This window comes from Diospyros lotus, chromosome 8 (genome assembly GCF_014633365.1).
Source record: "Diospyros lotus cultivar Yz01 chromosome 8, ASM1463336v1, whole genome shotgun sequence".
NCBI lineage: Eukaryota > Viridiplantae > Streptophyta > Magnoliopsida > Ericales > Ebenaceae > Diospyros > Diospyros lotus.
The window spans coordinates 19,723,356-19,786,699 of NC_068345.1; the positions used below are offsets into that span (position 1 = coordinate 19,723,356).

The 63,344-nt window shown below is 36.3% G+C and overlaps 3 protein-coding genes across 3 annotated transcripts; 1 reads left to right on the plus strand and 2 right to left on the minus strand.

Annotated features, from left to right (window-relative positions):
- The first annotated feature begins 22,638 nt into the window (after window positions 1–22,638).
- Window positions 22,639–23,553, plus strand: LOC127808560 (uncharacterized). Its single transcript, XM_052347130.1, has one exon. The coding sequence runs from the start codon at window positions 22,639–22,641 to the stop codon at window positions 23,551–23,553; it is 915 nt and encodes a 304-aa protein (XP_052203090.1).
- A 2,593-nt stretch (window positions 23,554–26,146) lies between these two features.
- Window positions 26,147–27,345, minus strand: LOC127807268 (probable carboxylesterase 2). The gene has a single exon (XM_052344969.1). The coding sequence runs from the start codon at window positions 27,312–27,314 to the stop codon at window positions 26,346–26,348; it is 969 nt and encodes a 322-aa protein (XP_052200929.1). The 5' UTR covers window positions 27,315–27,345; the 3' UTR covers window positions 26,147–26,345.
- Window positions 27,346–44,668: 17,323 nt separating this feature from the next.
- LOC127808561 (uncharacterized) lies at window positions 44,669–45,028 on the minus strand. The gene has a single exon (XM_052347131.1). The coding sequence runs from the start codon at window positions 45,026–45,028 to the stop codon at window positions 44,669–44,671; it is 360 nt and encodes a 119-aa protein (XP_052203091.1).
- Window positions 45,029–63,344: the final 18,316 nt, after the last annotated feature.

Sequence of the window (63,344 nt, forward strand, 5' to 3'; positions counted from 1 at the left end):
AATCAATTTCAATGTCCAAGAAGATATATACGTATATATGTATATTCTCCCATTTATTTGTCATAGTCAAAAAGAAAATGTGTAAATCAAATAGGAAAGCACTTTACCATTTTGCTGCTTATTATAACACTCCCCCTTAAGATATGGCCACTGAACTTTGTTAGACAATAAATTATGTAAGCAAACAGATGAATGGAACCATACAAGGTAACGTCGCTTGCAACATATATTTACTAAAAGCATTTAATACGTTAAACAGAAGTTAAAAACATAAGAGTAAAATGCCATATTCATTCATGTGCCAAGATAGATGCTAACAAGTTCATTCACACAAAAAAAAAAGATCCACACTAATTTATACATCCAAAAGTAGAAAATATAACATAAATCAAATGTGTGATACAAAATAAATTCAAGTGCCTTGAGAAGATGAAGTTGATGATGGAGGAGAAGTAGCTGATGGGATAGACGGAGATGATGATGGAGAAGGAAAATGAGACATTATCATTTGCATAAGGTTGGACATCTGAGAAGCCAATTCTAGCTACTATTGATGAAGTTCCTCTTGGCGTTGATGGATACAATTAAAGTTATCTTGAGTTTTAACACGAAAAAGTGCAAATTCATATTTTAATTCAGCAATACCAAGAATAACTACATCTTCATCCATAGGCCGAGAAGAAGATAGAGGGTCTTGTGAAATAGGTTGTTCTTGAGTCTTTCTCTTCTTTCCAATTCTTATCCGTACTCCATCTTGGTTGTGAAATCCTATCCTTAAAGCTATGTATCCATTTATATGTTGGGATGAGCTAAGGTACACTTTCCTAACATTCTCAAGACCACCAATCTCTTTGTCCAACAGGGCACTTATAGCCATTCCATATGACAATGTCCTATTCTTTCCATTGAATGATTCAATCATTTGATTTATTATTAGAATACACAAGTTGGGTCTACGTCTTGCCATTATACATTGCATTAGCCATAGATCGACCTTAGAAACAGAGGAAAAACTTCCATTCCTAGGTACAACATCTGACAACATATCGAATGAAGAATCCTGGTGCTTAAACTCATCCTAGAGGTATCCTTGATACAAGTTGTGATTGTGTTATCTTCCTACACTTCTTGACACTCCTTAACAAAGTCTTATGTCCAGGAGGTGTAATTTCACCATCTAATGGAATTCCCCAATAGTTTTGAAGCATTCTAGTGTTAACCTCGATATAGGTAGAACCAAATATTTGTCTTAAATCGTTCAGTTGATTTTTATCTCCCAAAGGTATTGCTAGCATTTCAATAGAAATCCATAACAGTGTCTTCATAAATACTTCTATGAATTGACAAGAAATCCCACCAACCAAACTCTTTGAATGTGGCAACATAAGGGAAATTGGTTGATTCTAAAAACTCCAAATCAAGATATCTACCTTCCAATACATCTCTACACTCAAAGTAATTGAAATACCTTTCTTGTTAATATTGGAAAACAAATGGATTTGAGGAAGAGATGGAGAAGGGGGATGACTTGAACTTGTTGGTTCCTTGCCCTTTCCTCGGTTAGGGTTCTTCATTCTCACCATTTGAGAAGAAATTGATGAAAAATGAATAAAAGACCGAGAGAGAAAGAGAGATTTGACAAAGAAGATGTGAGAAATGAGAGAAAATGAGAGAGATAGAAGAAGGATTAGGGTGCGGGAGGCTGATGGTTGCCTGATTTTTATAAATTTTGAATGAAATTGTCGACAGTTTTGGGGCTTCTGTTGATAGATTAAGGATATAAGGAACTATCTTTTGACAGTTGAAAGCATTATGTTGATAGTTTTGAAAGTCAGGACACTGTCTATCGATAGATGAAATGCATTCTGTCGACAGTTTAGCTTTATATCACTTTGAACTGTTGGCTTATGTGCATTCTGTTGACAATTGATGCTTTAGCCTTTTAAAAATAAGCAACACTAATCACATCAATTTACAAATAGATGTTTTTCATAGAATGAAAGAAATTACATACATTATACCATAAGTAATCCTAACTCACTTCGAAAAAATTTAAATTTGCTTTTGTCTAGAGGTTTTGTAAATATGTCAACTATTTGATGATTTGTATATATGAATTCCAAACTAATGTCTCTCTTTTGAACATGGTCTCTTATGAAATGATGTTTAGCTTCTATATGCTTGGTTCTAGTATGAAATACAAAATTTTTGGTTAAGGATATAGCACTTGTGTTGTCACATCTTATTGGAATATTTTTAAGTTTTATGCCAAAATCTTCAGGTTAAAGCTTTATCCATAAGATTTGTGCACAACAATTTCCAACTACAACATACTCTACCTTAGTGGAAGAGAGTGCAGCTATATTTTTCTTCCTACTATTCCAAGATAGTAAACATTAACCCCAAAAATTAACATGATCCACTGGATCTCTTTCTATCTATTTTGCATCCATCATAATCAGCATCAGTATAAGCTATGAGATCAAAATTATTTAACTTAAGGATATAATAATTCTAGATTTGAAGATCCTCTTAGATACCTTAAAATTCTTTTTATTGCCTTTAGATGAGACTCCTTAGGATTGGATTGAAACCTACCACATAGACAAACACTAAACATGATGTCTGGCCTATTAGCTGCCAAGTAAAGCAATGATCCAATCATTCCTCTATAGAGCTTATTATCTTATGTTGCACCTTTTTGTATATTAGTTTTGATGATGAAAAACATCTATTAGCTTAATCCCTAAGTCATGAGTCAAGGTTGTGGTTTCCAACATATATCAATTTCATTATCAAGTATTACTTTGCGAAAATGAAAACCAAATGAATTCCAAGTATTGAGGTTTGCAAAACCTTATTTTTTCTAAGTTTGGAAGGTTAGCACCTTATAAGGAGACCTATAAGAAAATGTTTTCTTTTTAGAAAACTATCTCCCGTATTTCGATAGCTAATATCCATTGATGTTAAAATGATTTTTAATGATTTTTTCAAGAAATACAAAGTATATATATTTTGGAGGTGATAAAATCGTAAAATCATGAGTTTGTACTAAAATCAAAATTCTACTTTCTTATTGTTAAGGATTTTGATTTTTTAGATATTTTTATTGAATCCAAATAGGGGGTACTTTATTATTTATATTTATGTATTAAAGTAAATGGAAGGTAAAATATAAATAAAAGAAAATGTGGACATGCTATGGATTGTGCTTTCAAGTAAATCCTTCTGAAAATCTGTCATGTTTCTGTGCATGTTTCGAAACCCCTTTTGAAAAGGTCAATGTTTTCTATGTGCATATGCTATTTCGAAGCATCTATGTAATGCATGTGTTTTCAAATTAGGTTTTGGACTATGTTTCGAAACTTATATGTTATGTTTTGAAACCTATGATATGTTTCGAAACCTTCATTCTATGTTTTGAAACATCTGACTCTGTCAGCAGATCATTTAAAATTGAGATGCTTTTACTTTGCATTTTTGTATTTATCTAAAAGCTTCTCAAAACATTTTTTTAATGCATTCTCCATGATCTGCAAAATTCAAATTCAAATTTGAAGTGGAGAACATCTTTAAATTATAATGGGCATAAGACCTCGTCTATCACTCATAGTTGTCTCTAAGTGCAAGTCTAGCTAGAAAGTCTATATGTTTCAAAATATGAGGAGTATTTTTCGAAACCTTAGTGTAAATTTGTAATGTTTCAAAACCTGTATGCTATGTTTCAAAACCTTCTTTTCTGTCTTGTCTCTAATGGCTATAAATGACCATATTTCTATCTCTTGATATAAATAGCAGATGTTTGAAGACAAGAATAAGAAACAACAAGAGAGCACATACTAAAGACACATACACAAGCATAAGTGTTGATCAAATCATTTATTCAAGCTCTCAAAGAAGATCCTTTACAAATCCTATTCTTGTGCATTGTGAGTGAAAAGGAGAAGCAAGCGAAAAATGAAGTCTCATCTTGTCCAGCTCTGCTCACCTCAAGTTAAGAGGTTTGTCCAGCCATTGGTAAGATATTTATTGCTATACATTTTATTAGGCTGTAAAGATAAAATTCTATTTATCTTGTTAATGTTGTAAGGTTTGAGTTTTGCCTAAAAATCATTGTGGAAAAGGTTTGAGTTAAGCCCATAAAAACTCAGTTAGTGAAATGTTTGAGTTGAGCCATAAAAACTCATTGTGCAAGATTTTAGGGTGAACCGTGGTAAAACCTTTGTTGTGATTGATCACTAGTAAGAGTGATTGGGATTAAAAAATTCTTCAAGTGGGTAAGCTTGAAGGTAGTGGACTAGGCAGGGTGCCGAACCACTATATATCTTGTGTGCACCAAATTTATTATTTTGCTTGCTTGTTATTCATTGCTCAATCTTTCAAAAGAATTGTCATCAAAGTCTAAAACATATTTTCCTTAAGAATATGCTTTTTCATATACATATGTATCTATCTTTGATCTCAAACACCTTTGATATACTCTTACTTATATAAATAATCTTTGCCAAATATCATTATTTTGAAATAAAAGCTAAAAGATTTCAAATCAAACAAAACTGAAAATTATATTTCGAAACACACATTCTATATTTCGAAACAAGCTATAACAGTAAGGTATATTTTGAAACATATATAGTAGGTTTCAAAACTTGCAAAACAGAAAGGTTTATTTCAAAACATATACCCTATATTTCGAAACATAGTATTCTACCATCAACCATTGTTTTAATTTTCAAAAAAATTATACAAATCCCAATTCACCCTCTCTTGGATATATTTGTCATCATTAGGACCAACATTATCTATCACTCGACCTAACTCATCTTTGTATAAGTTTGATGAACTGGCCATGGGGGTGGCTGTGGGTTTACAATCTTAAATACTAAATTTCTTAAGAACATCTTTTATGTATTTTTGTTGGGATATATAAATTCCTTCATCTTTTTGTCTTATTTGCAACCCTAGGAAGTATTTTAGTTCACCCATCATACTCATTTCAAATTCCCCTTGTATTAGATTTGCAAATTTGTCACATAGGGATTTGTTTGTTGATCCAAAAATCATATCATCTATATAAATTTGAACTGTCAAGATATCTTTTCCATGATATTGAATAAATAATGTAGTGCCTATTTGTTCCCTTTTGAAACCTTTGTCTAAGAGAAATTTACTAAGTATTTCATACCATGCCATAGGAGCTTGTTTTAGACCATACAATGCTTTAGAGAGTTTAAATACATGGTCTTCAAATTTTGGATTTTCAAATCTAGGGGGTCGCTCAACATATACCTCTTGATTTATGTACACATTTAAGAAAGTACTCTTGACATCCATTTGAAAGAGTTTGAAATTTTTGTAGCAAGAAAAAGCTAACAACATTCTTATAGCTAGTAATCTAGCAATAGGGGGGGTATGTTTCATCATAATCTATACCTTTTTCTTGGCTATACCCTCGAGCCACTAGCCTAGCCTTATTTCTTATGATAATACGATCTTCATCTATTTTGTTTCTAAATATCCATTTTGTGTCAATAGTTGGATGGTCTTTAGGCCTTGGAACTAATTTTCATACATTAGATCTTTCAAATTGATTTAATTCTTCTTGCATTGCCATAATCCAATTTTCATCTTCTAAGGCTTCCTTGACATTTTTGGGTTCGATTTGAGATAAGAAGGCATCATATTGACATTTATTTCTTATGGAGGATATAGTTTTAATTCCCTTAGATGGATCTCCTAATATCTCATTTTCTTTGAAATAATTTCTTTCTCTTGGAAAAGTTGGTTCTTTTTCATCATGATAATCATATTCTTCCTCATTTAAGGGATTATCTTCTAAAGCATTTGATTCTTCTGAGGCTCATTTCGGATTTCACCTCTGATAGCCTCAATATCTCTGTTGAATATGGAAAGAATCCCTAGTTGGGAGACTGTTATGGCGCGTGCATCATTAAGCTCGAGGTGGACTCGGGTAGTGCACGTTATTGGTTGAAGCATGAAATTACCCACTATGATGTATGGGTATGTGGGTTATGCTTAAGTGATAGCAATAACTAAAGCTCGGTTAGACAAGGTAGTAGACCATGTGATGAATGGTCGATTATGGCTAAATGAGACAAATGGTTGCTTCCCATATAGTGCTAGCATGGTTGTAGTCGATCACTAATGAGATATTGCCATGAAGATCGATTCAAGCTATGAATGTATATGAGTGATGATGAAATACCATGGTTGAATAGGTGTCAGGGTGTCTAACAGGCATTAGAAGTGACATTACTGTGGTTGATCAGTGCTAAGACGTTGTTGTGTTTGATCTGTGTAAAAATCATGGCCGTGTGATCGACAATGGAAATGTTGTCGTGTGTGATCAGCATAAAATCATTGTTGACTAATCACTAATGCAATGTTGTCGAGTTTGATTGGCATTGTCATTTTTTGGTTTTGGTTTGATATGAAAAATTAGAAGTTGATTGCAAAGTGATGCTTAGAGGCAGTTGAAATCTATCAAGATGATGAACATCATTGCGGTAGTGTCATGTGTCATGACCAGCGACTAGGTGTGGGATTTAGCTGGAGGCCAAAGTGGCACCAGTTTATGAATATCCTCGAGCGTCAGAGTACAAATAGCTTAAGAGAAACCCCGAGGTGGGGATAGCCTGAAGGAAAAGTGAGCAATGGCTAATCTATGAGATTCTCGAGTATGGGAATTTGAGAAATAGCTCGAGAATGTGATTGTCTTAAGCAGAATAGTAAGGTAAAGAGAATTTCGAGGACAAAATTCATTTAAGAGGGGTTGGATGTAACACCCGGTATTACATGGGTTGAAAAATATATGATTTCTAGCTATTTTTAAAGGACTTTGAGTGGTCTGGAGAGCCCAAAAGTTGGTTTCGAGAAATGAATTAATAAATTACTAAATCGATGGCAGGGAATGGCCTGCGACTTGGATGTCTAGGAAAGAAGGCGCAAGATTGGCGGGCGTCTCGAGGTGAGGTTAATGACCCTAAAAGCAATCAGATTAGGAATAGTTTTGGAAATAATTTCTGTATAAGCCCGAATGGTTGCCTGAACTGAATTGTCATAAGAGACATTCAGGAAGTCAACGGGACCCTGAGGGTGGCCTGATTTCATGTGAGTCAACACTGAAGCATTTTCGGGTAGAGAAAAGGTCCTGTGAAGGCATAGGGACGAAATCGATTTTATCGAGTAATTATAAATTATTAATTTTCAGAGAAATCAAGATTTTAGTGGCTTGATGGTAATTATTTTAAGGCTTTGGAGGGTTCAAGTGAAGTTAATAAATCCCTAAGTGGAATTAAGGAGAATTGGTGGAGGTTAAATCTGTAATTTGTATATATATATATATATATGCGCGTGAGAGGCTTGGGTGCTAAGTGTGCAATAGTGGCCAAAATTAATTTTTATTTGTGTGGAATTTGAGAGCTAGGGGTAAAGAGTAATAGAGTGAGAGAGAGAGAAAGAGAGAAAGATGGTAGCAGCTAGAGGCAGCGACAGTGGTGACGACAGTAATGGAGGCTAGGCTGAGCAGTGTTGACTGGCGATGGAGCTGGGCGGAGCAGCAACAGCAAGGGAGGCGGCTGACGGTGGTTGAAGGCGATCGATGGAGGTGGAAAGAGACAGTGACCTAGGGTGTTAATGGATGGAGGCGCTGGAGTAGTAGTAGCGAACGTAGTTGCGTGCGGGGAGGCCGGTTGTAGCAGCTGGCAGCGATGGCGGTGGTTGCGGGGCAGTCGAGGGCGGCCGACGGTGGCGAGTTGGCAGGCTATGCATGAAGAAGAAGAAGAAGAAGAAGAAGAAGAAGAAGAAGAAGAAAAGAAAAGAAAAAAACGGAAAAAGAAAATATGAGAAAAAGAAAATAAATGAGAAAAATAGTCAAAAATTCTAGAAAATTGGAAAAAAATTGAAAATTAATTTGGGGCTCAAGGAGCGTGCCAAAGGCTCGAAAATGGGATCTAAGCTCAAGGTTACAGCTAAAGAGGCAACGCCAGTATGGGCATTTTGCTAGAATTCTCCTCCAGATTGGTTAATGTAAATGAATTCAATTATTTTGAGTTATTTGCATTATGTGAGATAATATAGAATAAGTGTTGGCTGGATTAAACCCTTGGTTGGGATTGTTTAGATATTGTTGATGGGTGGGTTTTTGCGAGGTATGGCCAAAATATAGGTCCTAGTTTAATTTTTGTTATAGTAGGGTTTCTGTGTGATTGCATCTAGGTTCTACCAAGGAGGCAGTGATCTTAGAAGAGTTTAGAGTTTAGCCAGGCGTTCTCGCTCTTGGCAGAGAGAGCTTCGAGCCAGGTAAGGGATGACCCCAAGGGTAGGCAGCCTTGCAAATGTTTGGTAATATCGATGAATATATGTTATTTGTAGTACTAGTTATGCATGTTCTATAAGTGGTCTAGTGAATTCCTATGACCAAGGGGAGACTAGCTAGGAGTAATATGAGAGGTTATTGCCTCGAACAGGTGAGTTCGAATGGCAATGATACCTTGCCAATTATGAATACTTACTTGTCCTTGCATCTCATATATTATCTTGTTTAGATTCATTTGCATCCTTAATGAGTCATTGTGACTCATGAGCTTTTAACTCGTGTTATAGATGTTGCAAGTCTAGATGCAAGCAGTGATGATGTCGGGAGTATGAAGCAGCGACTAGCGTTGTTGCCCAAGTTTGTATGTTGTATATATTCTGTATATATTCTTATGTGGCAAATGTATATGTTGTTGGGCACTAGATGGTATCTAGTTGGTTGTAATCAATATAATAGGTGCTTATGAGATTTCATGTTGTAAGTTGCTTTAGTTTGTTGGAGCCAAGTTTTCGGATTGTGTAAGGATCGAAAAGGAACTTCCTATAAATCCCTAGTACTCAATGGATTTTTGATAAGTTATTTTGTGCCTAGGTTACCTTTGGCTTTTTGTGAGGTGAGCTAAAGAAAGGTGAAGCTCACTTGGGTTTCAGGTTCTGTTCTGCTATATTTTTTTTAATTATTTTGGGACTGATTCCTCGAGTAGAGTGAAGAGAAGGACGAAACCTAGTCGTCATCTAGGGCATTTCTTATAAAAACATAATCCATACACTACAAGAATTTGAGAGTTTTACCCACACATAAATTATTCACACATATTATATATAGGTATTTACCCACACATAATAGTAATATGTGTGGGTAATTAAATTAGATAAACTCGTTATATTATTCACATTTATTATGTGTGGGTAAATTGATATACCCACAGTTATTTTGGCAGAAAAAATTCCCTCCACTTTCAGAGGTTGGTAGGGTATTTTTCGAAAAAAAATTAGCTGATGTGGCATTTATTTTGGATTATATTACCCACACATATTAATAAATGTTAGGCATGTGTGGGTAATTGTTTATAAACTTACCCACACATAATTATAAATATTATATATGTGTGGGTATCCACACATTAGCTGATGTGTCAATTTTTTGGATTACATTGCCCACACATATTAATAAATGTTTAATAAATGTTACTTATGTGTGGGGAATTATTTATAAATTTACCCACACTTAAATTACCCACACATATTATGATGTTCTACCCTTGTGTTTAGTTTTGATGATGAAAAACAATACCTTGTTTTATCCCTAAGTCATGAGTCAAGTCTATGCTTTTCAACAAAAATCAATTTCAAGTGCTTTGTTAAAACGAAAACCAAAAAGATTTATGATTTTCTATATTAGTTGGAGATTTGCAAAGTCAAGTATTTAGTCTTAAAAGAATCTCTTAAAATGATTTTCAAATTAGTTTGAAGTCGTTGGTCAACATAGAGCTAAAATTGTTCTAAGGCAAAAGACCAACTTGAACATAAATGTGTTTGATGAAAATCCAATCTTAAGTATGAAAAATCATTTATGTTAATCTTATATTTCAAAATAAGCTTTCATATTTTGAAACGTGCATAAAAGGTTTTGGCTTGAAACTTAATCGTATGAAAAATCCTTTAGTTCATGCATCATGTCTTGAAACTCGTTTTGATAACATTTTAATATTTTTTTTAAGTCTGGAAGACTAGCACCTTATAAGGAGACATATATGAAAATGTTTCCTTTTTAGAAAACTAACTCCCGGTAATTCAATAGTTAACATTCATTAGTGATAAAATGATTTTTAACGAATTTTTCAAGAAATAGAAAGTGTATATCTTGGAGGTGGTAAAATCGCAAAATCCTAAGTTCCTACTAAAATCCAAATTCTACTTTTTTATTCTTATGGACTTTGATTTTTTTGATATTTTTATTGAATCCAAATGGGGGTACTTTCTTATTTACATTTATGTATTAAAGTAAATGGAAGGTAAAATATAAATTAAACAAAATGAGGACATTTACTTAAATATGTGGTGATGTTTTGTATTAATCAAGTGTGCTTCTACATGTTATCTGTTAAGTTTCCAGATTTTCCAAGAAGATAGTCGACTATGTTGTTTAGTGCTGTCGACTATCATGAGGATAGTCGACTATGCTTGTTTAATCTGTCGGCTATACATGGCCTCTGTCGACTATATTTCATTTTGTCGACTATTGTGTAAGGATAGTCGACTATGCTATTTCATCTGTCAACTATGTTTGTTCATGATATTCAAATTTTTTTTTGTAATTTTTGATCTGTTGACTATGTAAAAGGATCTGTCGACTATGAGAAGTTTTGGTTGAGTAATAGTCGACTATGCTTTTCTGTCTGTCGACTATGGCTAGTTTTATTTGATAAAATAGTCGACTAACCTATTTTCTCTATCGACTATGTGTTTCACAGAAACTTACAACGGCTAGTTTTTTAATCTCCAACGGCTAGTTTCTCACTCTCCAACGGTCACAAACAACTTCATTTCTCTTCAATCTTGTGGGAAGCTTATAAATACAAGTCATGGATGATCAAGAGAAAGCAAATGGACGGGAATGAAATAATTTGAGCTTACTGTTACTCTTGTTTGTTTTTACAGTGATTGAGCTTCAATTTTTTTCTCTCTTCAAGGCTTTGATTTTAACTTGTATTAATTCATTCAAGCCTTGTTTTCTTTGTGAGAGAACTTGTAACTAAGAGTGCCAACTCTTAGCATCTCGTTTACATTTGTATCACTTTTATTTTCCTAGCTTTGTGCTAGAGGACTTGCTCGTTAAAGCAAGGGGCTATAATTCCTAGCTAGGTGCTAGAGGGCTTGCTTGTATAAGCAAGAGGTTGTAATTCCTAGTCTTGGACTAGAGGACCTACTTGGTTTAAGTAGGGGTTTTAGTGGATTGTTTGCAAAATCCTTAGTGAGGAGCTAAGGTAGTGGATTAAGCTTGGGTTAAGCCGAACCACTATAAATCTTTGTGTTTCTTGTGCTTGTGCTTCTTGATTTATTTATCTTTCCAAGCATTTCATTTTTCCTCACTTGGTTCACATATTTTTCTTTGTAAACTTACATCTGTCATTTTATATACTTCACGTTTTTAAGTCCTAAAACCTCAATTTGTATCAAAAGGTTTTTCAAGTTTAAATAAAATTTTAACATAACCAATTCACCCCCTCTCTTGGTGTGTGCCATAGCACCTCCCGTTCTAACATATTATACATGGGTATTTACCCACACATAATGGTAATATGTGTGAGTGATTAAATTAGACAAACTCGTTACAGTATCCACATTTATTATATGTGGGTACATTTATATACCCATAGTTATTTTGGCAGAAAAAATTTCCTCCACTTTCAGAAGTTGGTGGAATATTTTTCGGTAAAATTTTAGCTGATGTGGCATTTATTTTGGATTATATTACCCACACATATTAATAAATGTCACGTATGCGTGGGTAATTATTTATAAACTTACTCACACGTAATTATAAATGTTATATATGTGTAGATATCCACATATTAGTTGATGTGGTAGTTTTTAAATTTTATTTCCCACACATATTAATAAATGTTATGTATGTGTGGATAATTATTTATAAACTTACTCACACATAATTACAAATGTTATATATGTGTGGGTATCCCCATATCTATGATTTTATATTTAAATTACAAAACTAAGTCGTTTTAAGTTTTATAATAATTTAAAATAATTTATTTTTTATTTTATTTACAAATAAAAATAATAAACTTAAAACTAAATCTCTACACTAAAATTCCGCCTTCCCTAAAATAAAATTTCTACCCGATTTCTAATTTTTAATTTCTAAAATATCTCTTTTGTTCATTTGTTTATTTCTAAAATCCCTAAAACTTTAATAAATACATGGTACATTAACCTCATAAAAAGTTCCTATAAAAATAGAGACAAAGTTGCTGAACATTTTCTCCATAGAAAGGTCCAGAGTTTTAATTATTAAGATTTAATTAACACTATTATAAGCAATTTCTAATATAATTTTTTAAATGCACGAATATAATTATTAAGCTATTATAATTAAGCATTAATTATTTATTGATACTACAGTATATTAAAATTACGAACATATTAAAAATAATACAATATATCAAACTAATTTATTATAATGATTAGATTCATTATATAATTAAATTTTTAAATAAATATTAATTTGATATAATAATTTAAATTATTTATTATCATGATTATCATAAATTATAATTTAAATTATTTTAATATTATTTTTATAATTTATTTTAATATTAATTTTTTATGAAGAATTTCAAATAATCATTATCACAACAAATATTATTTTAATTTAGCATTTATCTCACAAGATAGAAGATTCAACACATAGAAACCAAAAGCTATTGTCGCTACTATATACACTAGCATGTTGCTTACTCATAATAGTCTCTCTTTTTCTTATTTCTATCTTCTTTCTCTATTATTTTTCTAAGAGAGTTAACTTGCGTATTTTCTTCCTAAGTCTTCCTTAACTTAAGTATTAGAGGATTTTCCCAAACTTACAAAAATAAGTTACCTATCTTGAAATGGTCTCTCTCTCTGTGTATTGGTATAATGCATCATCTCTTTTATTTTTCTACAGCTATAAATCTAAACATTTTCTTCCTGAGTCTCCCCTAACTTGATAAGAAAATAGTTAAAATAATAAAATATGCATTGTCTCTTAATAATATCTCTTCAACATAAGTAAGGTGAGTATAATTTTTAAAATAAAAAAATATTTTTTGTTTTATGCTTTTTTTTTCATATATGTTTGAACTTTTTAGGTGACTTCATGATTTTATACTTATTTTGTAACTTTATGACTTTTTTGGTGCGTATATATTTGAATTATCTTGTAATAGATGTTTCAACAATTGAAATTTTAAATATACAATTTTAGTTTTGTCCACACATAATATGTTTTTTAGCCACACATATAAAAATTATCCTCTCATATAGAAATTACTTTTTATATTATTGCCCACACATAATATATTTATTACCCACATTATAATTTTTTTTTACCCACACATATTCTAAATTTTTTTAAATTATTATCCACACATAATATTTTTTTTACCTACACATAATGTTTTTTACCCACACATGAAAATTATTTTTTATATTATTACCCACATATAATCTTAACTTTACCTACACATAAACAAATACACGTGTCATGCCACATCATTATCCAATTAAAGCCACATCATCAGCCACGTCATCAACCACCTCACAATTACTTCTCGACATAAAAATACCTACACATACAAAAATATTTACCTACACATATATGTGTGGGTAATATCTTAAGTTTTGCCCACACATAAATATATGTGTGGGTAAAAGTTATTTTCTACCACCTTTTACCCACACATCTTGACATTTGCGTTATGTGTACGGAAAAATTATAGTTGACACATAAGGTAATTTTTACACACATTTACGTGTGTGGGTAAAACCCTCAAATTCTTGTAGTGATATCTTCAATATTGGCTTGATGGGTGAACGATCCGATCGATTGAACACTTGTGGTGCCTGACAGGTGGGAGCGGGTCGTCACATCACCGGACGTTAATATTTGTATGTTAGACAAGAAGTGTTAACGATAGATAGTGGTGGCTAGTTCTATTTGTGATAGTGCCTTAGATGTTAGATTTACAATACATGAGATTTATGTGAATGACACTCTTAATATATTCTTGATACTAATAATAGTCATATCTTCATTCATACCTCTGCTTCTCACCTTTACAAATGAGTCCCTAGACTTCCTAATAGAGTTCCTGATGATTACTAGGTTTAGAGGATTTAGGAAAAACTTTTTCAAATTGAGAGAAAGTTAGAAAAATCTTTAGATGTCTACCCAAGGAATGGGACCCCAAAGTGACAACCATTCAAGAGGCTAAAGATTTAGATAACTTATCTTTTGATGATTTGAGTGGATCTCTCATGACTCATGAGATCATGATGAAGAGAGATGATAATGAGATAAACAGAGATACAAATCTTCTTTTCAAAGTTTTACACTCATCTAGTGATGATGAAGAAGATGATGATGATTTAATGATAATTACTAGGAAATTCAAAAGGTTCCTTAGTAGGAAAAAGTTGAAAGAATTGGAAAGAAAAAATCTAAGGAAGAAGAATGATAAGTTTGAGGGGGAGAAATATAGAAATGTAGTTAAATGTTATGGATGTCAAAAGTATGGCCATATCATATCTGAATGTCCATCATTTAAGAGGTATGAGAAGAAGTTCAAGAAAAAAAAAAATGGATGATTCATCTTTTAGTGATGAATCCCAAGTGGAGGAAGTGGTCAACCTATGTTTTTTGGCCAACATAGAAGAGAAACCTTCCCATTCTAGTGGTTCAATTTTAAGTTTTACTCTTGATGAATTGCATGATGCATTCAATGATTTAATGAATCAATTTGAAAATGTTGGTTTGAAAAACAATGTCTTAAAGAATAAATTAAAATCTTTAGATAAAGAAGTGAGCTTATTAAAAGAAGAAAAAGATTATTGGAATAATGAGAAGAAAATGTTGAAAGCTCAAAATGATGAGCTTCAAGAAAAAAACAAATGTTTAAAATTCTCTCTTGAAAAAGACAATAAAGAGAAAGAAGAATTGAAAAATGCCCTTGAGATTCAAAGAAAAGATTTTTATAAAAGAAGAAAAGGGCAAGGTGGCTTTGTGAAAAGAATACAAAATTTTGGCTCACATTCTAAAATCACTTGTCATTATTGTGATCAATGTGGACATTCTATAAACAAATGTTTTATAAGAAACCATCTTACAAAATATAAACAAGTATGAGTTCCAAAAAGAAATTTCAATGCTAACTATGGTGACCCCAAAGAGAGTTGGGCACCAAAATCTTGTGGATGAGTTATTTTTGCAGGTTTGCTTGACATCGAAATGAAGCTCAAAGTGAAATCTTTATGGATGAATCAAATATGAAGGCAAGGGGGATGAAAGAGAAAATCAACCCCAAAAAATGCTCTCTTTTTTTGCCAACCAAAAGTAAGAGAGATTGTTAAATTCAATCTTGGTGGTATATTTTCTATCCCTAAACTCTCCATGTTTATGATGATTTTGAATCATCTATTGCCTTTATAATTTTACTTAAGAATTTCTATCCAAAATTTCAATCATATTAGTTTCTAAAATTAAAAGGGAGTTATAGTGTCAAAATGATTTTCAAATTTTATGCTTTGATCAAAGGGGAGAATAAAAAAAATTAAGGGGATGTTTTTTTTATAAAAAAATTAGTTTTCACCAATGTATTCTTACCCCATTGATGTTTTTCCCAATCCCCTCCTAGTCTTGTGTCAAAATTCTTTCAAATATATCTTTTTTGATTTATGACAAAGAGGGGGAGATTTTTGGGTATTTCATGAAATGTTTTGTCATCATCAAAAAATAGGAGATTGTTGTTTTGTCTTTGATATACTTTTGATGATAAAAAATAATTATATTTTAATGATGAAATTATTAATAATTATTATCTTGATGCACCGAATTGAATGAACTCATATTATTTCCCCAAAATTTTTCATATTGGTTCTCAAGTTTCAAAGATGTTTGGTCAAAGTATTTTCCAATATATATGTGTTGTTTATGATTTAAGAAATTGAAAAAATAAATTATTAAATTTCAATTAAATCTCAAAATATTAGAAAATGAAGTTAAAGGCAAATTTGTAGCATCTGTTGACTAAGTGGCCATGATCTATCAACTAAATGCCTTCATTCTGTCGACTAAGCATTAGGCTCTATCGACTAACAGAATCAATGTATTGGTTATGCAAACAGAAGGCTTCAATCTGTCGACTAAGTCTTGTAATTAGCTTGTGTCGACTAACCATTTTATTTTATTGACAGTTTGTGTCTCTGATAACTTCCAACAACTAATTTCTTAATCTCCAAAGGCTAAAAAACGGCTAGTTTTGGGAAAAGCTTTTGGGAAGCCTATAAATACAAATCAAGGATGACCAAGAAGAGATGAAGGGATGGCAATGAAATAATTTGAGCTTATATTTTATACACATTTGTATTTATATTGATTTTGCTTCACTTTTCTCTCTTCAAGGCTTCAATTTTAAATTATATCAATTCATTCAAGCCTTGTTTGTATTTTGAGAGATCTTGTAACTAATATATTCATCTCTTAGATTATCTCTTATTGTACACTTCTTGTTTTTCCTAGCTTTGGTAGCTAGAGGGTCTACTTGTCTAAGTAGGAGGTTTGTATTTTCCTAACTTGTTGTTACAGGGCCTATCCGAAGAGATAAGAGGTTTTTAGTAAATTGGTTTAAAATCTTTAGTGGGAGCTAAGATAGTGGATTAGAGTTGGTTTAAACCAAACCACTATAAATCCATTGTATCATTTATTTTTCTTGTTTTACATTCTTTAAGCTTTACATTTGTCATTTCATATGTTTTATATTTTAAATCACTAAAACCTCAATTGGAAAAAAAGGATTTCAAGTTCTATCATCAAGTTTTAAATCACACAATTCACCTCATATTGGGTGTGTGCCATAGCATTTCAAACCTATCAGTTCCTACTCTCAAAGGGTTGAGATTGTGTGATGTGGATCTCTAGTTCAAGATTTCTTAAAGGTATTACCGGTCCTTAGATTTTCAGAAGGGAAATATGATATATCGATTAGTGGACTGGCACATGGGTTATTACCATTATTAGCATGGGATGCTAATGGGAATGGGGTGGTGAGTCACACGCCACATTACATGGAATGCATATAGTAGACACGTGGGTGGGTGGTTGTTGGTAAAACATCTGCTAAATGTGATGCTTGCAACATATCACATGGCTTAAGGATTAATGATCTATTGCTGGCTCTCAATTTTATATATAGTCCTTACACTAGAGGTGACATGGTGTCTTGTGAACTGGTGTTAGAGATTTATAGTTGAGCGAAACCATCTGGTGCAAGAGGTGGAGATGTTCATTGTGTGGTCTCTGTACAGTGGTGTATGGAGATAGATGTTTATTAGTAAGATCCATTGATCTACATTGGATAGGGGCAAACATCCTATGTAATCGATGTTGGTGGTAGTGGTTGGAAATCCCATTGTCAAGGTGAGCAAGAGATTAGAAAGAGTTCTAATGTCAGATTGGATTTAACATGCTACCTATATCACACACCTTATCAGATCTGTTATAGTTACCGAGTCTTGTGAGTTTAATCTATAACGGCCTGCCTCCAGGAGCCTCCGCTAGCATAGAGGATTTGTGAGAGGGTCATTAATAGTAATGATACGTAAGCAACTCGAACAAGGGAACCATTATCAAACCACATAAATTCACCCTGGAAATGACATAACACAATAACACCAAATCTTTTTTTACATTAGGCGTATACATCCCGCTGAAACAAAAGATACATCCTCTGATTATAATACATCAAGTCATAACCACAAAACATACATATACCCTCAAGGCACGAGAGTCTAACTAGCTCTAGCATTTCAACACAAAAATTCTCAAGACCTTTTCTTTAGGTGAGCTTTATACACATCTATTGACAAAAGATCAACCCCTGCTAGACTTGCCCTTAGCCTTATCTTTGCCTTTGCCTGGATTGAAGCAAAGCAAAAGAATGATCCACAAGGCCCAACAAGTATAACAACGAATATCAAAAAGACATGATCTAATATGAATAAGCTACAATAACCCACCACAGGAAACCCAACCGGAAAGAAGAGAATAAAGCCAAATGAATCATACCCATGCCATGCATATAAGATCCATGAGTAGATACATTCATGAAGCAAACACATTGAAACTCTATGTCTTACACACACCACAACAACTGACACTTGGGGAACGATAGCTTAACTCCTAAGGCTGTGCTTCCTCACCATACAACCCTTGAGGACAATCAGCTCCCACCCAAGGTCATAGCCATACCACGTGCCACGAGGTCATTGGGGCTAAATAGCTCACTCTTAGGTCTATGTTCATGAGTACATATGACCTTTAAGGACAATTAGCTCCCACCTAATGCCTTAGTCCACCCATGTGACATACATAAGACAACACATAAATAAGAACATGCTCCCAAGTTGTCCTTCACAACTAAACCTCACATGCATACAAACTTGCTCAATGGCATGCCAATGAATGCATAATCATTTTCCAAGAACATTTAAACATGTTTTGAAACTAATAAGGAATCATTCAAAACATGACTTATACCCACTTTAAAAGAAACGTGATAAACAATTGACAGTTGACCTCAAAACGGTTGACAGTTGCCATACCCAGAGGAAACGATTGATAGCCTCTGGCCTTCAGTCAACAGGCTCTACAAACAGTCGACAGTTTCCTCCAAACGGTCAAAAAGCAGCAGAATAGAACCCCTCCTGATTCATACCAAATGCAAGCCAAACATAAGAATGATCATACAACCAACCCTCTAACTTGAAAGTATCATTCCTTTTGGGATTATATGGTGAAACTAACCCTACTTTGAAACTCAAGGGAGACCAACAAGATTAAATAAGGAACATGAGAGATTTACAAAGGTTTTTACATAACCTTCAACGAGAGTAATCTTTTAGGAAAACATGGGATTTTATGCTTGAATCCCCAAATACCATGATCAAAAGTTTTAAAAAGATAAGAGAGATTGGAACTTGCCTTAAGAAGCCCTTCTTGATGATTTCACTGAAGGTGATATGCTTCGAAGAACCCTTTACTTCTCACCCAACAAGAGAAACTAGCAAGAAGAGAAAGAAGAAGAAGATGAAGAAATCTTTAGCTTCCACAAACCTCTTTGGAGCACAAACAATCAAGGAAGAAAAACCCTAGCTTCCCCTTTGCTCTCTCTCGATCGGTCATCCTTCTCTTCTCCTCCTCTACCTTTTAATTCCTTTCCCTCATGAAAAATGAGCCAACTTATATATATATATATCTCCCTATTTACTTAAATGTCCTTATTGCATAATCACCCAAATGAGAATTGTTTATGCTCAAGTAATAGTTTAGACATTAGTTAAACTCCACAAATCTCAAATAATATTTCCACACATACCTTGATTTATTTTGGGTCCCATTACCACTTAACTCAAATCTTGGACTTTTCCACTTCCTTCGCACATCACCTATAAATTCGCACATCACTTATAAATATCGCATATAATTTCTCAAAAATTATTACTTTAATATAATAAATGTTCTATTCCAAGATAAATCACTTGGACCCACTAACAGGTCATTACATAATTAATCCTGACTCTCACTCGATCGAGATGTTAGTTAGTGAAAGGACTATAATACACGATAATCAAGGAGCCTTAATAGGTTCATATGAAGTTAGACTTTATTACCATTAGGATTGTCCTGAGTCCTAACTAGAGGATACTCAGGATCATTTGGGGGGTTTTGGGGATTTGGAGAGATTCCCTTAGTAGGTTGATGGGATCAACTGACATCAAAGAGTTGATGTGTTCTGATTGCTACATGGCTATGAACCTAGAAAGTCATACGCATACTAAGTAATGCACGAGATTATTGATCCATTGCTCTTAATGTGTTTCTCATGGGAGATTGTTATTGGATAGAAAGGGCCTTAATTGCATTATTGGATAATGCAAGGGCTATTACATGTTTATAGTAGGGGCGAAATGTAATAACTATGAAGTCAGCGGAAGTCGGTCAACTTTTACAGATCGTATCTTTCAGGTCGGTCGATCAAACACAAATCTCACAGTTCTAGTCGAGTTCGGTCGACTGAACCTAAACTGCACGGTTCTGGTTAACTTTGGTCTATCGAACCATGTAGTTCGATCTACCGAACTTGGACAACAAGGCTTTGGTCTACTTAGGTCAATCAAACCTTGAATTTCGATAAACTAGAATTCCGCCACATGGTCAAGCACGAGCATTTGATGCTCTGTTGTTCTGCATGTAAAAGGATAAGGGAAAGAAGGACGATGGCATGCAAGAAGAGTGAAAAATGAGATTTAGGGGGATATTTATCAAAGAGAGGGTTTTAAAGGAGGCTAACTAATGGTTGCTCCCTTCTCTCTCTAATTTCTTTACTTTATCTTCCTCATCTTACTTGTTTGCTTCTTCTTCTTCTCCATTGCTGTAGTTACCTTCTTGTTCTCGCTCCAAGAGTTAGCTAGTACAACACCTCCCTTTCTTCTCCCATTCAAAGAGGCTATTTGATAGCCAAGGTGCAACCAACGAAGAACACTTATAGAGTAACAGGTCACTTCTATTAAGAGCGTCCTAGCACGACTTTGTTGGAGAGTTCAGGAGGCATTTCGGGCATGGACTGACCAGGTCCTTCACATGTGAGGAGGCGGGCTAGTCACCTGGCATAACACCTTGCATAAGAAGCTCAAACCGATAACAAGGAGGACGAGCACTTTAACAAACAACCAACACTGGCATACTAAATTATACAGGTACATCGATAAAGTCCCTTATGGCATGGTTTTATCTTTTGAGCATAGGGATGAAGTATATCAAGTCTTGTAAGAATTGTTTTTACTTCCGCTTTATGTTGCTTTGTAGTTTGTTTCAGTTTTGAAAAATGTTTTAAAACCCATAAATCGTTACATAGATCCACTCGTTCTTAATTTTTGTCTTCAAGCCTTCATTTCCTTCTAGATTCAACATGATCACCAATGATAAAGCTCTGAAGGATAATTCGTAGTTATTAGTTGACTCACAAGGTGTCAATCATTGGTGTAACACCCTGTCTCGTCGGGCGTGCCATTATAAGGTGTTACCGGGATTTTCTCCAATACATAAGATCCATTCACACGCAATGTTCCCAAAGAACAATCTTCACATGCTAACAAAATCCCAGAACCCCAGTTCATCCTTTGTATTATTAAGATCAACAGATCTAGACTAAACAAAGCATAACCTCACGCAGTAGAAATAACAAATCCTAACATCATAAGATATTACAACCATTTAAACAAACCATCTTTCAAATAAAATAAGGATTACATAACTAAAGAAAACATAAATATCATCTAACACGCTCGTACCTCAACCTTATCCAATCATGTCCTTATCCCTATTGTGACCCTCGTTTGGAACGTTTGAATGTTTCAGGGGCAGAATGCAGATTAGATGCTGAATTATCTAAGTGATGGCACATAAAACAGTTTTATAGAATGCATGAAATGAACATACGCAAGACATATACAAAAACAATACGACACGTTAACTTTGAGAAATCTCCCTAGCATACTCAACCTCACATGGAAAATTCATTCCACACATCGTTGGGATTGACCTTGCCACAACATACTTAATCTCTGGGTGCCCAACATCGTCACCCAATCAGTAGAGATTAACCTTGCCCCATTCTTAAGAAGACCCTATCACATCCCACCGAACTATGACATGATTTCAATATAATAATGTAACGAAAACCATTTGCCATGCAATTTCACGAATCATATCCAGTTGATGCATCACGTGAAAAATAACTTGATACGGACATTATGCTTAAAAAAAAAAACAAGAAGGCAACATAACTTCTTATAAATCAACCACCTCGAAGTGAAACCATAAAGTGAACCTCGGCCCGAACCACCCACATAAATCATACTAGGTTTTGAAAGGACTGCTCACTCACCTTGGACAGTATTTCGACGCATTTCTCAAAAAATGTGTCGACCTCGATTAGCGTGTAAAACCTCAACACTTATAGTGGTAATTTCCTGACCAATATTTATCCAAGAAAATCAAAATTTATGGTTTTCCTAATTTCTTCCATAATTTCTTTAATTTTCCTTATTTTTTTCTATTTTCTATAACCTTTCTTTCTGTTGAAAATATGACTTAGAAGCTGCTTTGAAGAAGTCAACATATCTGTTTTGATGATGTGGTTTGAAGAAATCAAAGTACATGATAAGATTAGGTTTTTGATTTAGTCTTCAGCATTTTTAGGAATTTTTCTGTTATGCACGTGCAGCAGATTTGGCTGATTTTTTATGTTTTTTTTGCTATAAAACAGTAACGATGTTGATCAAATTTCAAATAATAAAATTATTCCTTCTCCAATCTGTTCTCTGTTGCACATATGCTTTTTTTTATTCTTTCTCCATAAAAATACCAACAAAATGGTATCAGAGCGTATTTCTTGAGGGACCTGTGAGTTGAAAAAAAAAAAAAAAAATCACAAACACTCAAATTCAAGCCAACAATCTGCAAAGATGGAAGCAGAATCAAGTCACGGAATGCCGGCAGCACCGATATTTGATGGCGACAACTATCAGGTATGGGTTATTAAAATGAAAGTTCATCTCCAGGCACAAGATCTTTGGGAAGCAGTTGAGGAAAATTACGAAGTTGCTGATTTGCCAGCCAATCCAACAATGAATCAAATAAAGATTCACAAGGAGAGGAAGACAAGAAAGGCTAAAGCCATGGCCCACTTGTATGCTGCAGTGTCTCCTAATATTTTCACAAAAATCATGAACCTGTCTTCAGCAAAAGCCATTTGGGATCATCTCAAGGAAGAATATCAAGGCAATGAACGAGCAAAGAATATGCAAGTGTTAAACTTGATCAGGGAGTTTGAAATGCAAAGAATGAAGGAGTCAGAAACTGTGAAGGAGTACACTGACATGTTGCTTAGCCTTGCTAACAAAGTGAGATTGTTAGGTAAAGATTTTCTTGATCAAAGAATAATTGAAAAAATACTTGTTACACTTCCAGAGAGGTATGAAGCCACCATCTCTTCTCTAGAAAACGCTAAAGATTTGTCAAGCATTTCCTTGGCAAAGTTAGTTAATGCTTTACAGGCTCAAGAACAAAGAAGGCTTATGAGGGAAGGAGGAGTCGTCGAAGGAGCTTTACAGGCACAAGTAAGGCCCATCGGTGGAAAAAAGGTTAAGGATCACAACAAGAAGCTCACAAATGCTGAAAACAACAATAGTGGAAATTATCCACCTTGCTCATACTGCAAAAAAACAAATCATCCACAAAACAGGTGTTGGTGGAGGCCCGATGTAAAGTGTAACAAATGTGGTCAATTAGGTCACATCACAATTGTGTGCAGATCACAACAACAAGAAAGAGAAGCTAGAGCTGTTACTAGCCAACCGGAGGAGGAGGAGTTATTTTAACTCCCTCAAAATCATATTCATGCTTATGCCCCCTCAAAACCATATTCATGCCTATGCCAAAATTAAATTTAGTTGCAGCATCAAAGTCAAGGAGGAGTGTTGAAAATATGACTTAGAAGCTGCTTTGAAGAAGTCAACATATCTGTTTTGATGATGTGGTTTGAAGAAATCAAAGTACATGATAAGATTAGGTTTTTGATTTAGTCTTCAGCATTTTTAGGAATTTTTCTGTTATGCACGTGCAGCAGATTTGGCTGATTTTTTATGTTTTTTTTGCTATAAAACAGTAACGATGTTGATCAGATTTCAAATAATAAAATTATTCCTTCTCCAATCTGTTCTCTGTTGCACATATGCTTTTTTTTTATTCTTTCTCCATAAAAATACCAACACTTTCTTTAGAAAATTCATAATAAATACCTAACACTCAATTTCACCAAATATTTTTACACAAATATTCCTAAAATAATTTTCTAAAAATTTTAAAATTAATTTCAAAAAAATATTGTGCCTCACGCGCCAAGTGCGTGGCTAAGAGTGAAATCCGCGCGTGTAACACACACGTCTTGTCTTCTCTGGTCTTCTTCTCCGACGACGGTGACTGCAACTTTGCTCCGATAACAAATCCAACCTTACCTCCTTGAAGCCCTCCTCAAATTGGTCCTAGGAATACCTCGTGTTGCCCGGAACAATCACTAGAAAAGCCTCAAATGGCCGTTTATAGGGTCGGTTCTGGGAAAGCCCGATTTTTTAGCCAACTCTTTGAAATTGCTTAAAACCTATGCCAAAACCTCCCAAATTCTCTAGAAATGATCCCTAGAACTCAAGGAACAAAAGCCCTCTAACCTTATTGCTTGATTCAAGCTAAAACGTGGTCGATTTTCTTCAATTTTTGAATGAAACCCTCGGTCTCAAGAACCCTATTTATACTCGATTTCCACCGGATTTTTGACCATTCATAAGCTTTCCTGGTCCCCAAGCTTCGAATCCTCATCATTTCAGGCCTCGAATCAAGCTAAATGGCGATGAAATTCCCTCAAAATTTTTGGTCATATTTCCGACTATAACAAAACCCATTTTCCGTCTTATCACTGTCATTCTTGGCCAATAACCATGCCCATTTGAACCATCATGGCCTGGTGAGCATCTTAGTACCCTTCGGAAGTCTCGCCGACGATCGCCGCAAAGTTAGCCGGTGATTTGTAGGTTTCACACCTATTTTTCATTATTTGCACTTTCACGCCTCAACTTTTTGATATTTCTCATTTTTGCCCCTATCTCTCAAACCCTGGATTTTTCACTTATTCCATTAGACCCCACAAGCTTAGGATGTCTTATTACACCCTTGAAAGTCTAGAAAGACCCTCGTTCTGACCACTCTCCGTCAGTTTTTAGATTCTGTAATTTGGCTTGAATGCCTCTAATCGCGTAATTTTGACCCCAAACCTTTGAGAATATATTATTTTTGACAACCCATGATTCTTTGGACATTTTTACCCTCCAAGTTTTGTCTTGGTGTGGTCACTTACCTTTTTATTCATGTTTTGGAATTTACACATTGGCCCGAATATATGACAAATTGCGTTTTGACCCAAAAGATTTCTAAAACACTTTTAATAGAAAATTTCGGGTATTACAATTGGATTGGGTAAGAAAGATGAAGATATTGGGATCATTTTTGAGAATAAGAAAAAAAATAGGATTATTAATACTTTTGTCCTGCCGCTCATGCTTGAGATTAGCTAATCCCAAGGGTGGTCGCAAGATTAGCAAATCTCATTGTGGAGAGATTATAATAGGACTTGGGATCATTTTATCCCTTTGGAAGCTTGCTAAATAAGAGTGTATCACCTATCTCGAGAATAAGTAGCCAGTCTTATAAATAAAATGGGTTGTATGATTCTCTCATACGAGAGTTAAAATTTTATTTTCGTAGTTTTATTATATTTTTCATTTTTGATATTTATTCACTAAGCAAAATTTATTATTTCTATGGATTTAAAAATATGTTAATTAAGTCAACAAATTTGAATAATTTATCGAATTTTACCTAGTGGACTTCATTTTATTAGTAAGAAACATATTTTGATAATTTATCAAATTCTATTTGTTACCATTTTATTAGATTTTCATTCCTATGCTTATGTCATAAAACTAGAGAGGTAGCCATGTGCTAGTGAAAAATGGCTAAAGTTCAAACTCTCTTACAGTTTATTTTTGGTAGAGATTCTCATTTGATATTATTTTTCAGTCACTTGAAATCATTTGTGTTTGCGGACACCATCGTCCCTAACCTCTCTTCCTCGCACAAAACCCACTGATTTAATGGCCTTGGCCTTGGCCTAATATGCATCTCACCCTCTTCTTTACAGTTTACACTGTCGCCTTGAATTCATCTCCAGTCAAAACGCCGCCGACCATCACATCGCCCACCTACCGTTTCCTCACCCAACCGCCATTAATTCCGTCGAACCACCTTCTGGTCAGACCCCTCCCGCTCCCCCACTTCATTTCCTATGCTCCTAGTTTAATCAGCCTACAGTACTTACCAATTAGCTTTCTTTCTTTAATTAATTTGTGGTCCGTGCAAGTCTGGATTAACATACCAGTCCAACCAAAGTTCATTTGAAAAGACATCATATCACTTTCTCCCAACAAACAGAGACACTGTTCTGTTCCCATTAGATTCATTCACTTTTTATGCCATAAACAGACCAAAAACAAACAAAAAAAACACGAGAAGGAGAACAAAATAGAGATACCAGAAACACAGAAACAACCCAGAATTGCCATTAATGTCCCTGCTCTTTGTTTATGAAGGATGCCAGGCGTTTGATCATCTTCACAGCCTTCTCAGAAAGCGGATTGAATATATGAAACACGTGATCTTCCCCTTCGGTTTCCGCCATCTCCGCCGCCCCTTTCCATCCACTTTTCACCAACGATTCGTAGTACAGCTTTCCTCTCTCTCTCAGTATATCCTTCTCTGCAACACAAACAATTACCCGCCCGCAAGCCAAACCCGAAAGGCTCGGGCTTCCCTCTACAAACGGGTTGATTAACGGGTCGTCGTTTCCTTTCTCCGACGGGCAGACAAATTTCCACCAGCAGTCCACCATGGCTTTTCTGGCTTGGTCTTTCTCTTCGGAACCAAGTTGTTTTTTCCCCCAGAAGTAAGGATGGATCATTAAAATACCGTGAATGTCCAGATCTTTAATCCGGGCAGCGCCGGCCTGCCTGATTGCGAAGTGGTGGGCCATATTTGCCCCGGCGCTGTCTCCGGCCAAGAACACTTTCCCGAAATCGACGTCGTTTTTGATCCAAGGCTCGGTGCCATCTCCGCCGGAATGGGTGGCCACCCACTGCAGCGCCGCCCAAGAGTCGTCGTAGGCGGCCGGAAGAGGGTTTTCCGGCGCCAGTCTGTAACCAACGGAGACAAGGATGACGTTGGCTTCGGAAACTAATCTTTTTAACGAGTTGTGGTAAAAAGGATCCGCAACTGAAGATATGCAGAATGCTCCGCCGTGGAAGTAGACCACAAGCGGCAGTTTCCGGTTGTTTGGGGCGAGGCTGGGGCGGTACAGCCTGGCGGAGACTCCGGTCTCCGGTATGATGACCATGTCTTTGGAGAAAACACCCGTTTCAGGATCCAAACCCGCTGGGGCAACTTCAATCCCCGCAAGCCGTTCAACGGTTCCATCTTTGTATACTCTGAGGTAAGGCAGAACCTCTTGAGCAACTTCTCCTTTTCCTGAATCCATCTCTATGTCCCAACGAGAAAGAGACTCTCACATTGCCATTAACACAGTTGATAAACTTACATTTTATAGTGCGAGAGGATATTTTCTAACATATTTTTAATGAATAAAATATTATTAAAATATTTTAATAAAAATTTATTACTATAAACATTCTTTTTATATATATTTATATTAACAATTGTCTTCAAAATAATAGTTAAAATAAAATATAATAACTATTTATTTTCCAAATAATAGACTTATTGTACATTATTTTTAACCCAAAATCACTCTTATTTGACATTAATTTACATTTTATAGTACAATCATGAATGCACATGATATCATTCCTAAATAGAAAATGAAAATGACACTTAGGGTGGGTTTGATAGATATGAAAAATGAGGGTAAAATTCAAATTTCATTTAAATTCTAAAAAATTCTATTAAACAGTTTTTCAATTTCATAGAATTTGAATTCAATCTTAGTTCAAAAAATGTAAATTTTCCTTGAAATCAAGGAATTAAAATTCCTTGAGATTGGGGTGAGAATTAGAATTCCATCCTTATTTTTCACCTCTATCAAACGCACTCTTAGTCAAATTTGTGCAATAGGGGTTGTGCAGTGGGGGTGGGCCCCTCTCTCGATTTCCATAAAAAATATTTTGTTATTCGATATAAATAATATAATATTTTTATATATTTAATTATAAAAATTTTATATTTAAAAAATTATGAAGAATTTTGCTTCCTCAATTATTTCCTTTATATTATCCCCTGAGAAAGACAATTTGTCAATGATTCGCAGCCAATGCTACCATAATATCATTGCTCCTTTAATAAATATATTTTATATTTATATAATATATAATTATTTTTAATATTTAAATACTTTTATCAGTTAGTATATCTGAAAAAAATATATATATTCATCTATAATTAGTAATAATATTTAAATATTAAAAATAGAAAAATAATTATATTTTTCTAAAAAAATAAAAATGGATTCACAATACTAAACTGCAACTGCCTTTCAAATAAGAATGGTCAAAGCTTAATTGGTTCTCATATTAAAATACACCTCGTGGGTTTTATTTAATTCTGCAAGCGAGCGGTCAACGACAGTGTCTCAAGATGACTACTCTAACAAAAGGTTGTTTAAATCGGAAATGCCGTTTAAATAATATTTTTTATTTATAATTTTTATATTTATTATACTATAATAATACGTTATTTAAAATATTAAATATTTAAATAATAATTCTATTTTTAAATATATTTATTGCCGCTTGAATAAAATAATATTTTTTCATTAAAAATCTTATCTCCAAATTATTTAGACTTTATAAAAAAAAATTAATAATGCATGGAAGTCTTACATATAAACACTATGATACTTAATTCAAATATTAAAAACTTAAAAATTATATTAAATCTAGCATTTCCAAATTTATGAAGATTAAGATTATTATAGATAATATTTATCATTTTTACAGAATTTTCGAAGAGATTTTTAAATGTATAAGAGTTATTCTATTTACACTTTATTTAAAACTTTTGCTATTTATTATGAGAAAATTATACTTTTTTAATTTAAAAAATAATCTTTATGACTTTTAATTTTTTTAAATTTTAAATAAACTTTTTTTTTTCCTATAACACATGTATTGTCAGCTTAATCATCCAAAATCAAACAAACAGCGTTGCCTGCACGTAAAAGTCATTTTACGTTTTTGTTTCATTAAATGGCGGTGGTTTCTTGTTGTTCATATTGCGAACGTGTCAATAGCGGAGCCTTAGTATTGTTTACTTTTGGGTCGGTCATATACCATGCTTTGGTACCAACTCAATACTTCTTTATATGAATATGATTAGAAAGGTTGCTATGCTTGTTGTCGGTGAAGGGAGTGAAGGGGATTAGTTAATATTATTTTAAAATTTATTAATAAAAAAAATAGCCAATACATTATTATGGATTGTCACACTCACGTCCCATAATATTGTGATGAAACTTTATTAGAATGCGTATGTAGCAACATAAACGCATGTATATAATCGCCAACGACAGTAGCTAAAATGGGTATTTACTTATTTCGAAAGGATTTTGGACTTCTAAAGATAGCCATAAAGATGTCTAAACCATTCTAAAATTTGAGAATTGCATCTCAGAGAATTTCATGCTTATAACGTTGGATGTAATTTGTTATGTAATACCAAAACAGAATATTCACTTGAAAGAAGGTTAAAGAGTACCGGATTCTGCAACTATTTAAATCTTTTCTTTAGGTAAATTACTGCTGGATACTGATACATCGAATCAACATGATAAGATTCATATTGATGATTCGGTGAGCCGATCACCTTCTCTTGCCTCTACTATGTACCTGTAATGGAGATGGAGACTTGCTCCCCTGGTGTATCTCTGACGATCAAGTTAGAACTCTTCACGGAAAAATTCCAGGAAAAATTCCCTGTACCCCAGTAATTAAAAGATGATTCAAAAAAAAAAGATCCCTTACCTTCCTTTCCTTTCTTTCCTTTATCTTTGCGTAAAGATGAATATTTCGGATAGAGATCTCCGGGATCTCTATCCCGCTTTTCTTGGAATCTTATCAATAAGGGCTCCATAATCGTAGCTGTCTCCGACGACTTCGGGATAGCTTTCTTCCTCCGCATCCTTCAACGAAATGGTCAATTCCTAAGACCTCGAAGACTTCCTTACCATACATCATGCCAGCTAGCGTGGTGATGATACATATCTGCTATGCATTCTTCTAGACCCAAGCAGGGTAGTATCGGCGAAGTACCTCTTTGGCGAACACATGGCATGACTGCCATGGGATGCCTTCCCGGGATATGGGTGCAATTACGGACCTGAGGGTATTCCCCTCATCATTTGCCCCCTCACTCCTTGAGCTCTTCGGCTCGAATGGCTCGAGGAGTGCTGGAATCTCTGAAGCTCAAACTCTTATTATCCCGAGGGTCGGCATCTACGAGGCCCGAAAAGTTGATGCGTCTTTCTCTCACGTGTGTCCGGAGGGCACATATATCGATTTTGCTCCGACGGTAGTCTCTCTTCCCAATGCGCTGTCCAAACCTTTTCGTCTTTCGAGGCGCGCCAATCTTGGGTAGTTAAGGCTCATCATTATTCGCCCTTTGCCCTTCCGTCCCTATGGTTTAAACAGGGATTTTCCACTCTTTCCTTCTTTCTTCCAATTATTCTCCACTTTCTATCTATTATCGTACTATTGGGTGTTCTCATCTTCTCCATTTTCCTTGATTAATCTCTCTACAATGGCGATCACTGGTTCCGGATGTTTTTCTTCTACCGACGTCGAGCTCGTGGAGTGGGAAAAACACCCTGCCGCCTCCATTACTTGCCAATGGATGAGTGAGTTCGAATGCCAGCAATTTCGGGAGAAATATGCGATTCCCGACGAGTGGGAGGTCGAGTTCAACACACATCTCCGAGCGTGCCATCCCGTCGAGGGTCGACTTTGTGTTTACAAATGCGCTTTTGATCAGGGCTTCCAGCTACCTCCTCGGGGATGGGTTATGTCACTTCTACAACATCTTACCATCGTCCCTGCTCAACTTTCTCCTTTCGGGTGGAGATATCTGATGGGCTTCATCGTCATCTGCCGTACTGCTCGGGTGGAACCCACGGGAGAGCTTTTTGACTGTTTTTTTACCACCAATCACGACCCTGGTGGTTGGTTTTCGATCTCACCCAGAATCATAAAGGAGGGCTGCCTCCTCGCCCCCAAAGAACGCCCCAAACTTGAGATCAAAGCCTCAACCCTCTTGCATTCCGGCAGGTTGAAAGACTCAGACGATCGGAAATAGCGTTTCGTCTTCGTTCGTCCTCGATCAGCCAGCCCTATCCAAGAAATTTGGTTCATTAGCAATGGGTGGACTTTGGACACCAAGCACAAACATCTGAGCATCGAGAACATCAAGGAAAAAGTCTGCCATCTCATAAAGGTCAGCCGGGACTGGGTAGAGGGATGACTTACTAACCCATCTCTTATCGAAGCTGGCTTGGACGGTGTAAATTGTAAGTTTTCTCCCTTTGCCTTCTTCTTCATTTCTCACTCCTATCAGACGTTAACCCTCGTCATTATTTTCAAAGTTGAAAATCTTTAGGAGATTGCCTACACTCCCATTACCGAGGAGATGATCTTAGACTTCCCTCTGAGCAAGGGCCCCTCGGCTTCATCCCAGAGCAGAAAGAACTCCGAGAAGGTTACAAAGCCTTCTCCAAGCCGCAGACCTTCAACACTGCTCGAGTCTGCCCCGAAGAGTACTAGAAACAGGAAACCCTCGGGCTCATCTCGACCAAGGAAAATAGTAGAGGAGGATCCTCGAACGTTCCAAGAAGCTCCCCAAGGCGGCACTGAAATGTGCTTGAGGGATCCCTCCCTGGGATCAGCTGCTCCCATTAACATATCCATTACCACCTCCTTTGCTTCTGCGTAGAGTGAAAGTAAAGCAAGATCGCTACGGGGTAAACATCGTAGTTCAAAATTTTGAACTTACCCCGATCCCGGCGATTGGATCAACGTCGAAATTAAATCATTCACAAACAAATAAATAAATCTAACCTTTAGATTATCGAGTCGTTCGCGGATTCGAGCCGTCCAAGTGTCTGGCCTCTAACTCGTGATACGTGGCACGCGTCCGTTGGCAAGGAGAGCGGAATAGGAGTGCTAGCTCCTTCTCCTTAGCGCGGCTTGTGTATGGACGGTAAAAAAATCGATTTTCAACTCTTGAAAACCAACAAAATAAAAATGGCTTAATTTGGGCATCCCATAAAGGGCTATATATAGGGAGGCAACCTCCTAGGATTTCCCAAACCCTAATGGACATGGATTGGGCTAGCCCATTAATCCTAGTCCAACTAGAGATTAAAGTGGCTCAAATCCATTTATAAAATATTTGGCCCAAATCTAATTTAAGCCCAAATATCTAATATTTAATATTTGACCCAAATCTAATTTAGCCCAAATATAATATTTATTATTTAATATTTGACCCAAATCTAATTTAGCCCAAATATTTAATTTAATTTAATATTTGGCCCAAATACTTTATTTAGCCCAAGTATTAAATTAAGCCCAAATTATTAAATTAGAAACTTCTTTTCTAATTTAATCATTAAGTTAGAAACTACTTTCTAATTTAATCAATTGCTATTTTAGGAAACCTTTTCCTTTATGACGACCCCTCGTCATATCGACGTCATTACGTCTGTTTGTTCTTTTCCCGTGAGAACCTACGACGGCACAACTTCTTGCCGAAGTGTCCCACTTAACCATACGTCCGCTTTCCTGGTTTAAGCCAGGGACCGTGCCTATTGCGTATGACTCATTAGGCTCCCGAATATGTTGGCAATGTGTCGGTATGAACACATAAGACAAGATTGGCCTCTAGCAAGGCATCATGCCTACCCAATTATTTAGAAGGATTCATAATCCGCAAATAACCTTTCACGAGCATGGTTACCGTGTAATTCGATCCTCTCGTCAATGTATCTTATGTGATCTCAAGTATGGCGATGTGTTGCTTGATAATGATCACATGAGTTTTCTTCAGTCTTCTGGATATCTTCACTTAATAGAAAGTAAATCAATAACTCCTTATTGATCTCTTTTACCATGGCCATAGATTTAAAGTGAATATCCACCGAAGGCACCTTAGATACATCATCCTCTATCAAGGGATAGACGAGTCCCATCTTGGTTATGCACCCATCTCCATAAGCCTCACGATATGCCCAACGATCGCCCACGTGCAGCCTTTATATAGGCCCATCGAAACGATGTCAAAGCATATTGGTCTTTTTATGAGATGACCGTGACAACCTCAGGTCCAAGGATTAGTTACACCCATCTCGTATAAGAATTCCATCAACATATAACCAAAATGGATTCTCATGGCGAGTCATGTCCAGTGACACGTTCTCCAACATTGGTCACCTATGTACTTATCTAGGCATCCCCATGCCTATGGGTGTGAGACCCCCATTGCTATCACATAGCAAAAACATAGCACATACAAGTCTTACCGCAATTATCAATGTCCATTCTTGACATTGCTACGATTTGGGACGTTTAATGATGTCTAGAAACTGTGATGCATCATCTCACATCTTTATAGATTAATCACAGTATACATCATATGGACTTCTATCTAGTTTCATTTGGTTATTACAATAATAACAAGAAACTAATAGAATGACTTCTTGTGAATTTGAACAACTCCTCATTCAAATAATAAACATGATTACAATTGTCAGTGTACAACATGCCCAATCTGATTGGGTCTAGAGCACCTACACTAACACAGAGCCCCTTCAGCGAGGATACTGAGACCATCTCTCAGGCCCTGGAGACAGTCAGGGCGCAGGCCCAAGGCAGTCGACCTCTTGCAAGTACGAAGCCTCTCTCGATGCCTCCTAGCATGCCTATCCCTTCTGTTTTCAAGCGGATATTAAAGCCACTAGCACTAGAAGGGCGCTCAGAATTAACAAGGGAGGTTTCGCTGGAAGGGGCTTGCGTGCTATCAATGAAGGAGATAATAGCATGCCAGACGAAACACCGATGGGCAGAAGTTTCTCCCCCTGCCACTACTATTCCCGAACATTCAGTCCCAGAAGCCAGCAACACCCCCATTAAGACCTTGGCCTTCCCCAGCACTCCACTAACTTCAAGCGAACCGGATAACTGCGCTGAGATTTTGCTGGTATGACCACATTATCTTTTCCATTTGAATTCTTTTATGCCAATAGGTCTTAATCTTTACCTTGTTTCTGCTTCTCAGAACCTTACGGGCTTCCAAGATTCAATCTCCCAGCGGGAATCCGAACTCCGCGCCCAAATTACCTTCTTGGAGTCCAAGGTCGAGAGGCTTCGAGGGTTTGAGTCCCTTTCTTCTTAGCTGTCAAGTCTCGAACACCGCGTTCACATTTTGACTAAATCTGTCGAGCTGGCGTAAGAAGATGCAAGGCTCACCAGTGAAGTCGAAGCTTAGGTGTGCGAGGATCTGGAGTTAGTCTAGAGAAATATGCTCGAGGCTAACCATGTTGAGCCAAGTTGCTCCAATCAACCTATTGTGTATTTTGATATTTAACAAAACATAATTTTAGTAAAACTATTTTTGGTATAGTTAAAACCCCTAATGGATTTTTGATATTTGTTAAGTATTATAGTATTTTGTGTATCAAAACGAACCAAGAAATGCTATTTGATTCTAAGTAGAATATTAGCACACTATAAGGGAACATATAAGAAAATGTTTTCCTTTTGGAAAACTAACTCCCGGTATTTTCATAGCTAGTATTCATTATTGTGAAAATGATTTTTAGTGAATTTTTCAAGTAATGGAAAGTATGTTTTTGGAAGTGCTAAATTTGTCAAAATCGGAATTTGTTCTAAAACCCAAAATCTACTTTCTTATTTATTTGGATTTTGATTTTTTAGATATTTTTATTAAATCCAAATGGGGGGTACTTTGTTATTTACATTTTTGTATTAAAGTAAATGGAAGATAAAATATAAATAAAAGAAAATCTGGACTGAGAGTCGACTCCCGGTGAGGGACAGTCGACTGTAAGTTAATGGCAGTCGACTGTGGATGTGCATTAGTCGATATAGCCGAGCCTTGTTTATGCAGATTCGAGGTAACCGAGAGTGGGTTTTGGCCAGTCGATTATCGAGTCGACTGTAAGCCAACGAGAGTCGACTGTGGGTATCACGGAGTCGACTGTCAGTTAGAGCAATCGATTGCCAGACTCTAACGGTCGGATTTTTGGAGCCGTTGCAGGTCATTTTGGGAGCCCCATTATAAATATCAAGAGGAGAAATCTAGAAAAGGCTAATGCTCTACCATTTCCTATCTTCCTAAAGCACACCCAAGCTCTCAAGCACTCAATCAAAGCAATCCAAGGCCTAAGGAGCTTCAAAGATCTATCCATTGGAGCCTCAAGGCAAAGAAGAAGTTTTCTTCTTATTGGTAACTTGTATAATTTCATTTTGCCCTGTATATTGTTCTTGTATTGATATCCATTGTAGTCCAAGTGTGTTGGACATAGGATTGATTTATTTGTATTAGATTGTGGATTGTGAGTGGCATCCTAGAGCCCAAGTAATCTAGGTGTATTATTGTGTTGTATTAGTTTCCGGGGTGAGCTAAGGGGAAACCTCGGGGTGTACAAGTTTGCTAGGTGTTCTTGTGTGGAAACCTAGAGGTGGTTTTAGTGGAACCTCAAGTGTCGATTTGACCATGAGAGAGTGGAGTAGGTGTTGGATACACCGAACCACTATATATCTTGTGTTTATATTGTGGTTGTTTGTGTATTTATATTGCTATCATCTCCAAACAACATATATATTTATAACAAGTGTATTTTGTGTAAAAGTAAATCTCAAGAGTTTTAAAAAGGAAAGAATCGATTCAATAAGTTTTATTCACTCAATTCCCCCCTTTTGAGTGGCCATTGTGTGTGTCAAGGGACCAACAATTGGTATCAGAGTGGGTTCTACAATATTTGTGATCATCAATCTCAAATCTTATGATAAGATCTTAAAATGGCCTTATATGTATCTAATGGTATTGTTGAGGGAACTTCTCCCTCCCGTCCCCTATTCTTTGATGGAACCAATTATAGCTATTGGAAAATGAGGATGGAATCCTATATCTTTTCAATTAGTTATCTATTATGGAAACTTGTTAGGGATGGTTTTACATTATCTGAGGAAGAAGAAAAAGATTGGAGTGAAGAAGATATAAATAATCTTGAAATGTACCATAGGGTCAAATATATATTGTTTTGTTCTATATTTCCTAGTGAGTATGAACAAATCTCTTCATGCTCCACATCTCATGAAATATGGAAAAAATTAGAAGTTATGTATGAAGGGACCGATCAAGTTAAGGATACTAGAATAAATCTTTTGATGTCCCAATATGAAGGGTTCAAATTGTTAGCCAATGAGACCATTAGTTATATGAATGCTAGATTTCAAAAATTGGTTAACTCTCTAAAGATGCTTGGCAAGGTTATCCCCGAAAGTGATCAAGTAAAGAAAATACTTAGGTCCCTTAGCATAGATTGGCAGCCTATGGTTACCGCTATCACTCAAGCCAAAGATCTTGGAGTCTTGAAAATGGAAGAGCTCATTGGGAATCTTTTAACCCATGAGTTAGTTCTTAATCAAATGAAAGAACCCATAAAGAAGATAAAGAATATAGCTTTAAAAACTAAATTTTCAACTAGTAGTGAAAGTGAGTCTTCTAGTGAAAATGATGAAGATCTAATTCTCCTAGAAAAGACTTTAAAGAGCTTAATGAAAAAGCAAGGAAAGGATAGCAAGAAATCGCTTCCTATTTGCTACAATTGTCAAGAAGTTGGGCATTATAAAAATGAGTGTCCAAAAGAAGAGAAAGAAAAGAAATATAAGAAGAAGAAGAAACATTCAAAATATCCAAAAAGGCATGCTTTCAATGCATAGGATGCAAGTGAATCTTCCCAATCCGAAAAAGAAGAGGCACAAGTGTGTTTCATGGCCTTTGAGGATGTAGAAGGGGAAAATGTAGGAGTTGATGAACTCCAAAAGGCATTTAAAGAATTATTTGCTAAATTTAAGTCTCTTAAGAAGGAATTTAAGAATGCAAAGAAATATTTTGCTAAGGAAAAAGAAGATCTTGAAGAAGAGAATGAGTCTTTGAAAAATGAAATAGAAATCTTAAAAGAAAAGATTATAGAGTTCAAAGAAGAAAATGAGTCTTTAGAAGAAAAGCTTAAAAAGAAAAATGAAGCAAAAATGGATGATAAAATGTTTGAAAAATTCCCCATCTTGGAGAAAGAAATATTGGTCTTAAAAGCTCAAAACTCCAAGCTCACTTTAGAAAAGGGTGCAATAGAGAAGTCTTTGGCAAGCTTAATTGTGAAAAAGAATTCTAATCCCCCAAAACCAAAGCCAAAATATCAAAAGAAATCTTGGAAACCATATAGATGGACTCCCCAACCCCCTAAGAGAAATGAAATTAAAATTTGGGTGCCAAAAGGGGTAGTTCAACAAATGAGAGCCTTGGATCCTCTTAAAGGGTCCAACACAAAGGCAAAGGGCATTCAAGAGCCAAAAGCCAAAGGTCCCATGTTTAGATGGGTGCCCAAGGCTAAGACTTAGCCTTATGTGTGCCAATGTTCATGAGATCCACATGGGAAACATGTTATATTTATTTTAGTGGAGACTCATGGCACAAGAGAGGTGAGGAGTTCTATGGTTTAGACCTCACTCTCAAAAATAGGATGGAAAGCCTATGGAATAAATGAGAATAGGAGAGGTTTGGTTTTTTGGGTGATCACCTCATTCCTAAATTCTAAAATTAATATGGCTTAAAAATCTAAGTTTGCCAAATGCATTAAAATGTGAAAAATCATCTTGTGGCATATAAAAGATTTGGGCTTAATGAAATCCTTTATGCTCTAGCTTAGGCTTTATCCCATGGTGTTTAAATGTTTGAAATTTTTGGGATCTTGTATGACAACCCTCATTTCCATTGTTGATCCAACTTGCATGACCTATTGTGATAGATATATTTTCTTTGGAGTCATTCAATGCAAGAAAAAATTGGTCATTTGGAAGAAAAATGAGGTTTTGGTCATTTTAGTCCCTATTTTCTAAAAGAATTATTTTTGAAAGAATGTGTTGTGTGTTCTATGTGCTTAAATGTTTCATCTATGTGTGTTTTAGGCCTTGTAGAATATATTGGTATATGTTATGTTAATTGTTTTTGGCCTATGTTTCAAAAGGAGGAAGTTTCTTTCAGGACTGCATTGTTGCAGTCGACTGTGTAGGTTTCACAGTCGACTTTCATTTGGCAGTCGACTGTCCGTTTTTGGAAGTTGACTCTCCTGAAGCCTCCAGGAGAAAATGAGTTTATTTGATCAAATTTTCATCTCCCATCATGTTTTAAATATAAGTATGCCTAAATATGTTGCTTAAAGTCTTTTGGTATCCTAGTGCATCATTATTTTATCAATTGGTATAAATTGATATCATTTTGTTTCATTATTCTCCAACAAATGGTATCAAGAGCATATTTCTTTTATGCAACAATTGGTATCATCATCCAAAAATTATTCTCAAAATGCTTATATCATTTTAAAAGAATTTGGCATCATTTCAATCATTTGGTCTTAATGCTTCAATTGGTATCAACTTTAAATTGGTATCATTTTCTTGTTTCAAATCAAAGGCATACAAATTTTTTTTCTAGCCTCTTGTTTTAATTGATATCTTATTTATCTCTTGGCTAGTGTATATGTTTGGATTGCTTGGCTACTATTTCCTACTTATTTGTTATACTCTGCATGCTTTGATCCCTTATGCTTTATTGCTTTATTATTTTCCCTATATTTCTCTCTGTACTAACTCTTTTCACTTTTTGATGATTTCAAAAAATGGTGAGAAGTATGTAGTGAGGGGGAGGTATGTCTGAGGGGGAGGTAAGTTGTAAGGGAGAGAGGAATGTCCTTCCAAATGGCTTTTCATTGTAAAACCTTGGTTCATGTTTTTCAAAATAACAATCTTTGTGGTTTTTGTTTTATTGGTATCTATTAGTACAAAACATAGGGGGAGCTATTTTGCAAAAATGTTTTCATAAAATTATAATGTTTTTGTCATCATCAAAAAGGGGGAGATTGTTGAGCCAAGTTGCTCCAATCAACCTATTGTGTATTTTGATGTTTAACAAAACATAATTTTAGTAAAACTATTTTTAGTATAGTTAAAACCCCTAATGGATTTTTGATATTTGTTAAGTATTATAGTATTTTGTGTATCAAAACGAACCAAGAAATGCTATTTGATTCTAAGTAGAATATTAGCACACTATAAGGGAACATATAAGAAAATGTTTTCCTTTTGGAAAACTAACTCCCGGTATTTTCATAGCTAGTATTCATTATTGTGAAAATGATTTTTAGTGAATTTTTCAAGTAATGGAAAGTATGTTTTTGGAAGTGCTAAATTTGTCAAAATCAGAATTTGTTCTAAAACCCAAAATCTACTTTCTTATCTATTTGGATTTTGATTTTTTAGATATTTTTATTGAATCCAAATGGGGGATACTTTGTTATTTACATTTATGTATTAAAGTAAATGGAAGGTAAAATATAAATAAAAGAAAATCTAGACTGAGAGTTGACTCCCGGTGAGGGACAGTCGACTGTGGATGTGCATTAGTCGATATAACCGAGCCTTGTTTATGTAGAGTCGAGGTAGCCGAGAGTGGGTTTTGGCCAGTCGACTGTCGAGTCGACTGTAAGCCAATGAGAGTCGACTGTCGGCAGCGAGAGTCGACTGTGGGTGTCGCAGAGTTGACTGTCAGTTAGAGCAGTCGACTGCCAGACTCCAACGGTTGGATTTTTGGAGCCGTTGCAGGTCATTTTGGGAGCCCCATTATAAATATCAAGAGGAGAAATCTGGAGAAGGCTAATGCTCTACCATTTCCTATCTTCCTAAAGCACACCCAAGCTCTCAAGCACTCAATCAAAGCAATCCAAGGCCCAAGGAGCTTCAAAGATCTATCCATTGGAGCCTCAAGGTAAAGAAGAAGTTTTCTTCTTATTGGTAACTTGTATAATTTCATTTTGCCCTGTATATTGTTCTTGTATTGATATCCATTGTAGTCCAAGTGTGTTGGACATAGGATTGATTTATTTGTATTAGATTGTGGATTGTGATTGGCATCCTAGAGCCCAAGTAATCTAGGTGTATTATTGTGTTGTATTAGTTTCCGGGGTGAGCTAAGGGGAAACCTTGGGGTGTACAAGTTTGCTAGGTGTTCTTGTATGGAAACCTAGCGGTGGTTTTAGTGGAACCTCAAGTGTCGGTTTGACCATGAGAGAGTGGAGTAGGTGTTGGATACACCGAACCACTATATATCTTGTGTTTATATTGTGGTTGTTTGTGTATTTATATTGCTATCATCTCCAAACAACATATATATTTATAACAAGTGTATTTTGTGTAAAAGTAAATCTCAAGAGTTTTAAAAAGGAAAGAATCGATTCAATAAGTTTTAATCACTCAATTCCCCCCCTCTTGAGTGGCCATTGTGTGTGTCAAGGGACCAACAAACCAAGCTAACTTCGGGCTCGGGGAGGAACTGGATGTAGTGAAGGTAGCCAACGACCTACTCCAAGAAAATATAAGGAGGCTCACCTTAAAGATGAAGGAGGCCAAGAAAGGGCAAGTCGAGGCGTTGGAGTCCTATTCTCGGTGTAGAGAAGACCTTCACACTGCTCATGCCCAACTTCGATCCGCGCTCAAGGATGCCCAAGTAGCTTTCCAGAATGGCCGCGAGGATTTTTGAAGCTCATAAGCTTATGCCGCGGAACTAGAAGAAGTCTTTCGAGGCTGGTTCGAGCACATGAAGAAGCTTGGGAAGGAGCGTTTCCAGAACCTAGATGTGAGCTCCATCCCCTTTGATGTTACTGCTGCTTTATCCTTTTTAGAGTAGATACCTTTGTTTTCAAGACTTATTGTCATAATAAAATTTTAGCTTTTCGTCTGAGTTTTGGAATTTTTCTTTGGTTGTTGGCTTCCTTTCATTGTCTTCCTTTGCTTTTCATCAAAAAAAAGAAAACTCTTAGGGATCAGGCTTGATCATTCATTTCTGTCGAATTTGTTTATTTTGTCTATCGTAGAAACTTGAATTTGCACTTTGCTTTTTGCTTGCTTTAAGTGTCCAGGCCCCCCAAGGATCATGTCTGATCCCTTTGTCTTTGTCGAGGGTTTGAGCCCTTCGAGGATCACATCTGATCCCTTTATCTTTGTCGAGGGTTCGGGCCCCCCGAGGATCACATTTGATCCCTTTATCTTTGTCGAGGATTTGGGCCCCCCGAGGATCACATCTGATCCCTTTGTTTTTGTCGAGGGTTCGAGGCCCTCTTGAAGTTAGGCTCACTTTAATCAAGGGCGCATTCTTGGGTTCTTTGAGACGAGGAATTTTTATTAATAGGAGAAAGAATAAGTTTATTCTAGAATAACATATGAAAATAATAAAGAAAACATTACTGGTAGAATTTTCTTAAATTTTGCACGTTCCACGCGTTTTTTACTAGTGTGCCCTCGGGGGTCTAGAGTTTGTAAGCACCAGAGCGAAGAACTTCCATTACCTTGAAAGGACCCTCCCAATTTGGTGTTAGCTTATTCGCTTCTCGGGCTCCTTGAACATCCGCTCGTCTTAATATCCAGTCACTAGGGAGAAAACTTCATGCCTTTACTCTTCGGTTGTAGTATCTTTCTATACGTTGATTGTAAGCAGCTTGTCGAATCTTTACCTGATCGCGAAGTTCATCAAGGAGGTCTAAGTTATCCTTCAGATTTTGTTCATTGGATTTGGGTCTAAAAAGCTCCACTCTTAGCGTAGGTACTCCTATTTCAATCGGGATTAGTGCTTCCGAACCGTAACATAAGCTAAAAGGGGTTTCTCCCGTGGATATCTTCACTGTAGTTCGGTAAGACCACAGGATGCTTGGTAGTTCTTCCACCCAACTGCCATCTTCCTTCTCCACTCGCACTTTTAGACCATGTAGCAAAGTTCTGTTTGCAACTTCAATTTTCCCATTAGCCTATGGATGAGCCACCGAGGTGAACTGTTGTCTTATTCCCAATTCTTGGCACCATTCTTAGACAGATAGGTCTGTAAAATGGGTGCCATTATCAGATATCAGTACCCGAGGGATCCCAAAGCGACAGACCACATTCTTCCACAGAAATTATTTTATCCTCCGAGCGGTGATGGAAGCCACTACTTCAGCCTCAACCCACTTTGTAAAGTAATCAATAACGACCACGATATACTTAATCTGCCCCGCAGCTGGGGGAAAAGGCCCCAAGATATCAATACCCAATTGAGAAAATGGGCAGGGTGCGTCCAGATGAGTTAGGGTGACTGCTGACACATGTACTAGGTTGGAGGTTCGCTGGAACTTGTCATAGGTCTTGACCAGCTGTTCTGAGTCTTTTACCATTGTCGGCCAATAGTATCCCTGCCGAAGAGCTTTCTGGCTAAGGGTTCGAGCTCCAATATGACTTCCACATATACCTTCATGAATCTCCCTCAAGATATAGTTTACTTCGCGGGGCCTGATGCATTTGAGCAATGGCTGTGAAAATGATCTTCTGTAAAGTTCCCCATTAACCAATACGAAGCTTCGGGACTTCCTTCTAACTTCTCGAGCTTCAGAATCATCCTCGGGAAGCTTTTCCTCTTTTAAGTATAATAGTAAAGGGTCTATCCAGCTAGGCTCGTCATCTACACATAATTGATCGTTGACTTTTTCGATACTTTTCTGTGGTAAGGACTCAATTCGAATTTCCTGAGAGCTTGACAGAAAAGAGGAAGAGGCAATTCGAGACAAAAGATCCGCCTCTGTATTCATGGCCCAGGGAACATATTCCACCTTCACATGTTGGAATAGCACAATTAATTCTTTGGCTAAGGTTAGGTACCTGGCCATGTGGGTTTCCTGAGCCTCATATTCCCCATTCATTTGCTGCACCACCAAATTAGAGTCTGAACTCACCTCGACTCAACGGGCTCCCAACTGTTTGGTTAATCTCAAACCTGCCAGTAGGGCCTCATATTCCGCCTCATTATTAGATGCTTGGAACTCAAAATGCAAAGCATAAGGTCATGCTTGTCCATCGGGGCTTTTAATCAACAAACCTGCTCCACCGCCCCCAGAGGTGGAGCTCCCATCTACAACCAATATCCAGGGCCTGTGATCCTCCTCCGGGGCTTCTGAAGACCCTATTCCTTCTGTAATAAAATCTGCCAACACCTGAGCCTTGATAGCGAGACGAGGCTTATATTCGATATCAAAAGCTGTAAGCTTCATTGCCCATTTTAACATTCTTCCGGAGAGCTGAGGTTTGCTAAGAACCTGTCTTAAAGGTTGGTTAGTGAGCACAACAATCGCATGAGCCTGAAAATAGGGCCGAAGCTTGCCGATATTATCAAGGCTAAAGCTAACTTCTCTATGGGAGGATACCGAACCTCCGCCCCTGTTAGCCACTTACTAGCGTAGTAGACGGGCCTCTGCCTCTTATCTTCTTCACGAACTAGGACTGAGCTTACAGCCTCCTCTGCTATTGCCAAATAGATGTACAGTGGTTCTCCTGGCTGCGACTTCGTGAGAATCGGAGGTGTGGCCAGGTGCTCCTTCAGCTTCTCGAAAGCTTCCTGACAGTCCGCGTTCCATGCAAAGTTGTTTGCCTTTGATAGGACCTTATAGAAGGGAAGGCCCTTTTCTGCCAAACGAGAGAGGAATCTCCCCAGGGCTGTCATTCTGCCCGTAAGGCTTTGTACTTCTTTGACATTCCTCGAAGCTGGCATATCCATGATGGCTTTGACCTTCACTGGGTTTACTTCAATCCCTCAGTTATGCACTATGTAACCCAAAAACTTTCCTGCAGAGACTCCAAAAGCACATTTGATAGGATTAAGTTTTACGTGGAACTTACGAAGGGTTTTAAAGCATTCCTCCAAATCTTCCGAGTGTTGCTCTGCTACTAGGCTTTTCACCAGCATGTCGTCCACATATGTCTCCATATTTCTCCCAAGCTGGTGCTAGAAAAGCTTATTCACCAAACGCTGGTAAGTGGCTCCTGCATTCTTCAAACCAAAAGGCATCACCGTATAACAGTAAGTTGCCTTGTTGGTAATAAATGTTGTTTTCTCCTGATCTTCCGGGTGTAATGGAATCTGGTGATATCCCTGAAAGGCATCCAGAAAACTCATAAGCAAACAGCCAGCAGTCCCATCAATCAGGGCATCAATCCTCGGGAGAGGGTAGCTATCCTTTGGGCAGGCTTTATTAAGATCAGTGAAATCAATGCAAAGCCTCCACTTGCTCTTTCCTTTTGGGACCAACACGACATTCGCTAACTATTCCGGATAATCAACTTCCTGAATATATTATGCCTCCGTTAACTTTGCAACCTCCTCCTCAATTGCCCAAGCTCTATCAAAGGCGAAGCTCCGCTTTTTCTGTTTAGTAGGTCGAAATCCTGGTCGTATTCCCAATTTGTGAGTCATAACTTCTGGATCTACTCCCGGCATATCCTGAGCAGTCCATGTGAAAATGTCTGCGTACAGCCTAAGGAGTGCCAATATCAGACCCCTTAACGGGTCCTTTAACTTCGCACTCACCCTTATACATCAATCTGGGCAATCTTCCTTCAAAGGTACTTCCTCCAATCTGTCCACTGGCTCTGCTATTTTCGGATCTTCTGGCTCTTCTAGTAAAAAACTGACCTCATTTGGAGGATTTTCCCCATTTTTTCCTCGAAAATCCCCTCAGGGGCTCGAAGCTTCCCCTTGCGACACTGCTTCTTTCTCCTTTGCTATGTCGATGGAGGGTATATAACATTCGCGAGTTGAGCGCAAATCTCCTTGCACTTTGCCTACTCCGCTGTCCGTAGGAAACTTCATCATCATATGGTACGTGCTGGGAATAGCCCGAAGGGCATTAAGGCTCGACCTCCCGAGGATCATGTTATAGGCCGAAGGTACGTCTGCTACCAGGATATCCAACATGACTCGAGAAGTTCGGGAGCCTTTTCCCACAGTTAGCGGAAGTTGAATGATCCCTTTTGAATATACGGCTTCCCCATCGAATCCCACCAAAAGAACCCTTGTTGGCTTCAGCTGTGCCATTTCGTACCCCAAGCCCAAGAAGGCTTGTCTATACAAGATTTTCGAAGAACTTCCTGGATCCACGAGGATCTGCCGAAGCTCCCACTTTTCGAGCTCGGCTATTATTACCAGCGAGTCATTTTGATTTGAGTAACTCGGGAGGTCGCTATCTGAAAAAGAGATCGGCTCACCGCATCTCGACCTTTTTAGCCCACCGGCTCGACTGCTAACACCTTTTTCTCCCTTCACGTTTGGTACTTCCCCTACAGCGAGTGTATAAAATACTGGAGGCTAAGGGTGATAGCCTTCCGCCCGCTGCAATCTCTCCCTTTGAGGCGAGTATTGAGTATGATCTTGATTGTCCATCCAGTCCTTCCTAGGGGGACTTCGCGTCCGCGACTGTTGATCCTTCCTTCTTCGAGAATCCTTTTCCTTAGCCACATAACTCCTTAGGAAGCCTCGGTTGATTAGCTCTTGGATCTCTTCTTTCAATTGGTGACATTCTTCTGTATCATGGCCATGATCCCGATGGAAACGGTAATATTTATTTTGATTCCTTTTATCAGACGGTGCTTTCATCGGCCGAGGTTTCTTCAGATAGTCCTTGTCTTCGATAGTAGCAAGGATCTTCCCTCTCGGGGCATTCAAAGGAGTAAACCCGCTCGAATCCCATCGAGTACGATGCTTTTCCCTCCGATCCTCATTCTTCCTCTCTTCGGGGTGTTTCTTTTCCCCTTCTTTTCTACATGTTCCGCCCTCTTCGCTTGCATGACCTCTTCAGCATTTATGTACTTCGTAGCACGGCCTAAGATGTCCGTGAATGTGATCGGGGGAGTTTTGGCTAGCGATTGGGCAAAAGGGCCGAGCCTTAGGGCATTCTAGAATGCCACCATAGCTACACTATGATCGAAGTTCTCAATACTCAACACTTCCATATTGAAACGCGAGACGAAATCTTTCAAGGGTTCCCCCTAGTTCTGCTTCATACTGACGAGGGCCATAGTGGACCTTCGATGCCTCCGACGGGGTGCAAAATGCGCAAGAAAACTGCCCCGAAGTTGCGCGAAACTTGCTATGGAGTGGTGGGCCAGATTTGAATACCAAGCTCGCATGTGTCCTTCCAAGGTTTCCAAGAAGACTCTGCACCACATTGCATCTGAAGCGTCCTGCACCATCATATGAGAGGTAAAAAGGTCTAGGTGATCCATCGGGTCGGAGGTCCCCGCATAAGGCTTGATGGTCGAAATGCGGAGGCGCTCCGGTGATATAGCAGCCTGGATCTCCAGGCTAAGGGGATGATTCACCATTGTCCCCTGGACTTCTCCTAACTTCGGCTTCAGGGCTGCGATCTCCTCTTCTAACTACCATAATCTCCTCTCCTGTCGCTGCTGCACATACGACATGTCGGAAGATTCGGTCGCCTCGCCACATCCATCCTTTTGTCCTGGCCTCCGAGGATCCGCCTCTCGCGGATAGGATTCCTCCTCCCTTGGGGGCTCTTGTCTTTCCTCTGCTCGAGAATGTTGAGCTTGGTAGTGCTGGTAATCTAAGAAGCCAGTGAGAAACTCCGTCAGTTGCTGAACCTGGTTTTCTAGGAGCGCTATCTGGTCAGGTACGGGTGGAGGGCCCTCTGGACTTCCATCCCTTCCCGGTTGACTCCTTGGAGGATTTTGCAGGCTTGGCTCTGGAATGGGGTTACCCCTGGCGGCTCGAGATTTCTGTCTCTGCGTGGCCATCAAATAAAAAGGAGGTCACCTAAGAACGTCGTGGTCCGTCGTGCTTGAGAGGCAGAAAAGAAAAATGTCTCGGCCCCACGGTGGGCGCCAATTGATGATGCCGTGAGCTGATCACCTTCTCCTGCCTCTACTATGTACCTGCAATGGAGAGGGGACTTGCTCCCTCGGTGTATCTTTGACGATCAAGTCAAAACTCCTCACAGAAAAATTCCATGAAAAATTGCCTGTACCCCAGTAATTAAAAGATGATTCCAAAAAAAAGATCCCTTACCTTCCTTTCCTTTCTTTCTTTTATCCTTGCGTTAAGATAATATTCCAGATAGAGATCTTTGGGATCTCTATCCCGCTTTTCTTGGAATCTTATCAATAAGGGCTCCATAATCGTAGCCGTCTCCGATGACTTCGGGATAGCTTTCTTCCTCCGCGTCCTTCAACGAAATGGTCAATTCCTAAGACCTCGGAGACTTCCTTACCGAACATCATGCCAGCTGGCGTAGTGATACATATCTGCTATGCGTTCTTCTAGACCCAAGCAGGGTAGTATCGGCGAAGTACCTCTTTGGTGAACACGTGGCATGACTGCCATGGGACGCCTTCCCGGGATATGGGCGCAATTACGGACCCGAGGGTATTCCCCTCATCACATATGTTTTGACTAAATATTTCCTTTCTTTCTCCAATATCCGTATGAATGTTTTTAATAGGGTAAACAACGATAGTTTTTTATTTATGTCGAAAACTATATCCTAGATGAGACAGAATAACCTAACCCTAGGGTTTCTGGAATGGACTCTTGTTTAATAAACGGTCAAATAACTTTCTACGTCTTTTCATATTACATATAATTAAATGTTAAGATTAACCCAAGGCTAGAAAATTGATTGGATCACTTTTAAGTGAGTTTTATCTATCTCATATGTTGAGTTATATGGTTATATATATTTATATAGTACATCTTGGGTTAATCTTATGTTAGAGCCCATTGCCCATGACCCGTTGTATTTTGTGTGTATATATATATATATAGGTGTATAGTCTATGAGATTAATTGAGTTTGTATATACATATTAACAATTAGGGTTTTCTTTCTAAGTTTCACATGGTATTAGAGCCAAAATAGAAACCCTAGCTGCCACCATACAAACCTTAGTTGCCGCCGTCGCTACCCACCTCACCAACGACCACCGTCGGTCATGTCACCACCGGCCGCCGCAGCTTGTCGTGCCACTATCGTCGCTGCCCACTGCATTCCCTCGTGCTCGCGCTACTGGTCCACAATGGTTCTTCACTGTCTAACCACCAATCACGTGCACAACTACTGTTGTTGCGTTCGCCGACCTCTGATCTGTCGACCCCCGAAAGCCCATCGCAGTTGCCACCGCCACACGTTGCCACTCACCACCTCTCTAGCACTGTTCACAGAGACATTTTTTACTCCGATCTCTCTCTCCAGTGCTTCGATCGCAACATCATCTTCACCATTGGACTAGCCTCCTTCAATCCATTCCAGCCCCGGTGGTTTCGTAGCCATCTGCTGCCAATCGTCGCCGCCGGTCACCGGCATCCTCCGTCTGCCATCACTCTAGCGCACCTCCACATCTCATTCTCTGTGTTAGATCATCCAGCCTTTATTTTTGACTTATTTAACCCCTTTTGTTTCAGATTTATTGATCTTGTAGGGCTCCCTTTTGTCCAACATGGCTAGTACCAGTAAATCTAGCTCCTTCTCTGGTATTCTGTCTCCATCTCCAGCCATTGCTACTAAGAAGTTGATGGGCAGTTCCAATTATATCTCTTGGTCCAAGGCGGTTGAACTATGGTGTATGGGTCAAGGTTTACAGGATCATCTAACTACCAAGGCTGAGAATGTGACCACAGATAAACCTAAGTGGCAGAGAGATGATGCTCTGTTGTGCAGTCTTCTATGGAAATTAATTGATCATTCTTTTCATCCAATCTATACTAACTATACCACGTGCTGTGAATTGTCGGCTCAGACCAAGGCGTTATACACTTATAACACTCAATGCCTATATTCAGTGGTGTCTAATCTGCTCAGTTTACGACAACTTAGTCTAACTCTTCCTAATCTTCTTAGTCTGATGACCTCTATTAAAGATAAATTCCTTGTTACCTGCTAGTAAGACTGTTGTAGAGGATATAGCTCAGCGGGATAAGTTTTTCATGGTGTGTACTCTTGCTGCTATTGGTCCTGAGCTTGCTCCTGTTCGTGATTAGATTTTTGCTAGTCCTACTATACCTACTATGGATGAAGTGTATTCTCGTCTTCTTCGAGTTTCATCTATTCCTATAGTGCCTCCCTCTTTTGCAGGTGATCATTCAATCATGGCTTCACAAGTTCAGAGTAGTGGCGAACAGGGAGGAGATCGGGGTTATCGGGGCAAAATCTCCAAGTGTAACTACTGTCACAAGTGGGAGCATACAAAGGAACAGTGTTATAAATTGCATGGCCACCCTCTTCCTGTTAATGTTGCTCATGCTGATGGTTCTCGATTTGAGTCCTTTGATGGTTATCCACTGCAATCTATCCTTCTTACTGGGGCTGAGTATGATGAGTATCTCAAGTATAAGACGTCTCAGCAATCCTCATCCACAGTTGTTTCTATCGCCCACTCTGGTGATTATGATTTTTTCCTTTGATATAGTTTTGATGATGAAAAACCATTATATTTTGATGATGTTTATTATCTTAATGCTCCAAATTAAATGATACTTTAAGAAATCTCAAATGTTTGTGGTCAAAGTATTTTCCAATATATATGTGTTGTTTATGATTTAGGAGATTGGAAAATGAAGTTAAAATCATTTTTGTAGCATCTGTCGTCTAAATGTTAAGTTTTTCTGAGTGAATAGTCGACTATGTGTTTATATTCTATCAATTATGCCTTAAATAGTCGACTATGTGTCTTGCATCTATCGACTATGCCTTGAATAGTCTACTATGTTTTTTGATCTGTTGACTATCCTCATGGTTTTGTCGACTATGAAAAATTATTTTGTCGACTATGTGTGTGTATGATGTTATAAGTTTTCTTCATATTTTTGTTCTGTCGACTATCCCATCTCTTCTGTCGACTATCTATTGTCTTCTGTCGACTAACTCTTTTCGTAGAAAGCCATAACGGCTAGTTTCTCATTCTCCAACAGTCACAAATGGCTAGTTTTCTTTTCAAGCTTTCAAGATTCTTATAAATACACATCAAGGATGATCTAGAGAAGACTAATGGATAAAAGGAAATGATTTGAGCTTACATCTTCTGCACATTTTTATTTATATTGACTGTGCTTTAATTTTATCTCTTCAAGGGTTTGATCCTCACTTGTAATTATTTATTTCAAGCCTTGTATCATTTTTGAGAGACATTGTAACTAAGAGATTCATCTCTTAGATTATCTCCAATTGTATATTTCTTGTATTTCCTAGCTTGTGTAGCTAGAGGGCCCATTTAATTGGGAGGTTTGTAAATTTCCTAGTCGAGCACTAGAGGATCTACTCGGGTTTAGTAGGGGGTTGATAGTGGATTGTTTTAAAAATCCTTAGTAAGGAGCTAAGGTGGATTGGGCTTAGGTTAAGCCGAACTACTATAAATCCTTTGTGTTCTTCTCTTGCTTGTGTTATTTGGTTTGTTTATCATTGCTAGCATTTCACTATCCTCTCTTGCATCGAATTTTCCATCAAAAGGATTTCAAGTTTCTATCAAGATTTTAAAATAAGCAATTCACCCCCTTCTTGGTGTGTGCCATAGCACATCTCGGTCCAACATATTCCACTGCCTGTCTCGCTCAGTCATCCTCTTTAGGACCATAGGTCCTGGACTCAAGTGCTTCTAACCATATCTCTTGTAATCCCCATTTGTTATCTCTTTTTACTAATTCTTTACCTTCTATAACATTAGCCAATGGGTCCAAAGCAGTTGCTAAAGCTGTTGGCACTGCCAAACCGTTACCTTTTCTGCCTTTAGATTTTGTCCTTTATCTTCCTCATTGTCTCTTTAATCTTGTCTATGTTAGTAAACTTACGCATGCCTTAAATTGTTCTATCACCTTTGATGATCATTCTGTTACTATCTAGGATCGCGGTACGGGACAGATGATTGGAGTCAGATGTGAGTCGCAAGGTCTCTATCATCTCAACCTTCCTACATCTCTTGTTGCTTGCTCGGTGACTGAGTCTCCTGTTCTTCTCCACAATCGCTTGGGACATCCTAGTTTGGCTAAGTTTTAGAAGATGGTCCCTAATTTGTCTAGTTTGTCATCTTTTCATTGTGAATCTTGTCAACTCAAAAAACAATCTCACACTTCTTTTCCAAAGTGTGTCAATAATCGGGCTGTGTCCTCGTTTGCTTTAGTTCATTCTGATGTTTGGGCTCCTAGTCGTGTCATGCCTGTTTTGGGTTTTCAATATTTTGTAACATTTATTGACGATTATTCTCGTTTCACATAGTTATATTTAATGAAAAATCGTTCTAAGTTATTTTTAATTTTTGAACCCTTTTGTGTTGAAATCAAAATGCAGTTTCATACCTCTATTCAAGTATTGCGCAGTGACAATGCCCCTAAGTATTTTTCTATTCCCTTTACTACCTTTATGTCTTCTCAAGGGATCTTGCATCAGTCATCTTGTGCCTATACACCACAGCAAAATAGGGTTGCTGAGCGTAAAAATAGACATTTGATTGAAACTGCTCGCACTCTTCTTCTACATCTTCATGTCCCCTTTCGCTTTTAGGCTGAAGTTATCCTCGATGCTTGCTATCTCCTTAACAGGATGCCCTCCTCGGTTCTTCAGCACCAGATTCCTCACTCTCTCTTGTTTACTGATCAACCATTATATATTCTTCTTCCCCATATCTTTGGTTGCCTTTGCTTTGTCCATAACCTATCTCCAAGTCAAGATAAATTGTCTGCTCAGTCCATCAAGTGCATTTTTCTTGGTTACTCTCGCATTCAGAAGGGTTATTGGTGTTATTCTCCTGACACCCACTGCTATTTTCTTTCGAAAAATATTACCTTATTTGAATCGTCTCCTTTCTACTATTCGCCTCATTCTGAGTGTCAACCCATTTCTATGGCAATCCTTCTTCCCTCGAGTCCTTTTGCTCCTATTCTTCCCGTTCCTTCTTCTACCCCATTACAGGTTTATCATCGGCGTCATCAGCCTCGGTCTCCTCCGGGTAGCGATGTTGTTCCTGTGCCTTCTCTAGTGTTTCCTATTACTTCAATGACTTCTGCTACCTCACATCCTGCTCCAGTCTCTCCACCTGCTACGATCCTGCCTTCTGAGGATTTGCTTCCTATTGTCTTTCAGAAAGGTACCCGTTCTTCTAAAAATCCTCACCTTATTTATAATTTTCTTAGCTATCACCGTCTTTTGTCTCCTTTTTGTGCTTTTATGTCTTCCTTATCCTCTGTTTCAGTAACTAAGACTGTTAGTGAGGCACTTTCTAATCTGGGGTGGTGACAAGCAGTGGTGGATGAGATGACTTCTTTGCATTCTAATGGTACTTGGGATTTGGTTCCTTTACCCCCAAGGAAATCTCTTATCGACTGTCGGTGGATTTATACTGTCAAGGTGGGTCCTGATGGGTAGCTTGATTGCCTTAAGGCCCGTTTGACTGCCAAGGGGTATACTCAGGTCTATGGTCTTGACTATGGTGACACTTTCTCTCTTATTGCTAAGATGTCCTTTGTGCGGTTGTTTTTCTCTATGGTAGTTATGTGCCACTAGCCATTGTATTAGCTGGACATTAAGAATGCCTTCTTACATGGTGAGCTTCAGGAGGAGATTTATATGGAGCAACCTTCTGGGTTTGTTACTCAGGGGGAGTCTGGGTTGGTTTGTAAACTTCGTCGCTTACTATATGGATTGAAGCAATCTCCTCGAGCTTGGTTTGGTCGATTCAGTGTTGTCATTCAAGACTTTAGCATGATTCTTAGTGAGTCTAATCATTCAGTTTTTTATAAACACACATCACATGGGAGGTGTATATACTTGGTTGTTTATGTGGATGATATTGTTATTATAGGTAATGATCAGGATGGTATTCTTCAGCTGAAGAAACATCTTTTCCATCATTTTTAGACTAAGGACTTGGGGTTACTTAAATACTTTCTTGGCATAGAAGTTGCTCAGTCCAATTCTGGTATTGTTATCTCTCAACGAAAGTATGTGTTAAACATTCTAGAAGAAACTAGGATGCTTGATTGTAAACCTTTAGGTTCTCATATGAACCCTAATATAAAGCTCTTACTAGGATAAGAGGAGACTCTTGCTGGTCTTGGGAGATACCGTAGGCTAGTCGAAAAAATTAATTATCTCACTATCACTCGCCTAGACATTTCTTTCTCAGTTAGTTTTTATAGTCTCTTTGTGATAGCCACTGGGATGCGGTAGTCCGGATTCTCAAGTATATTAAGGGAGCTCCAGGTAGAGGACTATTGTATGAGGATAGAGGTCATACTCAATTAGTCGGATATACTGATGCTGATTGGGCAGGTTCTCTATCTAATAGACGGTCTACTTCAAGATTTTGTGTTCTAGTTGGAGGAAACCTATAGTATATTGGAAAAGTAATAAGTATGAGGTTGTTGCTAGGTTGAGTGCAGAAGAAAAATATCATGCTATGATAGCCTTGGCAACGTGTGAATTTATCTGGTTAAAACAATTACCTCAGGAGCTCAAGTTTGGGGAGATATCATAAATGAGATTAATTTGCGACAATCAAGCTGCATTACATATTGCTTCCAATCCAATCTTTCATGAAAGGACCAAACATATCAAGATAGATTGTCACTTCATTCGAGAGAAGATTTTATCTGGTTGTATTACCACAAATTTTGTCAATTCCAATGACCAGTTAGCAGATCTTTTCACTAAGTCTCTTAGGGGTCCTCGAATTGAGTATATTTGTAGCAAGCTTGCTGCATATGATATATATGCTCAAGCTTGAGGGAGAGTGTTGAGTTAAACTTTGAGAGGTGAGCTGGCTCTAGGAAGGAGGTTATCGAGAGGATTAAGTGGATTCCGGGAAGGAAAATGTGTCTTTGGAGAGAGGGATCTACCTGGGAAGGAAAGGAGGTCAAGAAAGACAACTGGCCCGAGGAGAAGGATGCTGGCCCTAGAGGGACGACTGTCTAGGAAGGATGTCTCTCTATAAATATAAAACTGTCATACTCTGGGAATGAGGCTTCCAAGAGCATTAAGTAGATTCTGGGAAGACGACTTCTAGGAAGGAAAGTGTGTCTCTAGAAAAGGGCTCTACTCGGGAAAAAGAAGAGTCAGGGAATGACAACTGTCCTGGGAAGAGACAATAGGCCTGAGAAGAATGGCCTTCTCATGAAGAAACAATAGTCCTAGGAAGAAACAATAAGCCTGAGAAGAATGACCCTTCTAAGAAGAAACAATAAGCCCAGGGAAGAATAGCTATCCAAGAAGAAAATTTTCAATTCCCTCGCTTAATCTCAGTGGTACAACAAGCTACAATCTTTTTGTTGAGAAATTTGTATTTTGATTTATGGATTGAGAAATTTGTATTTTAATTTATGGAGAAAATAATATTGAAAAATGTATTTTCGGTAAATTTGGTTTGCTGATGATTTCAAAAATATTTATATTAATGATTTTCAAAAATATCTTATGAATCCTTTTAAATTGGAGAACTTCAAGTTTATATATTTTTATATTCTTCAAAGTAGCAAAATATAGTTTTATTGATGATCGAGCTTGATGTAAAACTTTTGAGAAAATGTTTTTGAAGTTTGACTAAGTATAAAAACCTTTTGTTCAACTAAGTATATGTATCTTTGAAGTTTTTGAAAGTAAAGTATTCAAACATTCTTTTAAAGCTTCTACACTCACCTTTAGTCTAAAAATAGTTTTTGATTTAATCAAGTATTGCTCAATGTATTTTTTCAAATTAATCGAGTATCTCAAAAACCTACTCGAGTATGTGTTATATAAAATTCTCATTTCTTAAAGCTATAATTGAGTATGGTATCTCTATAATCAAGTATCTTTTATCTATTGAAAAAACTGAGTTTATTTTCAGTTGAGTATTGCTTTATGTTTTCTTCAAATTAGTCGAGTATGTGTTTTAGCAAAATACTTTTCAATCGACTATTAAGGTTTCCTACTCAAGTATTTTTTACAAGCACTCTGTATTTCAAAAATTAATCGAGTAAGGATAATTTTCACTTGAGTATCCTTTTGTTATCAAAACTCCAAGTATCTCTTTAGTCGAGTATGTCTCTTTCTCAATCGACTAATATTTTTTCTTAATCGAGTATCTATATGTTTTAATCAAGTAAAGATTAAATATAACCTGGCTAAGTCTATGCTTAAAATTAATCAAGTATCAGTTATCTGTACTTGAATATATCCTTTTGTCAATCGAGAAAGCTTAACCTGGTAGATGCAAAGTCTCCATGGGTTGTGAGTCAGTTGAGTAATGACTTGGTCATACTTGAGTAAGGCTTATCTTTAATTGATTACGTGAATTGTCCAATCGAGTATCTATAGGACTTAATCGAGTAACTAGCATCTGATTTCAAATTTTATAGTCGTTGCTCGAAAAGCAAAAAGCAAACAGTTTTGATCATTAGACCTTTATTTCTTTATTCCAAGAAGTCTAACTGTGTTCTCTTATAAAATAATGATAACTATAAATGTGCATAGTGTGCTTATTGCTTATCTTTTTAATATGCATATGTTTCCTAACAAATTTGACTCTTAATGGTCAAAATCAAAGAAGCTATGAGTGTGTGTAGGTATCTATGCCAAATCGTCAAAGTCTCAAGCTTTTATAAAAGACCAAGAGCAACAAGAGATGAAGCTTCTGCTTAAAGAACAACCTAAGCTAATGCCATGGCTACGACTAAAAGAAATTAAGGCTGTTGTTCGAGCAACAAAAAGCTAACATAACCATCGTAAGCCTAATCACTTTCTGGCCTTTCTAAAATGTTTGAGTGAGTGTGACTTGATTTCATTCTTCCTTCACTCCAAGCTATTATCTGGTGAGATTTAATGTATATCTTATAAACTAGAATTGATTAAGAAAGTTGAGTGCTTTTTTCATTCATTATTTCGAACTCTCTTTTGTTCAAGAGAATAATTGATATCATTGTGCATGTTATATTTTTCTCTTGAAAAATCCTTTCACATGTATTGTGAACTTGTAAACCATTATGCTTGCGCCTTTGAAAAGCAATCTCTTGGTTGTGGCTGAGCTAAGTGTTAAAAAATCTCATGTCTTAGATTAATATTAAGTCTGTAAAAGTGGGGATTCTTACTTAGCCCGTTGAAAGTGGAGATTACCGCTTAGCTTGTAAAAGCTGAGGTTCCTACTTAACTAGTAAAAGCGAAGGTTTCAATTGAGATTGTAAAAATTGTGTATGGGTTATAGTTGAACCCTAAAAACTAATATCCTTAGTGGATGTTTTCTAAATCTTTAGTAAGGAGTTTAGGTAGTGGACTAGACATGTTAGCTGAATCACTCTAAATTACTATGTTTTGTTGCTTTCTTCTTATTAATTTTATTTAACATCTTTATTTATTTATCTACTATGTCTATGTTTTTCATTCATAAATACAGTTTGATGCATTGTTTAATTGTTATTAAAATATTTTCTTAGTTGGAATCATCTTAAAAGTCATACACTTTCGCATTTTCATAACTATTTTATAAACTCCTCATTTCAAATATTCTTTTTTATCTTTATATAAAAATTATATGTATAATGAATATCTTACATTTGATTTTAACAAAATAGTTTGGTTAACCTATACTATGTATTTAGATGACATTTTAACTATCACTTATCTTTTGTATAATAGTTCTTATTGCATGCTCAAAGTCTTTCAAAAATAGTTTTTCATTACATACATAAAAGATTTTTCAAATCCATTTGTATATACATTTATTTCTCAATGCATATGTTTATTTCATATGTTAGAAATTGATTTCTCTTTATACAAAAACTTTCTTAAATCCTTTCTTAAATGTATACATTCTCATATTAATGTTTTCATATATAACATTAAAAAATGCCTAAAGTTTTCTCAAATTATCTTTTATGAAAAACTCTATATGTTACATATGCATTCTTGCTTTTTCTATTCACCATTGCATCTTGTGTGTAATTTAAGAAAATTATTTTTTTCAAATAACTTTACTACATTATTAGTTAAAAGATATTTTCATTATTTACAAAAATATGCAAAACACCCAATTCACTCCCTCTTGGGTAATCTTTCACTTTAAAAAAAAAAAAAATTGTTTAACAAAATCACTCATGAGTTGAATAAATTAAAGTAACCACATATTTAAAATATTTTAATTTATAATCTTGTTGAAAGAAATAGTTAAAATTAAACCATAATAATCATCGCACCTTTAGGTAAAGAAAGACTCTCATGATCACAAAATTAAAGTCTAAATAACATATATTCTAAGTGTGATAAGGTGTATGGTAATGTTAGTTCATGTGATTCAAATTATGAACCAAGGAACTACATTGAGTCCACTCTTTGATACCTTTGTGACACCTTTCTGATATACTTCTAAACCAAAAGTATCATTGTATTTGAAAAATATAATTGCATATCCGAGATAAATTTTGCATCCACATGAGTTCATAATATACTAAAAAGTACATGAAATATCATATAGAAGCGATAGGAGTGTGAATTGAGTGTATTAAAATTTTTACTATTTTAGAAAATTATGCATCAAAACAGTTTTAAAAATATTATCTTATTTCAAAGAAAGATAGTATGCAGTGAAACAATGTTTATAAAGAACGACTTTAGATGGTTTCAAACTACAAAGATCATTTCAAGATATAAATTGTGAGTAGAGAACAACATTTTTATCAATCATTCTTTATGCATTTAAACTTCAAGTTTCATAAGAAAACTTTTGCACATGGAATGTAAAAACGGAAACTATTTTTCTTGGAATGAAAATGCTAAGATTGAGTTATGAGTAAACAATGCATAGCAAGAGAAAATCAAAATCCATGAAACACAAAAAGTAAACTCCCAAGCACATTTAGCTGAAGAGGAGGGGTAAAATAAGCCTTACCCTTAAACATTTTCTCAATTTAACTAAAGAAAAATATAAAAAAAAAAACCTTAAAGAATACAGCATATAGAGATTTTATAGGGGTTCGGCTAGCTGCCTACTCTACTATCTTAGCTCCTTACCTATGATTTAGTCAACCAACTTACTTGGGTAGCTTTTATAAGAGGATCATATACAAACCTTTTTACAAATGGCTTTTAATAGGATCAACCACAACCACTACCTTTTGCAAGGATTAAGCGTAACCTTTATAACTCACAAATGAATGTGAATAAGAGATATATAAGATAAGGTTTGAAAGAATAACATAATACAATCACTTCTCTTGGATTGCATAGATGAAAAGGATAGAAAAGATAAGCTCAATCTCTCTTTTTCTTTCTATGGATGTCTTTAAATGAAGCACACTTAAAGACCTTTTAGATAAACTCTTTGAAAGTTCAGAATGCTTTTCTATTTTTCCATTGTCTTCGCTCTCTCTCTTTCTTGTTCTTCGTTCTGAAGCTCTTTATATATAGTTGCCATCTTGAATGCTCTGCTACTTTATCCTTGAGTAAAATATTCTTCTTTGTAACTGTTATTTTTTGTCTCTAAACAAACTCACAAAGAAATTAAAAATAGATATTTAATGTATAAATTGTCTAAAAAAACATTATATAAAGGTTACGCCATTTCTCTTCACCCTAAAATGTATCAAGTCACATTGTGCTAGTTTATCGTCAAACATCTTAGAAAAATGTCTCATTCTTCTTTTAGATTATATTATCGATTGTCACATCGAAAGTTATCGAACTTGGAAGATTATGAAAAATTGTTTGAGACATGACAAACATTCGAATAGGCTAGTGCAAACTAGAATTCCAAACAAACAACTTTGAATTGGATGAACCATTTGATAGGTCTTATAGGCATGGAGCAGAGCAAGATAACATTTTTAGTATGCATTTTTAATAATTGGTGACAAAGTTACAAGAAGATGAAAATGGCAACACAAACCTACAAAATATTTGAGCCATTATCTAAAATCATCCAATTCTTTGTTATTTTTCTAGGTTGAGTCTTGAAACTGGTTTGGAAAGATTTGGGCACCTACTTAAAGTAAAGTGATTGAAGAGTGCATGAAAAATTGGCAAGAAATTGGGCAGATATATGAATGTCTGGGCATCATATGTGTGGATATGAAACTTTAAATAAGATAGTTTTCAAGCTATACAAATTGAGGCTTTCTCATTTTCCCCCCAAAATAGTAGTGAGAAAAAGATAAAAATCAAGAGTTGAGAAAGTTTTAGAGAGCTTGGGGCAACAGGCAATATTTCCAACAATCGGAAAATCTATGATTCCATAACAATTTTGGGTGGTGGTTTCCAACTACTAGGTAAAGCAAGCTATGACATTGATTAAGGGTAAGGCTTTTGATGATAAGATCAACAACAATATTAGTGAATGAACTTAGTTGGACATTCACCGACAATGAGTAGCATTAGAACAAAGAAGAAGATAAGAGGTGAGTGCAAATTCTTCAAAAGTCTAGGCTTTAAGAGGTGACACCTCTACCTCTAAATTTTGGATTATTGCCTTTAGACCCACTATGTCCTATTTAGTATACATATGCCTTTTGATTTAGTTTAAATTAATCAACACATGATAATTTACATGTTATTACACTTATGATTGTTAAGTTTGTATAAATTGCACTATTGTCATGAAATTTATGCATGCTATTGCTATGATGTTGAAATTTCTACTTATTACATTAAAACCCAATTTTAATGGCACACATGCATATATGCCCATATTATTTTCCTTTATGACATGATAGATAAACAAGAAGGTATTTTATTATCAATGGATGGTTAACATTTCACTTTGAACCAAATGGTATGGGTTCAATTGATAAGTAATAAATGATTATTGCACCTTATTTGTTATAATGGGTTTAGAAAGTTTATGCATAATATGTACTTGTTCATATGCATGAAAAAATGTTTTAAAAATGTCATTTGGTGGTTCATCATCTAATTTAGCATATTTAAATATATGTCACAAGTGACATGAGCACATTGAGAGAAAATGAGAAAATGACCTACTAAAAAGACAATTTATTTATGTTTTGTTTTTAGAATAAACTAACAGTTTAGTTTCCTTAAATGGGTTAAATATTGAAACATATTCAATATAATAAGACATAGGCACAATACAATAAGGTGTAGTCATAATAAAATAAGGCAACTTCTTACCAATGGAATAATTTCCATTGATTATGTAAAGTCTAAGGAAAATTTGACAGATCCTCTGATAAAAGGAATGACAAGAAAGCAAGTCACCTATACATCTACAAGAATGGGGCCTAAAACCTATAAAATAAATTTTTCGATGGTAACCTAACCTAATTGACTAGAAATTCCATGATCTAGGTTAAATAGGCAAACTAGCTGGAATAATTCATAGTTTACACACTAAGAAACTTATAATTTCTTCCCTAGTTCCCGATAGAAAAGAGAGTCTGTGATCTATCGATGATACATGTAATATTGATATCTTGTTACAAGAGGAGTAGTTACAGAGTAATCTTAATCAATGATTACCTATGTGAGAGTAGAAGTAGGTTGCTTATATGAAAACAGTTTGGAAGGCTTGGGTTCTCTAAAGCTCTCATGAATTCAAGATGTTGTCCAGTACCAAAAATGGACACAAACTTATAGAATAGTTCGATAGTTCAAGTGCTAGCTCCACTATTTTTTCGATAAGTTCGATAGATACTCACTGAGAAAGGTTCAAGTCCAAAAGACACCTTACCTAATGAATAACTTGTCTATTGGCTCTCCATGGCATCGTGTCAATTCATTGTATCACACTTACACTCATGTAGGGGATTGTTGTGTATTCATTTGTGTAAGTGTAAGTATGTGTGTATGAGGGTTAGTGTTGTCCCACATCGGCGGGATAAAGAGAGCATTAAGAGTATTTAAACCCTTACCTCCCATTTGGGGTTGGGCCTTGGGGGGCACCCAGATTTTGTGAGCTAGTGAGCCCTTACTCGTACGCGGGTGTGCTGTTGCCATCCGTCTGGTCGGTCAATTCAGAAAATAAATATATTTTTATATACCAAAAATAAAATAAAATTATTAATTACTTTTTTTTATTTCCTTAGTAGCATTTGGGTGGTCTGACGCCTTTATTATTCCCCTTTATTGCAACAGTTAACCAGAGTTTATCTCCAGTTGAAAAGGCACACGTGATGGCAACATTCACTTTGTAAGTAAATGGTGTTGGTTCATGCGACTCTGAAGCACTATATAAGGCTGGTGTATCTCAGTGTGTAGGCATCGAAGTTTCCATCTGTTGCTTTCTGTCGTCTGATTTTGGGTCATGGATAGCCAGTGTCCATGAGTTCTACTAGAGTCCATTGTCGTAGTTGTCGTCGCTGGGCTGGTCGTCATGTCCTGCGGAGTCAGACACCATAGCCTGTCATAACCTATGCAAGGCGAATCTATCTTCAAGACAACGCCTCTAATGTTCTTCGACCGCTATCGTATCCTATCACTGTTCCAAATTCTGCATCTCCAACATGTTGGTGGTTTGAATCCCCAACTTTTAAGTTTATCGTGCAAGTTTCACTCTAGTAATTCTGTGGTGTTGTTGCTGTTACAAAATAATATATTTTGTGTTGCTATAACTGTTGTTATTGTTCTGGGAGATATAAATATACATTCATTCTATTCGGCATTTTTCCAACAAATGGGACATGAAGAAATGAGGGAATGAAGAAACACCACAAGCATCTCCTTCTCATCTAAGTAAAACCCTTAAACTGCATTCTTTTTACTTTTTAATTTTCAGTTTTGAATTTTGAATTCATTTTCAGTTTTCTATTTTGGTAGTATATTTTTAAAAAATTGAAAACGCGCTCTCTTTATCATTTTGAAAAATCGTTTCTCAAAATAGAAAACGTGTTCTCTTTGAAATTTTAAAAATAATTTTTTAAAAATATTTTATTCAATAAATTTGATTATTCAGTAAATTAGAAATATTTAATATTAATATATTATTAAAAATATATATATATATTTTAAAGTTAATGAATTTTATAATATTTTTTTCCATTACAATAATAAAATATAAATAAATAAATGTGTTTTGAATTTAGAGTTTGTTTTGGATTAAAATACTCAAAACAACTTTTTGTTATTTTGATTTTTCTTTATAATTTTTTTTTATTTTCAAAAATATAATTTTAAAAACAGCGAAAGAGAACGCATTTTTATTATTTTAGAAAATCGAAAACTAAAAATGACTTGAAAACAGTAAAGAGAAGACAAGCTTAATTCTTAAAGAACTACACACATAGACTCATTTATTTATTTTTTTAGTATAAGGTGGGAAGTTAGTCAAATTATCTTGTCTTTTCTCAAATAAGTAAATGATGTGTTATAGATAAAGGCTCATAAAAAAATAAAACAAAAAAGTTTAAAAATAATTTGTAGGCTAAAAACAAAAAAAGATGCATCTCTGAGAGACACGGTCTCCCAAAGATTGAGCATGTCTTCGGGAGACTCGAAAGAACTAGGAGACTTTCAAGTCCCTTGAGATTGTTTTTTAGTAGACTTTCACAGTCTCTTGGAGACTATAAGAATATGAAATCGACCATGTAAATTTTTCCTTAATTTGGGGGTTTTCGAATAAAGCGTGAATAGAATAACTCTAACTTATAAAAAATCCTTTGAAAATTCTACAAGAAAGATAGACATTATCCATAAGAATTTTAATTCTAGTGGATCTTGAAATGTCAAGATGAATATTATCTGTAAGAATCCTAATCCTAATAGATGTCGAAAAGTTTTATGCTCCTCTACAAATAGATGAGAACTCATTTCAAAAAAGATACATTTCTGATATTGATTTTAATATAGCATTCAAGTTTCCAGTGTCTAACTTAAGTATCAAAGTATTTGCGCAGAAATTTCCTTGTACCCTCTAATTGTTCTCTTTCTTGCAAAATCCAAACTACTTGATGATGATGTTTCTTGTTAATAAATTCATTGTTGTGTTAAAACGATAACAGTAAAATTTCACCATTTGAGACATAGCTAGTGGGAAAGCCAATAAAGTTCACAAGACTTAAAATCAAGACTTTAAGCTCAATAATTTTACAAATGACATCAATTTTTTGGATCAAGTCATTTATACACCTAGAAGATAAGTGGATTGCCGCACAACAATAAGCTTAGTAGAGATGATTGTCTATCTTCCTCAAGTATTTGTTACCTTGTAAAAAAAAAGGTTAGGATTGCTTAGGGGTTCTCAAAAAGACCTTCCATTTCTTAAGTCTGTAAAGATGCTGATAAAGGTCAAAGCGATTCAATAACTAAAAAAAATAGTAAGAAAGTAAAGAGAAAAAGATGAATGAGAATTGAGATTTCCCTTTACATGTTAGAATTGGCCAATTTTATAGATTTCCCTTTGCATGTTTGAATTAAGAAAAGTTCAAGTTTCTTGATT

Bases quoted from the DNA above. Each gene is read 5' to 3' on its own strand.
- LOC127808561 (XM_052347131.1), bottom strand. From the start codon at position 45,028: ATGGCACAGCTGAAGCCAACAAGGGTTCTTTTGGTGGGATTCGATGGG.
- LOC127808560 (XM_052347130.1), top strand. From the start codon at position 22,639: ATGGAAGCAGAATCAAGTCACGGAATGCCGGCAGCACCGATATTTGAT.
- LOC127807268 (XM_052344969.1), bottom strand. From the start codon at position 27,314: ATGGATTCAGGAAAAGGAGAAGTTGCTCAAGAGGTTCTGCCTTACCTC.